Source organism: Dasypus novemcinctus, chromosome 23, assembly GCF_030445035.2.
Source record: "Dasypus novemcinctus isolate mDasNov1 chromosome 23, mDasNov1.1.hap2, whole genome shotgun sequence".
NCBI classification, from domain to species: Eukaryota; Metazoa; Chordata; class Mammalia; order Cingulata; family Dasypodidae; genus Dasypus; species Dasypus novemcinctus.
In genome coordinates this window covers 43,481,166-43,553,254 of record NC_080695.1, presented here as the reverse complement: position 1 = coordinate 43,553,254, position 72,089 = coordinate 43,481,166, and the positions used below count along the sequence as shown (strand labels likewise).

The window sequence follows — 72,089 nt, the reverse complement described above, 5'->3', positions numbered from 1 at the left end:
TTTACCTTTTTGAGAAACTACCATATTACTTTCTACAGTGGTTGCACATTTTACATTCCCACCAGCAAGGAACCAGGATTCCAATTTCTCTGCATCCTCTCCAACACTTATTTTCAGTTTTTAAAATAATAAATGGTGTCAAGTGGCACTTCACTTTGATTTTAATTTGCATTTTCCTAAAGGCTAATGATTTTGAGCATTTTTTCTTGTGTTTATTGGACATTTATATATCCTCTTTGGATAAATAACTATTCAAGTCTTTTGCCCATTTTAAATTGCAGTTTGTCTTTTTGTTATTGCATGGCAACCATTCTATATATTTTTGTGATATTAAGCCTTTATCCAATATATGGTTTGCAATTATTTTCTCCCATTCTGTAGGTTGTCTTCACTTTCTTGATAACTTCCTTTGATGTGCAAAAGCTTTTAACTTTGATGAAATCACATTATCTATTTTTCCTTCTGTTTCATGTGCTTTATGGTATCATATCTAAGAATCCACTGCCAAATTCCATTTCATAAAGATTTGCATCTAATTTATCTTCTATGAGTTTTATAGTTTTAGTCCTCATATTTAGGTCTTTGATCCAGTTTGAATTGATTTTTTTAAATGGTGTGAGGTAGGGGTCTAATTACAGGCATCTGCATGTGGATATCCAAATTTCCCCATACCGTATGTTGAAGATAATATTCTTTCCCCACTACATGTATCTAGCATCCTTGTCAAAAATCAAATTATGATAGATATATGTGTCTACTTTCAGACTTAAATTCTGTTCACTGATTTAATTTGTCTATCTTTGTACCATTACCATACTTTTTTGATTACTGTCATTTTGTCATACTATTTGACTGTTTTGACTATTCCAGGTCTCTTGCAGTTCCATATAAATTGAGGATCACTTATTCTATTTCTACATAAAATGCTGTTGGAATTTTAGTAGGTATTTCATTGGGTAACAATTGACACATTATCAATGTGTTAATTCCTCCAATCCATGGGATGTCTTGCCATTTAATTAGGTCCTTGTTAATTTGGGAGTATTTATAGTTTTCAGTATACAAATTGTTAGTGTCCTTAGTTAAATTTATTCCTAGATATAATATTCTTTTACATTAGGGGTTTGTAAACTTTTTGTTCCATGGACCCCTTTGCCAGTCAGGTGAAAACTATAGATCCCTTACTAAACCTATACTATACTGTGTATTATTGAATAAAAATATCACACCCACACCAACATGTCCCCACAAGAATTATGTTTTTTTTTTTTTTGAATTTCAATTCAAGCTCATGGACCTCTGGTTAAGAACTCCAGGTTTAGGTATTATTATAAAGGGAATTAATTTCTTATTTTCCTTTTCAGATTATTCATTGCTAGTGTTTAGGGACATAATTTTTGCATGTTGCTGAATTCATTTATTAGTTCTAGTAGTGTCTTGTGGATTCCTTTGGAATATCAGATCATATCATATGCAAATAGAGATAGTTTTGTTTCTACCTTCCAATTTTATTTTTTAGCTTCTTTTTCTTGCCTAATTGCTCAGGCCAGAACTTCTAACAGACTATGGAAGAACAGTGGTGAATTAAGACAAGTGGGCATACTTGTCTTGTTCCTTATCTTAGAGGGAAAGTTTTCAGTCTTTTACTATCGAGTATGATGTTCGTTGTAGTTTTTTCACAAATGGCCTTTATCATGTTGAAAAATTTCCTTCTCTTCCTACATTTCTGAATTTTTGTTGTTGTTGTTATGAAAGGGAGCTGTATTTGGTTGAATGATTTTTCAGCAACTATTGCCACAATTGTGTGGATTTTTTTCCTTCATTCTATTTATGTAATGTGTTAAAATGATTGGTTATTATATGTTGAACAAGACTTGCATTGCATTCTTGGCATGACTCCCACTTAATATGCTTTTGGATTTGTTTTGCTAGTATTTTTAAGGATATTTCATCTCTATTCATAAGGAAAAGTAGTCTATAATTTTTTTTTCTGGTGATGCCTTTTGATCCTGTACTTGTTTACTTTGCTCTTGTTTTTCTATTTCCTCAAGATGTAAATTAAGATTGTTAATCTGAGATCTTTGTCTTTTTTAAAACACACATTAATAGCCACACATTCACCCTGAGTATTGCTTTTATTGCATCCCAAAGTTTTGGTATTTTGAGTTTTTGTTTTTTATTTTCTAAATCTTGAAATATTTTAAACCCATGATTATTTTAAGAGTGTGCGGTTTAATTTCCACATATTTGAAATTTTTGCAGTTTTCCTTCTATTCCTGATTTCTAATTTTATTGCATTGTGGTCAGAGAGGTTTCTTTTTTATAGTTTCAATATTTAAAATTTGTTTGGACTTCTCTTGAGCCCTAGAACAGGGTCTATCTTGGAGAATGACCTGTGTGCCCTTGAAAAGAATGAGTATTCCATTATTATTGGGTGAAGTGTACTGTATGTAGGGTAGATATAGTTGGTTTATAGTGTTGTTAGGTCCTCTACTTCCTTATTGATCTTCCATTTAGATGTTCTACACAGTGTTGAAAGTAGTGCATTGAAATCTTCATATATTATTGTACCACTGTCTATTTCTTTCTTCAATTCTGTCAGTGTTGGCTTCATGTATTTTGGCACTCTACTGTTAGGTGTATATTTATTATAATTATTAAAACTTCTTATTGAAGTGAACCTTTTATAGTCATATAATATCTCTTTTAACAATTTTTAACTTTGTCTTGGTATTAATATAGCCACCCCTTCTCTTTTTGATGACTATTTGCATGAAATATTTCTTCCATCCTTTCACTTTCAAACTTATTTGTACCTATGGTTCTAAGATGGATCTCTTGTAAACAGCATAGAGTTGGGTCATATTTATTTATCCATTCTGCCAGTCTCTGCCTTTTGATTGGAGAACTTAATCCGTTCACTCTTAAGGAAATTACTAATAAGGCAAGATTTACTTCTGTTACCACAGTAATTGTTTTATTATGTCATACATTTTGTGCCCACTTTTCCCCATTACTGCCTTCCTTTTCAGGATGACCTTCTATAAAGCCATTCCAAGTCACTTATCTTTTCTTTTGTTTAGACATTTTTAGACATTTTCTTTATGGTTATTCTGGGGATTATGTTTAGCATACTAAATCTATTAAAATTTATTTGTGTTGATTCCAATTTCACCTCAATAGCCTGCACACACGTAGTACCTCCATCCCTCCATCCCTCCATTTTATGTTGCTCTTGCCACAAATTACAGCTTTATGCATTATGAGCTCAGTAATAAACATTATTCTTTATTTATGCATGTGAATGCTAAAAATTAGAAGTAAAACACAGCTTTACAAATGAAAAATGATATAATATTGGTTTTATATTTATTCATGTTGCTACTTATACTGGAGATATTTACTTCTTAAGGCAGCATTGAGATACTTTCTAGTGTTACTTCGGTTCAACATGAAGGGCTCCATTTAGGCAGCCTGGTGGTCATGAATTCCCTCAATTTCTGTTTGTCTGGAAATATCTTAATTTCACTCTTATTTCTGAAGCACAACTTTGCTTGGTATATTATTCTTGGGTTACTGTTTTTGTTTTTTTCTTTCTTTCTTGCAGCACTTAAATATGTCCCTTAACTGCCTTCTCACCTCCATGGTTTCTCTTGAGAAATTAGATGTTAAACTTACTAGAGTTCCCTTATAGGTGACACATGGCTTCTCTCATTGTTTTTAAGATTCTGTCTTTGTCCTTGGCATCTGTCAGTTGATCATAATGTATCTCTGTGTAGATCTATTGGAGTTAATCCTGCACGGCATTGGTTGAGCATCTGGGATTTGTATAGTTATATCTTTCATCAGATTTGGGAAGTTTTTGCCATTATTTCTTCAAATAATTTCTCTGGACCTTTATCTCTGGCTTCTCCTTCTGGGATTCCTTATGATATGCCTATTGTGCTTGACTGTGTGCCACAGATTCCACAGGCTCTCTTCATTTTTTTCTTCATTCTTTTTTCTTTCTGCTGTTCAGCCTGAAAAGATTTGATTGTTTTGCCTTTGAGTTCACTGATCATTTCTTCTGCTTCCTCTATTCTGCTCATGAATCCTATATTGAATTTTTCACTTCTGTTATTATAATTTTTTATTACAGAATTTCCATTTGGTTCTTCTTTATAACTTCTGTCTCAGTATTGGAATTCTCATTTTGTTCATATATTGTTTTCTTGAGTTCCTTTAGTTCTTTGTTCATGTTTCCATTTAGCTCATTGATCCTATTTATTAGAGTTCTAAGATCTTTAATTTAATTCTGGATACTGCTCTTCCTCTGGCATATTTTCCATTAAAATCCTTTTTCTTTCCTGTGACTGGCCATACTTTCCTGCCTCGTTGTATGCTTTGTCATTTTTTTGTTGTTGTTGAGTTCTGGACATTCTGAGTTTTCCATTGTAGTCACTTTGGAAAACTAGTTCTCCCATTTATCAGTCCACCAGACTAAGAAAAAGAAGAAAGAAAAAAAGAAAGAAAGAGAGGGGGAGGGGGAGAGGGAGGGGGAGGCGGAGAAAGGAAGGAGGGAAGGAAGATGAAAAGAAGAAGGGAGGGAGGAAGGAAGGAGGGAAGGGAGGAAGATAAAAAGAAAAGAAGGGAGGGAGGAAGGAAGGAGGGAAGGGAGGAAGATAAAAAGAGAAAGAAAGAGAGAAAGGGCCAAAAGTGGAAGGAAGAAGGAAAGAGTTAAAAAATACTAACAAGCAACAAAACATTCACAAAAAATAACATGAAAAAAAAAAATGAAGCGCAATGCCGCCTCAAGTTTCTTGTTATGTGCTTGTGGGAGGCCAGAAGCTGCTGCTTTCAAGGCCCAATCCTAGGCCAGCATCTCTGGTTTTCCTTCAGGGCTCCTCCAGATCCAGAAATATAAACAGAGAAGAAAAAATTCAACCAACTGAAAATCAAAGTAAAAGAAAAAGAGGGGCTTTGGCTCCGTATGTCACTGTAGATGCTGGTGAAAGGCCAGGAGACACAGCTTCTGAGAGGAACTGAGACCAGCACCTGCCCCAGGCCCTCAGGGATCTGTGAGACTAGAAGGCATGAGAAGGAGTCAGAAGGAACCCAGCCAACCAAGAAGTGCACTGGGGCCTTACGTCTGGTGAATGCTGGGGTGAGGCCAGAAGACCTTGCTGTCGAGAGGGCTGAAACTAGACCAGAGTCTCTGTAGTGTCCTCAGGGATCTGCCAAACCAGGAAGTGTCCACAAAGAGAAGGGGAAACAGCTAAGAAGGTAACTAGCTCTTTACATCCAGGCAGATGCCTGTGAGAGAGTGGATGCCCTGCTGCCCAGAAGGTGGAAACTGAGGCCAGCTTTCACCCTGGCCCGCCAGCAATTCCCCAGAATGTTTTCAACCTCAATCCCAACTTTTGGAGGGAGAGGTTTCCTTGGCCAACACTGGCCCCAGATGGACATTCCCAGATCCCAGGCTGCATTGCTCAGCCACAGTCTAGCCCTTTCTGCAGTTGCTAAGTCAGAAGGCCTGGCCCACGGCTCAGGCATTCATTTATAAAGGCTGAACTCAGCAGCCTCTCAATTCCTCTGGCACTCGCAAAGTTGTTCTAAAGGGCCATTCTGGTTCAGGGTGACCACCTTGTTAAGTCCAGTATCTTCTACCAGCTCTTTCACTTTTCTAGAGGAGGGAGTGATTTGTAAAACTTCCTACTCTGTCATTTTGTGCTTGTGCTCCACTGCTTTTTTTGTGTTTAAAATATTACTACTAGAAAATTTTAAATTACTCATATGTCATACATTATATTTCTAATGCTGACCTAAAAATTTAAAGACCTAAGGAAAATTGTCTTTTGGAGCTGAAAATCTTAAACTATATAATATATATTTTGGTCTTCCATGTTTCTAAGCAATCATATAAATCAGAGGGCAGCAGGTCCAAATTCTAAATACACTAAATCTCACTGGACATGAAATCCAGAGTTTACTTTGCAACATAGCTGATCCACTAGAATGTTTGCGTATATCCCAGTGCTTGACTTAAATGTATATTAATCAGAAAAAAAAAATCACTGGCTTTATATTTTGTTAACTCAGATTGCAGGTGTCAGAAAAGCTGGAATCCAAGGGTAAAACTTTGAGATATGTACATTCTTGGTATTCTGATGAAATGATTAAGTATAGAGAAAAATGAAGAGGGGTGAATTTCACAGAGTGTGGGCATGAAGAGAAATTATGAGAGCATAGGGAAAGAAGAAGAGAAGTGGAAAAATGTGGAACAGTTGATTTCCCGAAGCTGGACAGTTTCCAGAAAAAGCTTCACCTGAATTAGTAAAGTGAATTCCACACAAGACTTGGATTTCCTTTGCCTGCTTTTTCAGGCTGGCACAGTATAATAACTTAGTCCATTGAGAGAGCAAGTGCCTAATGAGAGTAATGGCTTCTCTATTATTCACTGGATGTGACCTAATTACTAGGGAGCCAGACGGTACTTGATATGTATGATACCTAAAGCACTTTTAGGACTGGAGCCTGGTGTAAACTGAAATGCAGGGCTGGGTCAGGCTACAGGGCACATCTTAATCAATGTCGATCTTTAAAAGAAACATCTGCATTCACCATTTGCAAACGACAGGTGGTGGCGGGGAACCAGTTCTCCCTGATAGCAGCCCTGGATTTAACATCAGAAGTTATGTTATTCCCACTGAAAGTGCAAACTGATACATATTTTTAAAAACCCTTTTGATCCTTGCCAGTTCAAATCCTCAGAGAGAATTTTTGTCGTGTAATTATAATTATCTGTCCAAGCAGTTGCAAATTAGTACTAGCTATATGAATCTTGACCTGTCAAATGAGGACAGATTTGTAAATAGTTTCATAAAGTGTCCATAGCCTTTATTGTTATTGTGTTATTGTGTTCATTATCCTCATCATCACCATTGGTATTATCATTTTCTAAGCTTTTAATGGCCAAACAAGGGCACCGATATCAATAGTTGATAACCACAAAAATGTGAATGTTAGGTATTTGGCTTCCTTCTCCCTCCACCAACATACTAACCTAAACCTTCTAAATTACACTTTGTTGGGCACATTAAAACATTTGATTTTACATTAAAGCATTAAGTGAATAAAATAACATGCATATTTCAGTCTTGTAGAATTACATTTATCCCCTTTTTATATAATGCCCAACTCTTTAGCACTGGCTTAGTTTGTAAAATTTCTCCTATACCGTAATTCCTATTTTTTTGCTTAAAAAAATTTTTTTTGCATGTTCCTGAAAAAACCTGAGTAAGAAACATAACCCAGTTAATTTTGTCTGGTATCACTTCATAAATAAATCAATGTAGATGAAATTTTAAATTCCTGGATATAAACCTGTGCCATTTCCGATTATCTCAAATTTTAATTATGAGTAAACCTTCTGACACAGAATAAAGTACAATTGGATATTATGAATCCTCATGCCATCTCCTTTGAGATAAAAGACATGGCTCCAGACTGCTGCCACCCCTGCCCCACACACCATATTCAGGTGGTCCTTTAAAAGGGAATAACCTAAGTATTGGGGATTCTGTTATTTTGAATTTGTACATACCTAAAAGAACTCATTAAAAAAACACACCCAGATTTCAGTATTACCTTTTATTAACTTAGGTAAGGATAAATTTATTGCTTTTGTTTAATCCTTCAAATTAGTTAATGTTCTGTTTTAAACTTCCTTATTTCTAGTAAAAATTATCACATGCCAACCTTTGAAATGCACAAAGAATTTCAATATAGAGAATTTGAATGCAAGAATATATAGCAAGAATAGTGCTGAGTCAGTGTAATTTAAATTCATTAGAATACATGCCAGGAGATGCACTGCTTTGAGATTAAGTATGAATAGAAAAATCTGAAGATTACAGTAGTATTTAATATTAGAAGTTAGGAAAGGGCGACATATCATTGCATCGTCATATATTTATCACAACATGTCATCTCACCATGGATCTGAAGCAAGCTTTCAGAAAGGGAACAAGGCTTATTGAATAGGGAGAACATTGCAAAAACACTGAACTCACAAGAAAATTCCACAATTAGCACTTGATTTTCAATGTATAAATAGATTCTGATAAACCTTTTAGTTTCAGTGTAGATTCACATATCATCTAATATTTTATGTGGCTTTCCTTCTTTATGACTCTCACAGTAAGGTAAACTTAATTTTAAACTCCAAACATACTTAGGGCAAGTATCCATTATCTGCAAATAAAATATATAAACTGTATATAAAACAAAATATAAGCCAATTGTGCATGATTCCCTGTTTGGGACTATTTCATTACAATAATGCTGAAACATTTATGAAAGCATAAACTGTGACTCCTTTTCAGCACTTTAATCTCAGTATTAGCCACCAAACAAAGTAGCTAGCCAATAAGTATATGTTTACCAACTAGAAGTCATGATATAACAATACCTATAAAACTAAAGAAAGTTTACATGCTATCTGTTTAATTAAGGGAGAATGGGGGATGGATGCAAATTAGTTTTGTTTGGCCAAGCTATTCCTTTCTTTGTAATTTTAATTTGGAAAAGCTTATACTTTATTTGCATGAACATAAAAAGAGAAGTTCCTGACTTTTGTATATTTCCTGGCAAAAACTCTAAAATATTACCAATTTTTTGGGTATTCATTATCTTCAATAACTCAGTGACTTGTACGGGATTTTGTCTCACAAGGAGGAAGAGGTAACCCAAGACTAATGCTCCTCAGAAATTATTTAATACAAATTGCTTATGAACCTGAGGAATAATAAAATAACTGGAATACTTCAGTCCAATGTAGAAATATATCACTCTCGGATACACACATCCACATACATATTTGTGTATATACACTCACATATGTATATATAAATATATATGTATACAAACTTGCTTATTATTAAACATACTTATTATCCATAAACAGAAGGGAAATCTTAGAATGCTACAATGCTACAATTTTAAAAATTACTCAGGATTTTCTTCAATAAGTGTTCATCAATTGTAACAAATGTTCTACACTAATCAACACTTAAAGATGTTGTTAATGGGGAAGAGTGGGGGGTAGGGATGGAGCTTATGGAAATCCCCTATATTTCTGATATAACATTTATGTAATCTAAAGCTTGTATGAAAGTATTAATAAAACTCTGAATTAGGTTTTCTATTGTTTATCTTTGCATCTAAAGTGTTCTGATTTATAGGATATGTACAGTACCTCACTATTTCTTTCCATTGCTTTCCACTAACATCAAATAGGTCAGGTAATTAAAAAAAATAAGCCCATAGGATTTTATAGAAAATACTTTTAAAGGATAAGCAACTCCTGAATATATCTTTATTTCAAATAAGAATGGGGATGGTAAAGAGTTTCTTTTATTTCTCCATGAAATTTTTAAGAACTGTTTGTATATAGGGGTATCAGAATATTCTGTGGAGGCTATAAAGGAAGTAAATTTAGTAAATTATTTACCCCTTATTATGTTGCTGAATTTTATCTTATATCCTACTTGGAGATTACTCTGAGGATTGGACAGTTGTTCAAAAAAGTGTGTCTCAGTTGTTTTTTTAATTATCTCAAACTCTTCACACTATTAAAAATATATTGAGGACTCCAAAGCCCTGTTGTTTGGACATTATTTACCATATTTTATATTCACACAGAAAATTTAAATTGTTTATTTTTTCATTTAAAAGAATAAAGATGTTAATATAAATAATGTATCTCTGATGAAAAATAATTACATTTTCTAAAACAAAAAGTGGTAAGAGTGGCATCGTTTTACATTTTATATAAATTCTTTAACTCTGTGGCTTAATATATGGTAATTAGATTCCCATGTCTGTTTCTGAATTTAGCCTATTATAGTAATGTTTTGACTTAAAATATTGAGGTAACTCTGGCCTCACAATTAAATGAAGTTGGAAAAGGGAAAATTATTTTAATAACCTTTACAATTAATGGGGGTATACTTCTTTGATATTACATCAAAATTTGACAAGTGGTAGTCTCATATATTAGTTGCACTGTGAAATCTGAAAACATATTGATCAATTTTTGCATACTATGTTACAATCAAATCCATTGCTGTACTTCACTCTTGAATGGCTCTTCAACTACAAATTTTTTAGGAGTACCGGGGATTGCATCTAGGACCTTGTACATGGGAAGAAGATGCTCAACCACTGAGCTATACCTGCTTCCCTTGAATGGATCTTCTACACACAAAATGCTTTTGTAGTATTATGCATTGGTCATTTTGAAAAATACTGGTTTTCTGAGTTTTGATGATCCTATAAATGTTAACACATTCCATTATAAAAATTTCCAAAAATAGCAGTTATTAGTATCACCACCATTCTTATTAGAAAAGTGGTTCAGCATTGAGAAGCTATCAAGAGTCCAGAGGTGAATAAAAATCTCAATTGTAAATTTTGCATGTAAGTTCAACAAATTTTCAACACATACCCTTAGTCATCTTCACTGAAGTGATAGGCATACACTTCAAATTTTGAAAAAAATTTGTCTGCTATATATATCCAGGTCCAAATTAGCATAGATGTCTGTCAGCCAAAATTTCAAGTAAAAATGATGTTCGGTGGAAAAAAGCCCCAGGCTCAGCTTGCAACTCAAATCATCGAACAACAGATCATACTCTGGTATGTATCTGGAGTGTACTATATACACTTGTCATTTTGTCACACAGAATATTAAAATGTGTGGGATTGTGGGAAGATGGCAGAGTAGGAAGTTTCAGGAAGAAGTTCCTCCATCAGAACAATGATTAAACATGCATAACTTTCTGAATCAACTATTTTCAAACTCTGGAATCTAGAACAACACTCTGTTCTTCCAGGGAAGATCTGAAGAAGATGCCAGGAAATCACACTAAACACTAGTGAGTTGCACTCTCCAGGCAGTGGCTACTGTCACCCATCTCTCAGACTCATGGCAGGTAGCAGTAAGGTACACAACCCTGGCACTTTGTGCAATTTTCTGGTGCCAGGGTGGGATAAAAGACCAAGTTCCCCAAGATCTAATGGTGTACAATCTGATAGCTGATCACTGCTTTTGATTAGCTACTCCAGATCACTGGGGTGCCTAATTCTGATGGCAGCCATTCTTCCAACCTTCCCAGGCAAGAACTGAATGAGTATTAAAGAGCCTTCTTCAAAACTACAGAAAGGAGTCAAAGGGCTGCATTTACCAGGGCAAGTGTTAAATCAAGAAAACACAACGTTTAAACCATGGGAGGAACTCCTGGTGATGGCCCCTCCCTCACACTCTCCATAGGGCAGTGTGAAGCTCTCCAGCATTCCTTTTATGGGTTGCCAGTCTCCTTGCAGATGAGAAAGACTGACCTGGGAAACTCCTCTTCAGCTTGTCCCTCCTCCCAGCATCTGCTCTCCATGCAAAAGCAGCTTAGACAAGAAAAGCAGAGTAAGAAACAATTAAGTCTGGCAGCCTGGTGTAAAGGCTTACCTGCCCTAAGTCCTGAGGTGAATCCCTGGGAGGGAAAGGATTGTTTTCTGGGGCAAAGAAGGGGCATTCAAATTCCTGTAAACAGGGATCTCCTAAGGACACTACAAACAAGCCAAGAACAAGACCAGGCCCAAAAAAGACAGGGAGGACCCTGCACCTTGCATTTACCTTGGGCAGACCTTCTTGAATGTTCAAAGAAAATACAGCCCATCACAAAGTCAATTTGCAGCACTGTGGTAGGTGACTTTTACATTGGTTTATTTGGTTTTTATTAGTTCTTGGCCCTCAAGAAAATATATTTCATATCACTAACTAGATAGGAGGTACTCAAGAAACAGCTTAGGACCTAAATTTCAGAATTAACATTTTAAAATATTAAAATGTACATTGTACAACAAAAGATTACAATATAAAGAAATAGGAAATGTCATCCCATCCAAAGGAAGAGGATCAAAACAGAAAATATCAAAGAAGACCTGCCTGTGGAATTACCAGACAAAGAGTAAAAAAAAAAAAATCCTCAGTATGTTCACGAAAATGAAGTAAAATACAGTAGACTAACTAAAGAATATCAGAAAAACTCTAAAGGAACAATATGAGAAACTCAAAAGGGAGATAGAAACTTTAAAAAGGAACTGAACAGAACTAATGGTTGAACACCTGGTAAATGAAAAATTACCAGGATGATTTCAACAGCAGATTGGAACTGGCAGAAGAAAGAAACAGTGAACTCAAAGACAACTGAAATGCATCATGCTGAGGAGCAGAAAGAAAAAAGAAAGCAAAAATAGCCTGAGAGTTGTCCTGGATAGTGCTTCACGGACAATTACGGGACACTGTAGATCCCCCCAGGGCCCACTGGATGGAACGTGAGAGAGTCTGGGCTATGATGTGGACCATTGACTATGGGGTGCAGTGATGCTCAGAGATGAACTTACCAGGTGCAATGGATGTATCACGATGATGGGAGAGAGTGTTGCTGTGGGGGGAGTGGGGGGCGGGGGCGGTGGGGTTGAATGGGACCTCATATATATTTTTTAATGTAATTAAAAATAATAATAATAATAAATAAATATTAAAAAAAAAAGAGAGAGAAAAAAAATAGCCTGAGAGATCCCTGGGACATCATTAAGTGTACCAATACATGCATTGTAAGTATCCCAGAAGAAGAAGAAAGAACAAAAGGAATAGTCAAAGAAACCATGACAGAGAACTTCTAAAACTTAGCAAACAATGGGAATACACAAATTCAAGGATCCCAAAGAACATCAAATAACATAAGCTTGGAAGAAACATAATGTCCCATTCCATAATGATCATAATGTTGAATGCAAAGGGCAAGGAGAATGTAGTAAAAGCTGCAAGAGAAAAGCATATCAAAAGATGACTAACATCATTCATTAAGGCAATTCAAATCAAAACCAAAAGAAGGTGCCATTTCACACCCACTAGAATGGCTACTATTAAGAAAAGTAGAAATTTACAAGTGTGGGAGAGGATGTGCAGAAATAGTGAATGTTCATTAATTGTTGGTGGAATGTAAAATGGTGCAGTTACTGTGGAAACAGTTTGGCAATTCCTCAGAAATTTAAGTACAGAATTACTATTTGATTCAGCAATCCTACTTCTAAATATATATCCAAAAGAACTTAAAGCAGGGATGCAAACCAGTATTTGCACACTGATGTTCATAGAGGAATTATTCACAACTGCAAAGGATGGAAACAACTTAAGTGTTCATCAAATGATGAATAAAGTGTGATATATACATACAATGGGATATTAATCAGCCACAAATATTAATGAAGTCCTGATAAATGCAACAATATGTTGAGTATAATAAACTAGACGCAAAAGGACAAATATTGTGTTATCTCACTAATATGAAATAATTAGTGTAAACAAACACATAGAGTCAGACGCTAGAATATAGATTACCAGGAGCCAGGGTGGTGGTGGAAAACGGAGATTTAATGCTGACATTCCACATTGTTTCTATTTGGAAGACTGGAAAAATTTTTGTAATGAATGGTGGTGATTGTAGCAAAACATTGTGAAAATAATTAACAGCACTGATATGTATATATAAAGGTGGTTTTACATTTTAAGTTGTATATATGTTACTAGAATAAATATAAAATAATATCCATAGCACTGTACAACACATTGAACCCTATTATATTTATAATATGTAATTATAATAGTATAATTATAAAAATGCTGTTTCATTATTTGCAGCAAAAATACCACACTAAAAGCAAGGTGTTAATAATAGGGTAGTTTATGGGATTCCTGTATTTTCTGTGTGCTTTTTCTGCAAACTTACAACTACTCTTATAAAAAAAGGAAAAAATGTAAGAACACATGCAAATAAATATGCTGATTCCCAAGTATTAGTAGTTCATTTCTGAGTTTGTGTAACATTTCAAGAGAAGACTCAAAACCAAGTGAAAACAAATTTTTGTCTTTGAACATTTTCTTAATAATACCATTACTTTTAAAATAAGTTTGAATGCATGCTTTAAACATACAAATATATATACTCATGGGTCAATATTTAATAATATTAATAATTTTTACTTCCTTATAAAGGATATTTTTAAGTGAGACTGTCTTTTGTTTCTTCCAAGATTGTGTAGCAGTGCAGAATAGAAGTCCTAGTAATAGTTGGTACTTGATTCTTTGGAAGGCTCCCCAGTTTTACCCACCATTGCTTTTGCAACATCAGTGAAAATGTCAGCACCATGAAAAGGGCAAGTGTCATTATTACTTATTTTTGTATTTTTATGAAATAAAATTATTATGAAAATTATTGTAAAAATAGATTTGGCCTCAACAGGCTACACTTACATTACCTAGGGAATCCCCAATGGTACATAAGCCATAGACAGAATGGCTAGTTTATGGTATTCTGTTTAGCACTTGTGCTTTAATACAAGGTATTAAATCTGGAACTGAAAAATATTACAAGAAATAATTTTCTGGGTGTGTAGGTGATCACTCCTTTTTATTTTCTCCTAATACATCCAATAAATAAATATAAAACTGAACCATTAACACTTTGTAGACTTTTATCTATCTGCCTCTCATCATGAAATCATAAACCCAAGTGAAGAGAAAATTGCATTTCAAATGACAGTATCCCAGCACATTGCCAGGCATTTAGAATATATTTAATAAGCAATTATTTGAATGAATTGATAAATAAATGACTAACAATAGTAGAATAAACATGATTTAGAGTCATTAATCTGCATTCTTTATTTCACCACATTTCAGCTTCTTGATATAGACATCACATCTTTTTATTTTTGAGATGAAAATTTAACAGACTCAAGTATACATAATGACTCTCAAAGATACTTGCTCTCTGATGAAAACCAGCATTAATTCCTTAATTCACTCCACTAAAAGCAATTATCTACCAAGAAATCCAAATCAGCATCCATTTATTTGTCATTATTTACTTTAATTTAGATATTCTGGTGTTGTTAAATCTCCTACAATAGTGGCAGGGTTAAAAAATGTGAATGATATCCAGGCAGTTATCTAAAATCTTTCTTACTCTGCAATGTGGTAGGTAGTGATAAGCAGATTAATGGATTAATTCAATAGTCAAACATATAAAACATTTTTCCTTCAGCATAAAAGTGGTCAACTTTAGTTTTTTATTTGTAAACTGAATTATCACAGCTAACATTCTAAAGACAGGAAACATGATAAGATAGCATCTAATACTGTAGAATAGTTAAATGAGATATCCCTTCTATATTAATGATGGGGAAAATATAGCAATATGTCATAAGTAAGGAAAATGAGTTGCTGTTAATAAGAAAAATGTTAAAATTGGTAATAAAACTAGAAATTTTAAAGAATAGAAATTGAAAATCAAATAAATAATTAAATATTCAGAAAAAGCAAATTAAGATAGTAATAGATAAAAATAAATATTGAATGCACTGAGTATTTAATGAATGCCAGGTATGTAGAATTTTTTCTCATCACACTTATACTATATAAAAAATTAAAAGATGTCCCTCACACCGAAAGAAAATGATACCAGATGAAAAAGAGATTATGAAAAGGAAAGAAGAAGGCCAGAAATGATAAATTCATAGGTAAAGGTAAAATATCTTTCATATTATTAAAATCTCTTCAAGACAATTCACCTTTTAAATAAATATTAAATAAGTGGAGTGTGGCATTTATAATACACATTGAAAATAAAATAGTTGAAAACAACGACAAAATAGCTGGGAGGAGAGGAAATGGAATAAAAGTATACTATTTTAAGTGAACATTTAATTATGTACTATCTCTTGAATGTAGATTGTGATAAGTAAAACATGTATATCATAAACCTAAAACTGCCATAAATCCACAAAACAAAGGGCCACAAAGAGATGATAAAGTGAATCAAAATTAATGTAAAGGCAGAGAAAGATACAAAACTAACAGATAGGAAAAATAGAAAACAAATAGAATATTATATTTTAAATCTTACATATCAATAATAACACTAAATATAAATTGTCTAGACATCCCAATTAAAAGGCAAGGATTCTTAAGATAGATAAAAATTGGAAAACCCAAAAATATGTTGCATACAGGAAAAACTCATTAAATACAAAAACAGCATAAATACTAAAAGAAAAATAATTGAAAAATATACACCCCCTGAATCAGTCAGGGTGCTCCAGAGAAAGAGAACTAATCATATATAGATATGGAGAGAGATAGAAATAAAAAGATAAATAGATATAGAGACTTATATATAGACACATAGGTTTATTTTAAATAATTGGCTCATACAAGTGAGGATTGAACTTTTAACATTTGTATGGCAGGCCAGCTGGATGGAAACTAAAGCAAGATTTTATGTTGCAGTCTCAAGACAATCTTTGTAAAACCTGAGTTTTGCTCTTAATTAAGCCTTTCAACTTATTAAATGAGACTACCCACATTATTGAATCACCTTTATTTAAAGTCAACTGATTTTAGATGTTAACTACATCTACAAAATACCTTAACAACACCTAAGTTGTTTCATTGCATACAATTATCACACCATGATAGCATTCAACAACAGAACACAGAAGTGGTTTAATACATACCAGATTATGTAGACTAGAGAGCAAAATCTATTACAAGATGTAAAATGGTAAATTTATAATGACAAAAGGACAAAGGTATCAATTTATCCAGAAGAAATAACAATTCTAAATATTTCTGAATCTAATAATAGAAGTTTAAAATACCTGAAGCAAAAACGGAGAGGATATAAAGGAGATTTACACAATTCCTCAATTATAGTGAGAGATTTCAATATCCTTATCTCACTAATTGATAATACAAGTAGGAGATTTATCAGGAAATATAGACAGTCTTCACATTGCACACTTTCAATACACAAGTATTTCAGGTTCCATGGTTTAGTGAAATAATGAGTTCTTCAACAACTCAGTTCACAGTTAAGTTACTATGGCTTTTTAACTGTGAGTTATTTAGTAAACTCAAATTTTACTAATACTAACTCTTGAGTTCACAAATCACTATATGGATAACAGAGACCCATCATGACCTGTGACAAGTCACATCACTTCTTTCAAAGTCTGTCAGTGACATGTCATGGTTCCTATGTTTTCAGTTCCTACACTGACAGCAAAGTATGTACATGTATTGCTTCCTTATCGCCCAGTGAAACACATTTGACAGTTTACAAAAATAAATAGGTAAAGTGGGAGTTGGCAAAGATGTAAGAACAACAAAGAATCAAAAGTTGATTATGCAGGAAGTAGAATGTGACTTTGAAAATGGCAATATTAAGCAAAGATAGAACTAAACTTTGACCTGCATGAAGATATAGTATGAAACTTATTGAAAAGCATGACAGATATTAAATAAAAAGGAAATGTCATTTCAACATATTTCAATTTAAATTACTGGAGGGTAGGAAAGCCTTTTATGGTTGAAGTGGAATACAGTTACTTTTTTGTACTGATCATCATAATTTTGGCTAGCATTCATAGAGAAGTATCAAATTATTTGCCATATTGCAAGAAAACAGTAATTACAAAGAGACCAAAGAAGAACATTTTACTTCCAATAGAGACTGGGTTCATTAATTCAGAAGTTGACACAAATTGATTAATGTTTAATACCTGGTAAACCTACTAGGGCAGATAAGGATGCTGCAGTGAACTGTGCCCTAGATTCTAAGGTGTTATAGAAGAAAGAGCTGACCATGAGAATACTGACTTTGCTGCCATTTGAGATATTCTAGGGACACAGCTAGAAGAAGTTAGTGATGGAAAACTTCTTGAAATAAATGAGGAGAGTGATTGTGATAACTGATGTGAGAAAGTGTTTAAGGTTTTGACAAAAAGTTTTAAATGTTGTGGCACAATTGCATGTTTTTGCCCTTAAGATCTCTTTGCACTACTTCAGCTTGCAAGGTGATTTGTGTGGACCTGCACTGAAGTTTAGAGTGAAGACATGTGTATTAGCAGATATAAACCACGTAATTAATCAACCTGAACTAACCAACATCAACAACACAAAACACATCCGGTTCAAGTGCACTCTCAGGATTTACCAGACAGACATATCCTGGGTCATAACACAAGTCTTAACATATTTGAAAGGATTCACATTATTCTAAGTATATTATCTGAGCACAATGGAATTAGGTGAGATGTTCCTAACAGAAATAGCTAACATTTTTTCTAATATTAAGAAGCAGTATAGCATATTATGGGACAAAGAAGAAATTAAAAGAGAAATTAGAAAATACGTTGAGGATATGGAGGGCTAGAATGATCATAGAATTCTTGTGGGAATTAAAGATGGTATAACTACTTTGGAACCTTTTGGCAGTTTCTTAAAAACTGACATGTATATCTCCCTAAGATCTAGCCATTCTGCACATCAGTGATAACACAAGATAAAGAAAATAATAGTAATCATGTGTTCATACAAAGAACCCAAATATTCATCAGCAAGTAAATGGATAAACAGATTGTGGTATATCATTTAATTGAAATTGGTCACCAATAAAAAGGAATGAACTGTTGATGGAGAAAACACCACTAATGAATCTCTAAATTATTATCAATGAAAGAAGCCAATAACAGAGCATGTGCTCCATGATTTTATTTATATAAAATTCTAGAAATTGCAAATTAATATATAGTGACAGATAGCAGATTGGGGTGCTTGAGATTGTTGGAAGGTAAATAAATGGGTGAGTGGAGTGGGTAACAGAAAGAGATTATCAAGGGGCAGAGGAGCAGAGGGAAACTTCTGAAAATGTTTATGTTCACTATCTTGATTGTAGAGATGATTTTATGAAAAAATGTAAAAATATCACATTATACACTTTAAATATGTGCAGCTTTTATATGTCTTTTACCCTGCAAAACAGTCTTTAAAAATCAAAATACACTTAAGATTTTCTGTTTGCTATGTCTTCTACCTTAGGACCACACGCAAGATACTAAGCAACCCAAAAAAGCTATGCTTAACTCTTTGGATATCACAAGGAAATTTCACAGGAAAAAAAATGCCTGACATGATTTTTGAAGGGCTGCTGGGCCAAGTTTGTGGTATAGAAATAATATACAATGTGGTACAACCCAGAAATGAGGGAAGCCATGGTTAGGTAATGGAAATTTAAAAGTGGGAACTAGACAAAGAATGTGAGAAGACTTGTGTTTATGGAGACCACCCAAAATGGAAAAAAATCAAAGTAGTAACCAATAACTGGAGATAAATTCTAGATATAATCATTCAGAAAAAGGCAGCATTTTTTCACTGCTTTCCCTTCACTCCAAGGCTATGGACAGAATATTTAAAAATACTCAAAGACACCAACCTGATGATGATTTTTCATCGAAAACTGAGATATTTCTAGAGAAACTGAAATGTGTCTATTACTAAAATCCTTGGATTTACCAAGAGGATATGGGTGCTTTAGCAAAATAAGAAAGTAAGTCTAAAGACAGGGACCTTCGTTAGCATCATGAAGATTTTTGAGATGCATACTAAACTTGTGAACATTTACCTGGATGTTGCCTGCTGCCTTAGCTTTTTGGGCTGATATGAGAAATGCCATGCAGTGTGTTAGCTTAGCAACATGGCTCCTGGTTTCAGCAGCAAGAAGGCTTGCCTCCTTTCAGGTCTGCAGTGCTCTGGATGGCTGTGGTTCTTGGGTTCCTTGGCTTTCCCATCTCAAGAAAACAGCTTCTTCTCTCTCCCTCAGCTTCCAGTGACTTCCAGCTTCTGTCCTCCCAGAGCCTTCTCACTATTCCTGCATTTCCTCTGCTTATGAAGGACTCCAGTAATCTGGAGTAAGACCAAACCTCTTAACAATATAAATGTAAGAATGCTCTTCTTTCACAAAGTGCTAAGACTATGCTGACACACGGGGAAAATTACAACTAATGCAGCTTATGAATTATATTTAACAGTGAGAAGATATTTCATTTTGAAGGAACAATAGGGGGCATAAGGGTATGGGATTTTTCCTTTTGGAGTAATGAAAATGTTCTAAAATTGACTGAGGTGATGACAGCACAACTCTGTGAGGAAAATGTGAATCACTGAGTGTACACTTTGAATGGGTTGTACAAAGCACGGGACTATATGTGAATCCTGTGGTGGATGATGGACTGTGGTTAACAGAACAAATATGAGAATGTTCTCTCATGAATGATAGCAAATATATAATATTAATACAAGGTGTTAATAATTGGGTGGGCAGGTAGATAATACACCAAATATAAGATATGGGCTACAGCTAGTAGTATTATTTTTACTTAAAAAAATTTTAAAGTACATTTAAACATTACATAAATGTTGTATAAAAAATATAAGGGATTCCCATATGCTCCACTCTCTCCCCCTCCCGTAATTTCCCACATCAACAACATCCCTCATTAGTGTAGTACATCCGTTACAATTGATGAATACAAGTTGAAGCATTGCTACTAACGATGGATTACAGTTTACATTACCGTTTACACTCTCTTTCATAGTTTGTAACAAATGTTTCACAACAATGCCAGGTATTGGAGGTGGGTAGCTCTATGGGAGCCTTGTAGGATGATATGTATGTTTTATTTGTAAGTTCACAACTTTTAATATATATTATCGTTTATGTATGTTCCTATATGAATGATATCCTTCAATAAAATTTTATTTAAAAATTAAAAAAATAAAAATAAGACTCTATCTCATTCAACTTGTCCACAACCTAACTAGGAATAACTTCTTGAAGAGATCCTTTTTATAATGAGTTCAAACTGATAGGAATGCAGACCAAGTTCAAGAACTTATCTAATTGGTGTAGACAATTCAATCCACCAAAACTACTGTCAAATCTTTCATCTCTCTGGTAAGATTGCTTCTCTTTTCAATGTTTTCATGAATAGAAATGTTTATTACTTTTCTCATTAATACTGGGATGAAAATACTTGTATCATACATTAAAATTTCCTGTAAGAATATATATATAAACATACAATCATAATATAAATAATATAAAATAAACCTATAATTTAAAAATCTTATATATGCTCTAAGACATGTGGATTTTTATAGATTTCCATGTGCATCTGCAAAATATAGTTTTAGTATATGAACTCAGATATGTGTGTGCATATTTGTACAACTTATTAAGAATATTCAGCCAGCCAGAAGAAAAATAAAACAAGTTATCAAAACCATGAAATGAACAGACAACTATAGCAATAAAATAAGCACATTTTAATCACGATTGCAGTCTAAGGATAATACTGGGAATCATTAACTGATGAGTCTACTCATTGAAATTTTTTGTCTATTTCAAAATCTCATTTGCATGTATTTAATTAAGAAGTAGTATATTTTGTATTAATCTTGAGAGCCCTAAAGAAGAATATTCATATATTAGTGAGCTCCAAGGAAGGGATAAAAAGAAATGTGAAACAAACAGCAACAACAGAAGAAATTTTTAAAAAACCCTTTCCTTCAATATCTTACTTGCTCTCATAGTTCGTCTTGGTAGGCAACCTGTTTCCGACAGTATCAGGAAGGGTCACCTAGAGCTCTTGTCTCAACACGGAAGAAAGGCTACGTGACCTTGGGATCAGCCTAGGGACAGAGATTGGAGGTGACTAGTTAGGTCCACCACTAGTGGGTTGAGAAACCTTGACCAGTTCAATGTTACAGAAACACAGACACCTGAGAAAACGTCGGGGTATTTGCCTGTAAACGAAACTCCACATAAAGTGTTCTACCTAAATGAACATTAATTTTTGTAATTGAAGCTACTAAAAGCAAGTATATAGCTTCTCTAGAACTAGGTGGTTTTCTGTTACTTTGATGTTCCCTGCTTCCAGAATTTTAAAAAAGATCACCATTTTTCAATAGTGAAAAAGTCAGCATATTTTGAGTTTTGCTTGGGCGGAGGTGAATACAAAGTGCATATTCTCAAGCAAGTGTAATTTATTTTTATATTACATTGGTTTCAATGATGTTGTTAAAATCCTAATTAGAGAATGTGCTATTTCCCAATAAATTCTTTTTAAGTTCTTTCCAATCATTATCTGACTACAAAAATGGGATGCCATTCAATATCTGCATTGGCATAAGCTTGTTAAATTTTCAGTTCATTTATTCACATACAGTAAATGAGGGATCAGAGTTGAATCCTACCAGATGTCTTAAAACTAAATTATTTATTATGTATTTATATATTCCCTGGGATTGATAATGGCAGGCATTAAACTTTTTAATGTATTACACTACATGAACAAGTGATAAGGTTGTGACTCAGAGCTGTTATAATTGTGTTATCAACAACTGTGATTCGCTGGATTATCTAAGGGGTAGTCTTAAATTTTTTGTGAATATATGCCATACAGATGGACACAAATGTTGGCATCTTATTTACTTTGTTACTGGTGCTGTTTGACATCCTACCCCATCAAACCTTGCTTTCTCCTTTATTCCACCTTTCTGACCCTGACGAGCCCACTCTGCACTTACATGGCATTGCTCATGCTTCTCCAAATGTGTGGAATTCTCTTATCTCAGTTGACGGTTCCAAATCTATTCATACTTCAATCCCAGCACAAACGTGCCTCCCATATGAAGCTTTCACCAGTTCTGCTGGTATGGACTTGATTCCCTTCCATGTCTGTATGTTTACAGTGCATGGCATTTGCTTATAAACCCACTGTAATTCTCATTACAATTTTATTCTTTTCTGCTACACATAGTTGTTAACTTTAGATTTAAAATTACATAAAATTTGCTGTAAATTAAAAAAATGCTTTTAATAAAGTTTATTTTTCTTTCTTATTTTGTTCCTTGTGTCAAAGGAAACTAGTTGTTTGTTTGTATTTCATAAATCCAGACTTTAAATTGCTAGATCCTGGAGTAAGACAAAAAGAGGAAGAAAAAAATCCTAACCTGATATTTGTTGATTCAACCAAACTTTAGTGAGTATATATTCCAACTGCTTTCACGTACTATTTACTTTTTAAAATCCTCACAAACCTTTTGATCTCCAGTTTCCAGAGGACAGACACATGACCTTAAAAGATGTGGCTAAGGTTACTCAGCTGGGAAGTGACAGAGCAAAGATTCAAAGAGATCTTCAGTAAATCACAACTGGCCTCACAACGCATCACCATGGAGTAATGAATGAGATTTGCCATTGTAAGACTACTGTGTCCAACTATCATATCATCCTTTTATGGGTAAAGTGGAGGGTTTTGTTTATTTGATTGTGTTTACCTTACCTCAAAACTAGCATTTGCTAAGAGGAAAAAAAAAACAGTTTTTCCTACTCAAGTAATGTATAGTCTTTCCACATACATATATAAGTAAACTGTGATACTTCAACATAGTTCCCTAGAACATATCTAGGAGAACTCCCTGTCCTCTCATCTGGATTTCCTGAAGTCAATATCATTTGATAATATGTGCTATGACAGAACATAAAGAGTTAAAGCATGTCCTGCTATTACAATTTGTTTTTATCAAATCTTTATTAAATGCTATACATGCCATGTTTAATCACTGTCCAAGTGGAAATTAGTTACATATATTCAAGTGAGGTTTTCAGGTTTCTCTAGGGAGTAATTATCAATAGTCTCTAAGTTACTACCTTAAAGGAATTCAAAGTTATAATTCCAAACAATCTAGGTATATTGGTAAGTATGAAGATATTTTTCTGGTCAGAAATAGTTATGTTTGACATAGCATTCCCCATGGCATTTTATCATGCTGTAAAAGCATAGATATGTTTACAAGTGCCTCTGACAATTTAGCCAAAGTTGAGCTAAGAAAACAAGAGTGTAAAAGCTAGAATTAGTTATAAATTCCATGGACCAATTGCACATTAACATGGGATAAATTCACACTAAAATTGAGTGCCTATTTATCATGTGAATTCAATAAGATATGGGTTCTCCCTGAAGCACCAGTCTCTGAGTGCAGAAACCATGGAAGAAAATGAATATGATGGGAAGACTGTTCCTCCCAGCACCAGCAAGGAAACTGAAAAGAAAAGGTCTGTTTTTGAGCTTTTTTAAATTGTGTCTTTTAAAATTGTATATGGTTTTATAAATAATTCCTGGGTCATAACCATCTTTATCCTGAACTGAGATTTAAAATCAGTTTGTTCTAAATTTTTAGCCTCATGAAATACTTAAGCCATTACAAATCCTTCCATTAAGTTAGAAATTAGTTTCTCCATTGATGGGACAAGCTGGTGAAATGTAGGAATTTTGTAACTACAAATTATATTGAATACAGAGCCCCTTGAAAGCAGATAAACCTCTCTGGGGAACTCAAAATCTTTCAGTGATTAAGGAGATGAAGGAAGATTTAAAATTTTCAGTTTAATAGCAGGAAGAAATCACAGGACTAGAAAAATATCCCAGTGACCCCAAAATTCATAATTCTGAATATTTCAGTAAAACTCTGTACAAGTGCATCATCCTGGGGATCAAACAAATATACCAGGCAAATTAGGATATGCTTCTAAATAGACTAAGCACTAACTTATTCACATAATGAGGATTATAGGTATAAATACTGCAAGTGTACAATCCATACAATTCATGTTTCTGAAATTAATTACATGAATTAGCCATGTCCAAATTCAGTCTTTGATCTCCATTGAATAGCAAATTCAATGTTTTCTAAGGAATCACAAATGCACATGAGTGGAATAAAAATAGCAGTTGTTTCTATATTGACATTCCAGCCAATTACATGGGAAATCATTTGCCTATTTAATACAACCCCTGGAATCCAATCATCTTACCCCTCAAACCTCTAGATCTCATTGTGTTTGCTTTAGTGTTCCCTGAAACTCCCTTTCTTTTGTTTCATTTTCATATCAAAGTTACCAAAAGATACATTCTTTTCTTTGCATGTTAAAGTGTAAAGGGGATTTGGCAAAATATAATGGCTTAGTCTGATTCTAGTTTATTTTTTATTTTTAAATGAAGCAGAACAGGGCTTTGAATATATAAACTACTATTTGCTAAATGTCACCCACTTTCAGAGGATCTTTGAACATTTGACAGCTGACATGAAATGCATATTGGTCCTCAGAGACAAAATAAAAGAAGCAAATTTTATGCAAAAGTTAACAAAGAAAGAATTTATGCTTCCATATTTTGGTAAGGAAAGAACAGATGGGTTGTGGAGAACTCTGGAAATGTGAAAATGCTGTGCTATTTAATAGATTAGGAAGAATCAGAAGAATGGGAGGTAATGATGTAAAAAGGGACTTCTAATATCGAAGCTTATCAAACCATATACTTCTTCCAATTCTTCATAATTATGATAGTACAACAAATTTCTTAGGGTAAATAAGAGGGAAAAATAAGTGTCTGAAGGTTCTGTATCGGGGATCCTCCCTTTAAAGGGCTTATGTTAAAAAGCTGAGTCTCTAGCTGCCCTGGATTTACCTGACCATACTCTATGGCATTTTGCACCTTGTATGCCTTCCTTAAAATAGCCTAAATACACAGCATTACTCAGCTGGCGCTTTGCAGGTTTATAGGGGCCTGTTGACAACTGGAAAGTCTGCCCAGCAAAGACTGCATTGAGAGCTAGAAAGAAGAAGAGAAATCCGATCAGTACATTTCCTCCCTAGAGGCTTTTATCAAAATCTGCACTTGGCAGTTAATATCCACCCAACGCTGAATCAATCTGAGAACTGTATAACCGTTAACAAAAAGTATTGTACATTCCCCACAATAACCAAAGGGTTTTATTCTTTCCCTTGGAACTGGAAGAATTAGAAAATAAAAAGTAGGGGAAAGAGTTCTGTGGAATCATGCAAATGCCTTTTATGTCTAGTTTCATGGTATTTTTACTCATTTTACTGCTCAGTAGCGCTGTGGTGGCAATACGTCATGCATACCCTAATCCTCTTCCTCATAGGGTTAGCCAATCATTCATCAATCGTGCATATTGAATACTGGGAAAGAGTTTGAACTCACTTGGCATATTCATGATGGTTTTAATCAAGTGACTTCTTACAAAACTATATAGATATGATGATGTTTTTCCTTCTTACCTGGTAGCAGCTGTTTAGCCCACAAAATTTAAAATAGTGAAGAAAAAAAATTCTTAGCTTTCACTTCAGCTTCATGTTAAGTTAAGTGGCCATGAGCTACACTGGACAACACAATCCTGAGGAGCAGTGACTGACAGCAGCTGATAATGACATGGACTCCCCATCTGCCATGCATGTTAATAGAAGGTGGACAGGACACAAAGAACAAAGAATGTGTGCTGAAAAATTGTGCTAAAACTCTGGTAAAATGCCATAACTTCCAATGGAAATGTTTTATCTCTAAGAGGCCCTTTAGCAGAAATTTTCAACAGTGAGCATTTGGAGAGAGACTTCCTGGATCTCCTGCCTCCTCATCACCTGCGGAGGAAATTTTTTAACCTTTCTGTGCCAGATGTCACCCTCTATAAAAAAGACAAATAGAAGTACCTTTGTTTTGGGTCAATATAAGGACTAAGTGGGTTAACATATAAAATGGTTATACTGCAGTCTGGGGCCTATTGAGCACATTAGTTAAATAAAGAAATAAATTTGTTAAAGATGGGATTTTCCAAAGTAAAGCAACAAATTGGTGTGCATGTGTGTGTGTATCGTTTAACCATAAAAGATAGGATTATTGTGAGAAAGTGTATATCCAATACAAGATATAATAATTTGTAAAATGATTCAGTCAGAGACAATGGCATTTAGTAGTGCGTGCCCTGGAAGAAGCACTTATTTATTTCATTCTTTAGATCTGCAAAATGGTCATAAAAATACCTATTTTCTAGGCTTATTGAAAGTGTAAGACCAACATTTATGAAACATCTGACCCATTCAAAGTTCTTAATGGCTGACCATCATGTTTTTGCTGAATAAATCTTAGCTTACAATTAAAATATGGATAGTAAAGCACGTTTGGGAATTTAGGTGGGTGATGGATGGCATTTCTTTTCAGAAACCCATGTGTAATACAATAATAATTGACTACTTACATGGACCAGTTACCTTATTAAGTACTTTGGAAGTCTTGCTTCATTTGATCTGGAAAGAAACCCCAAAGGTTGGTACTCTGATGAGCTACATTGTACATGTGAGGAAACGGGGGTAAAAAAGGTTAAGTAACTTGCAAAGGTTTCACATCTTGTGGGAAGAAGGATGGCAGATGAGTGCCCGCTCTGGGCTCCCGAGCACTGCTCACGGGGCTGCCTTAGCAGAAGTGAGGGAGGCAGGGGGTGCAGCGCTCAAATAGCTCTCCTTTAAACCAGTGACTCCAGCCCAGGACTGCCAACCGCAGGCATCATTCCAAAGTGTCTGTGAGGGAGGAAGAACCCTGACATCTTGGTGACTGCCAGTCCCCCTGTTAATTGGTTCATGTAGATTTGACCGAACCTTTCACAAATGACTCAGTTCAGAATTCTGACATTACAAAATTAATTGGCTCTGCTCAGTTTGAGGTGTAGCATCATCCTGAGGGAGTTTCACTGTGCTCTGAATTTAAAACAAACAGAAAAAATTCACCCTAGAATCTGGAAATCTGCCAATTTTGTGTGAAAATAAAACATGAAATTTGTGTGTTTCTAAAACTGTTGAGTGTTTTCTCCTCAATAATTTACTCTCTGATAATGTTAGGCACAATTAGGGACCCTTCATTCCTGTAATTCCCAATCTATTTGTCTATAAAGATGTATCTTCCCCTATGCTATGTAATAGTGACAAATGCCCTTTCTAACATTTTATGTTTTCTCTTTACTTATTTATAACACTGTGCAGTACCATTGGCCACATGTCAAGGAATTTCTCTCCAATACCATTGCAGAATTGATAATGAATTTGTATAGATTAACCTGAAAACTTTATAAGATAAAAGTAAATATTCTGCTGAGAATGGGGAAGTAATCTGGAATAGATGATATCAGTAATTTCAGCTAATTCTATTAGTCACTCTTAGGTGGCTATTCCAACATCAACTTTTCCAAATTTTTACATGGTGGGGGCAAAAGCTGTTTAGATAGACATAGAAAGTTGACATTAGGGCACTATGTGTGACAAGTTATGACCAGGCCAGAAATGGAGTAGCTATTTTCACTGGCCATAAGGAAGATGGGCCAAACAGCATCATGTTTCTTAGCATGTGGGTAACTTATTTCCTTTGTCTGCTGTCAAATTTCTAGAAATACGACACCGTGTTCTTACTGGAGATGAGGATCAAAAAGTGGTCCATTTCTTTATGAATTAAGTATTCTTCCTGTGCAGTGAAGCCTGTGGTAAAGGATGTAGAGAGTTTTCATTGTGGATGCACTCACAAAAAGGAGCGCTCAGCTCAACACCGAGAAGAGTTGTGCTGCCGAAAACACGGAGGCTTGGCTGTGCCCTGTGTGAAACCAAGAGTGTTGTCTGCGGATTGGGTGCAGCTGCTCAGAGGTGCTAGGAATTAACCGAGCACAAGCACTTGGATGTGACCCCACTGGCCTTGTTGTTCTGATTACGTCACCCAAATCAAAGAAGACCTGCATTTATGAAGCCTATTAGGGAGTAACTCATCTACCGTATATACATACATGTTAATTTTAAACAGAACTATTTGAGACTGTATTCCTTTAACAGAAACTTCCTCTGATAGCCTACTCATCCACACGTGCACATACACTGATATTAAGGAATATACCAGCAGTTGAGTTTCACACATGAATTATTATGAAAAGAATTGACAAATAGGACCAACCACATTTTTCAGTTCAATCAAGAAGATGAATCCTTTGATTCTAATTTGGGTGTTTGCACTGATTTTATTTTTACAATATCTATATATTTGCTATCATTTTTGGGTTATTCCTCCTCCAAGAGTGGCTGAAGCTGCTGACATGGGTATTTTTCAGAATTTAGGCCTTTGTTAATTACATTTATTCTTTGACTTAAGCTCCCAAACAAGTTTACATGTTGTCATTAAGGCAAAATTTCAGCATTAAAAGAAAAAATTTTAACTTGCCATTTTTCACTAACATTACCTCAGAAAATTTATTTTAAAAATATTCTCTTGCCTCTGTTAGTAACTCTCAGCCACATTTCTTTAGAGGGAATGGTTTACTTGCTGTAGCAGTTTGATATGTTTATGAATTCCAAAAATAGATATTGGATTGTGTGTGTAATCTGGTCTGTACCTGGGCATGATTAAGTTATGAGTAGGGCTTTGATTGGGTCATGTCATTAGGGTGTTGAGTCCATGCCCCTTTGTGGGTGGGGACTCACAGATAAAAGACATGACAAAGGACAGAGTTGAGGGGTTTTGATGTTGGAATTTGATGCTGCAGCTTTAAGCTGGAGCCCAGGGAAGTAAGCTCACAGAGGAAAGAGAAGCCAGTCCCAGGAAGAGAGGAACCCTGAGCCCAGAAAGAAGCAAGCCCTGGGTAGAAAGGAACCTTGAACCTGGAGAGCAGCAAGACCCTGTAAGAGAGGAACCTAGGAAGCCTGAACCGTTGCAGCAGTCAGCAGCCATCTTGCTCCAACACATGGAAATAGACTTTGGGGAGGGAAATAACTTATGCTTTATGGCCTGGTAACTGCAAGCTCCTACCCCAAATGAATATCCTTTATAAAAACCAACCAATTTCTGGTATTTTGCATCAGCACCCCTTTTACTGACTAATAAATTTGCTTTTCTGATACTAGAACTTGAAATGAAATTATAGTAATTTTTGTGACTTGCATTAGCACTGCCACACAACTAGCTTTTATTACCACCTAGATTCTATCTCTTCATGAAAGTTTATCTCATTTACCTTAAGTCAGTATTCTATAAGGAGGTGTCTTCCAGGTTGCTTTGTCCTGCCAGCTTGTGGTGGGCTTGTGATGGGGTCCTCCGTACTGCAATGGACAGAGCAGCTAATCAGCACTTGGAGGCTTTCAGCAGAGATTGACCCAAAATATGGCAGAGTACCAGGGTCTATACCAGGGTATCCAAAGACAGCTGAAAACCAGTGAAAGAGTCAGTGACTGTGGCAACAAGCTTCTGTACCAGATAATGACATGCCAAGTAAATAGAGAACACAATCAAGAGGGGAGCACATCTTTTGGAAACGACCAGAGAGCAGCATCCGCACTCAGAAGTGGAATGGGACATGCTAACCTCTTCTCACACCAGCCTCACTACATTTTGCTCCTTTATAAATATAACAGGCATTTTAGAATGCTCACATCTCATCCCATTTTATTTTTCTTTAAATGCATTAAAAAAATAAACTCTAGCTAACAGACAACTATTGTGACATAGGTTTTATTTCATTAAAATGTAAACAGGACCAAATGAGGGTAACATTCTTCCCAGGCATGGTTCTAGTTTCTATAGCATGGAATTAACAAGTTATTGTTGATATCCTTGGTGTGAAAAAACTCAGCTCAAGAACTGCTTCTTCTCAAGTGGGTGTTTCAGTGTATAAAATACAGAATCACATCTCATGGCCATATACCAATATAAGTCTTTATTTTGTTGGACAGTTGTAAGGATAATAATGCCAGGCAAAGACAGCTGCTGAGCTGTTTTCCTTAAAAGCTCACCCACCCCTGGTTTAGGCCATGGAGACTGAATTTGTTGCCTGTAACATACACAGATAAATATTTCTGGTCAGGATGATGTCCTCAAGAGGGCTGCTGTGCTGCTACCCACTGGAGCTCCGTGTCTACCGGTCTGAATATTGTGTCTCATCAGCCTCTTAACTCTCTTCATAAAATATTCAATCGAATATCTGTGATTCTATGCTAATGCCAGACTTCTCCACTAAATTTCAGGCTCTATGAGAATAGGTACCACGATTGGCTTATTCCTCACAGCAGCCCCATAATTTTCAGGGGGCCAGACGTCTATCGGAATTTAAAGGAAAATATATTATCTGATTAATGCACTAATACATAAGAGAAATTCTTTGTCTTGGGTAATTGCAAAAATTACACAAGGATTTGTTGAGAATGACTATGTCCCACCCACTTTAATAAAAACCATATTCATTTCATTGTGGTGTTTATATTGAAAATACCACAAAGAATGGAAAGTTTGATTCAGATATCAGTGGCCAGGTCATCCTCATCAAGGAAATGGTGAGGTAGTGGTTTTGAATTATTCTCTTTGGCTCTCTTTCTGTGTGTCCTCCCTGTTTCCTACGACCCACAGTTGTGGAGTCCTATTTATTACAGACACGTATTATCCGCTACAGAGGACACTTGAACATTGCTAACATACTCAATAAATTATACAGGCTTCAAGTACTATAATTGACTTTGGTGTTGGATATTTTTTTCCATTCCTATAAAATATTCTTGAGCTCTTTTCTGGGATGCAGATAAATTACTCGAATACACTTTGATCCTTTTGGTCCTTTTTTTAAGATTTGTTAGGTAGAACGTCAGTTTGCAGTCTATTGGTAATTGTTCTCCACTATTTAGGTGCAACCTCTGAATCAAGAGGCTTCGCTAGCCTGGGAGGTGGTAGTGGGCGCTGCACTCAGTGCTGTGTGTGAGGTGGCCACTGCTATCTTTGATCCCTTCAGGTGGTTCTTTTCTTGGAGAGTTTCATCATGTGCATGTCTTCATCAGACCAAGCCTTTTTTAAGTGCCAAGTATGGTAAAATGTCCCAAAGGGGGAAATGGCTGAAAAATGTCCACTATAATCTGTGGTTCACTTTTTCCAAAATGTTAAACTTACAGTCATTGCTGCTTCTGTGGCTCTGATATTTTTAAAGAAGTGATTTTTAATTTTATCTGGTTTATCTAATTCTTTTCCATAGGAACATTGTTTGGCCATAGATTATTCTGTTTTCTCTAAAACAGTCTATCTGCAGAAATTCATATGATTCATAATTTATAAAACTTATTGGTAGATAATAAATGTATATGATTTACCGATGATATAGTCTCAAATTTATTTTATAGATTGTGTGGGCAATATAAAATTTTGTTTAACCAGGGCTTTTGCAGTAGCCAGATAAGAAATAGCTTTTGATTTGACCAGAGAAATAAAAGTGAAGGTCATAAAAAGCAAGGAATTTAGAAGATATTTTGAAGAGAGAGATAACAGGACTAGTTCATGGATTGATCTGGACCCAGAATAATAAAAGCAACATTCTGGTTTAAGTCTAGGCAATAGGGTTGATGGCTATGCCAATAATAGAATATAAAATATTATGGGAAGAATTGGGTTGAATATATGTTCTTACAAGAATTCCTTTAATAGCTGCAAATTTTTGACATTACCTAAAAATATTTTCTGTTAATTTTAACACTGTGGATATGTTAATGTACTTTATCAGTACTGTCCTAGTTTCCTATCTGCTAAAAGGAATATCATGCAATGGGTTGGTATTTTAGTTTCCTAGGCTGCTTAAGCAAGTACCATAAAATGGGTTGGTTTAAACGATGGTCATTTATTAGCTTTTGGTTTTTAGGTTAAAAGACAGTCCAAATCAGGGCATCCTCAAGGCGGTGCTTTCTTCCTGAAGGCTGTGGTGTTCTGTGCTGGCTGCCCACTTCCTTGGCTCCTGTGTCACTTGGCAAGGCACATGGCGGTATCTCCTGGTCTCTCCCTTCTCATCTGGGTTCCTCTAATGTGGTCCTTGCTTCCTTTGGCTTTCTCTCTCTCTGAACTTCATTCTCTTATAAAGAACTCTAGTAACAGGATAAGACCCATCCTGATTGAGGTGGGCCACACCTTAACTGATGTATCCTCACCAAGAGGTCCTACTTACAATGAGTTCAGAACTGGAATGGATTAAATTTAAGAACACGTTTTTCTGGAGTACATACAGCCTCTTACCACCACAGGTGCCTTAAACAATGGGAATTTATTGGCTCATGGCTTTGAAGCCAGGAGAAGCCCCAAATCGAGGCATGAGCAAGAGGAGGCTTTTGCCTTAACAACTGTGGTATTCTGGGACTGCCTCTAGGTGACCTTGGTCATTGGCTTTTTCTTGGACCTTAGATTCTCCACACATGGCAGCATCTTCCTCTTTCTCTTCCAGGTTTTATTGACTTCACCTTCTTTTTGCTCCCCATGGCTGCTGCTTCTCTGTCCAATTTCCTTTGCATATAAGGACTTCTGCCATATTGGATTGAGGCCCAGCCTGATTCAGCTGGCCACACCTTAACAAGAAAAGACCTCATCAAAAGGTCCCACGTACAATGGGCTTACACCCACAGGACCAGGGTTAAGACCCGAACTCACCTTTTGTGGGGGACATGATTCAATCCACAATTACCTAAAACATGATATAGGAAATATTACCTCCATTTTCAGAAGAAAAAGGTTTGATATGGGATATATTAAGTAACTTTCTCTAAGTCACATAGAAAATAAGTGGTAGAACTAATATGATATCCTAGCTCCTAATTCTAATATATATCACGTAAGTGGAAAATGTTAACTAAATACTTGGATAAATATGTCTGCTTTCCAAGGGAGTAGTCAGGGTTGGAGACATAGATTTGAAAATCATGAGTGCATATATGAGAATTAAATCCATGAGATAGGATCAGACCAGTAAGGAAGAAAAATATAAAAGAATTTGTTGTACAATGTTAACTTCTTAGTATGTAAAAAAACATTGAGTTCTGCTATCTGGATCTTCCAATGGGATATTCATCTCCATTTTATTGTGTATTTCATCTCTTTCATATATTACCATCTATTGTTCCTTAAATTAAAAATCTATGCAGGAAAGAAGTGACTATGTAAGATAAGGAAAAATGAAAAAAAAAAGAAAAAAGAACACTGAATGCATAGGATTTTAGCCTCAAGCATAAATGAAAGGGTAAAATACACTCATTATGCTATCCCATCAGCAAGAGTCAGGCAGTCATTTGAGCTCAGGGTTGTTGTGTACTAGTAGTAAAAGTCATTCAATTGTGTATGCTTGTCATTAGAAATTAAATTTTTAATCTGTTTCTAAACACAGCACTAAATATTAATAATTTTACTTTTATTATTTATGAGTTATACCACTATGTCCTTATAATACCTATTACAAACTTTCATCCTACTTTGCAAGTTCTCTGTACATCTCTAGCTCCCTGTCCCAGCAGATAACTTTCCCTATAAATTCAGTTTAAAACTTAGGTAAAAGTTTCCAATTCCTGATCCTCTAGTCTATTTCCTACTGCCTTTTCCACCTAAATTGAATCTTTTAATTTTATTAATATTCCCTAGTTTATGCTCAATAACATTGATTCATCTATTAATCCACTGTCAATTTGTTTTTTCCAGTAGTTCATGCTTCTCTGTTTTCCCTCAGTATATACTGGAATTTCTTACAACTGGTAAATGGGAGAGGATATAACAAAAGAAAAACCTCCCTCAATCCAACAACTCCTTTTTACCAGTCTTTCTTATTGTATTTCTCACTTCAACAGTCAAGCTTCTTGAAAAAGTAGTTTATAAATTTTTTTCAGTTTACTTATTTTCTTACCTTCACACATCAAACATCAACTTATTCCCTCTTAAAATGTGCATGGCATTTCCCCCAGCTGCAGGTATAATCTATATTTTCTTTCTCTTGAATCTGGGCTGGCTTTAGGACTTGATTAACCAATTGAATGCTAAGGGTATGTTGGCATTTTCAAGGGTAGTATAAAAGGAACCTTGCAGTTTCCAGCGAGGCTTGTGGGAACACTTTTGTGTGGAGCTAGCTACCATGTCTGAAGTCAGACAACCCTGAGACTTTTAGGCTGTGACAAGCCAAACCACTTGGAGAGGCCATGAAGGATAAGAGGCTATGCCCAGAGAAAGAGGGTGGTCAGAAGGGCCAGGCATGTGAGTGAGGTGGCCAGCTAGAAGATCCACCAGATCCAGCTACCTCTACATGAACAAAAAACAAAGTGCACAGCAGAGTCCTCCTCAAATCCTGACCTCAAACTCTTGAGCAAGTTTCTTAAGTGTTCCAGATGACTTACATTTAAATGTAAATCAGACTGACTTCTCTTCAAACTGCACTTAAATGTAACAAACAAACCAAAAGAAGGTTGTTTGTCCTAACTTAATGTGAGTAGCTAGTTAAGGTCTTTGGAAAATTTTCTGAATCTAGGAAGCACATTTCCAGTTGTAAAAAAGGAGACAATTATAAATAAGATCTAGTCAGGGAATGTGAACAATTCAAGGTAAAAAACATGAACAAATATAAGGCTCTTAATAGTTGCCCAAAAGCTTCATGGACACAAACCAAGAGGAAAACTAAAAGGGTGGCCAAAATTGAGGTGAACACTCTGGAACCCAGCTATCTTCAAACAATGTGGGAGTTTGTGAAAGGCATTGATGACAATAAGAGACTTGTAAGTAAGGCAAGAGTATTACAGATAGTTGCTTTTTGGGAAGGCAAAGAGCCAAATTCCAGGAATGAAATGATTGGAGTTTACAGGTGGAGCTAATTAAGAACACCTGGTTGGAACAGAAACTAAGAAGCTAGAGAGGGAAGGTAGTTCCTGACACCTGCATTTAGTTCTGTGGACATTTTAGAATTTTATAAACCACTATCAAGGATGTGAGGCATACACTGAGGCCGTGTTTTAGCGGACTGTCCCACTTACATTAGTATATCATTAAAATAAGTAATTTTCATAGTAAATCTACTTCTTTGTTACACGCTATTTCCAAAATGTTTAGACTATGTTTTAAAGGAAGTACAACTGACAATTTTGCTAAAACCCTTTTTCTGTGTTTTAAAGATTTTTTGAGATTTCTACTCATAAAAAAGCACCTGGCATTGTAAATTGTTAGCATGTTATAAAATGTACTTGTTTCACTGCAGTTCCTTTTGCTAACTGTCCACCAAGGGCTGATGGAAGCCTTTGGAAACTTTTCTGCAATTCAGCAGTTAAGCAAGATTTCCCACAGGCTCGGCCAATAAGGGGTCCCCTGCCTTCAACACCAAAATCCATATTGACAACTTGCCATCGGCCTCAGGGCTAAACCTAAATAGCAGAGCTTCATTTCCCAAAATAAATTCATGCAATCTAAACTTGGCTTAAAATGACTGAACTCTTAAAGAACACATTTTTAGAAATTCTTATTACAAAGTGAGTGGCTTTGATTATGTACTCTTGTCAGGTTTTCTTGTACTTAGGAACTATCCAAGTAAAGCTTCTGTTGAGATACTGACAACCCAACTGTCCCTTACCATGACACACAAGACTCTTCAAATTCTGATCACTACCTCCTTGTCCAGATACATCCCGCACTTCCCTACACACGTCAAAACTGAAGGACCTACATGCCTTGAGAGTATATAAATAAGCATATGTGTGCATGTCTACCTGATTACACACCAGTGTGTCCATTTGAAATGCTCTCTCCTCACTAATACATCTGTGAGCCTCCCATAATGTAATAATTAGACCAAAAGCTGTAAAGAAACAAATATTTAGGGAACACATTCCACATGAGGATGTTAAGTACTTCTAATAGTTTGCCCCACTTCAATCCTTCAGAACCACCTTGAAGTAGATATTTTTTCCATCACGTCTGAGGAAGTGGGGGCTTAGGGCAATTAAGGAACTACTCAGGGTTAGACATACACTAAGTAACAGAACTGGAACATGAATCCAACCTATCTGACTTTTTGCCATAGCTTCCCAATATTCTTTATCTTTTTCTACAGTCTTCATTTAACGCTAACAGCAACGAAATAGGTTTAAACAGAATGGAAGTCCAATCTTGATATAACTGCACCATTCTCATTTTCACACTTTAGATTCTTATGTAAGACAAAGATAAAAATTCAATTTGCCTTGAATTCTTGCAAGAGTTGAGTCATTTTCATATGTGAAGAGTACTTTCCTAAAATAAGAAACAAGTGCCCATTCCTTTTGTGACTCTTTTCTGGTGTCCCAGACTTGCTAATTAGCTCTACCAAGTCTTGTGGCATTTTCTTCTCACAGGGCCACAATGACTCATACACAAAATTCTCTGATTAAAATGGTGATGCACGGAAGGACAGACATTAATGAAATATAATTTTTTTTTCAAAATAACTGAATACTGTAATTCTATCTGCATTAATGTTCTAGTGCTATTATCTTTAGAAGGAATCACCTGTCATGGCACATGTATTAAAATTGGCTCTTTTACTGTAAGCCACATTCACCTGTAACATTGCTCATGCAGTAAACATTGAATAGAGGCATCAAAAATTATACATATCCACTAAATCATACATATTTTGTTGGCAAGAACAAAAATAATAGGGGCTGCTATTTATCAGATATTTTCAATATGCCAGTATTAACGGTGTATGTGTGCCTTCTAATTTTATTCTTACAATATCTAAATTTTATTTTAGCAAGTAAGGAAAAGGAAAAAATAAATAAAACAGGAGTTAAGTAATTAGCCAAAGGCTATAGGATTCTAAGTTACATGGCTGAATTCAAACCTAGTTTCTTCTGACTCTAAACATATGGTAAATATATTGCTGCCTTTCTGAAAATTGCATAAGCCTCTTTCTTCTTAGGCGATTGGTCAAAGTGCAGATTTTCTCTAGGTAGTTATCATGGAAGGTAACTCGACTATGTCTGTTAGAACAGTAATTTCCAAAGCTTGGTCTGCTGACCCCTAGGCATCCCAGAAATCCTTAAAGGGAGCCTGAAATGTCAGTGAAATTTTCTTAATAATACTAGGACATTTTTGGCCTTTTTCACTGCGCTGACATGTGCAATGATGGTAAACAAGCAATTGCAGTGAAACTGTTGGCATCTTAGCATGAATCAAGGCACTAGAATCAAGTTATTATTTTCATATCCCTGACTTCTGTGTACTTGCAATAAAAATAAACAAATACAAGCAAAACCAGTTTTGCCTAAGAATGTTCTTGGTAAAGCAGGAAAAATGTATAAATTTCATTAGTTATCAATCCATGAGCACACATTTTTAAACATCCATTGTGACAAAATGGAAGTATGTGTAAAGCACTTCTGCTGCATACCAGAGTACAAGGTTACATCCAGGAAAAGCACGTGCAGCACGATTGCTATGAGTTGTGGGATGATCTAGTAGCTTTATTCATAGAACAACATTTTTATTTAAAAGAATAACTGAGAGACCATGGACTCTCAGAACAAGTTATCTGGAAGCTATGTTCTTAAAAGAAATCAGGTGAACCTGTCATTTTAAGGGAAACAACTGACAATATTTGTGGCTAATTGATGAGATTCAGGCTTTTGAGAAAATTATAATTTTGGAAAATTTGTTTTTGCCATCATGAGTTTAATAGTTTCCTGAGAGAGGCCATTTGTTTTAAAGAGGACAAAAAATTAATTGATGACGTTTCAGATTTCATGTTTTAACTAACCATTAGAAACCGTTATTTAAGGAAAGTTGAATGTTGGTGTAGTAGCAAAGAAAAATATTCATCATGATCTGGAAAGTTTGTCAAAATATTCCTTTCTTTTCCAAATACATATCTGATTGAAACTTGATTTTCTTCATGCACTTCAATCAAGGCAGCATAGTAAAACAGATTGAAAGAAGAAGCAGATATGAGAATCCAGGTATTTTCTATTGAATCAGACATTAAAGACCTTTGTAAGGATATAAAAAATCATTGTCACTCTTACCACTAATTTCTTGGAAAATATAATATTTTAAGATATTAAACATACATGTATTTTGACAGACTGTGTATTTTACCATTTTTAATTAATATTTTCAGATAAGTTGTAGATGTACAGAAATGTACTACATAAAATATATAAAACAAAAGGTTCCAATATACCAACCACCCTATTATTAACACCTTGTGTTAGAGAGGTACATTTGGTATAATTAACGGATGAACGTTTTTAGAGATGTATTATTAACTCTAGTCCATTGTTTACAATAGGGTTCATTGTGTTATTGAAGTTGGGTAGGGCCTGTCCCCTGCGCTCAGGGGACCACGGGAAGTCTGTGGCCTGGGGCCCATCGGCGTGGCTCAAGGCAAGGCAGGGAAAGGCGAGAAGGGGCAGGCCCGGTGTGCACGGTTCCAGGGCACGGGCCAGAGGCAGGGCCCGCCCGACGCCGACAGGTCTAGCGGGCCTGGGTTCTTGGGCCCAGGCGCAGTGGGCGCGGGCCCCCGCGGTCCCCAGCCACGTGTGGGTTGGTGCGGGGCTGCGAGCTCCAAGGAAGGGCTGGGTGGCCGCCGCCTGCGTGGCTGCCTGCGTGGCTGCGCCGCCAGGGAAGGGCGCGCGCGGGTTGGGGTTGGGGCCGGGGGCCTGCATACCTGGCCCTGAGGGCTGCGGGGAGCCGGGCTCGGGGCGGGCAAAAGGAGCGCGAGCGAGAGGGAGGGGACGGCGCGTGGCAAAAGCCAGAGCACCCAGTATTCCCAGGCGGTCTCCCATGCAAGCACTAACCAGGCCCGACCCTGCTTAGCTTCCAAGATCAGACGAGATGGGGCGCGTTCAGGGTGCTATGGCTGTCGACGCTGGCTGAGGCCGGCGGCAGCCTCAACAGCTCGCTGCGCGCCGCCGCGCTGCCAGCCGCCAGCCTTCCGTTCCCGCCCGGCCCCCGGAGGCTGAGGGCGGCCGCCTCCGCCCTCCGCTCTGGCCCTACCTGGCCTCGAGCCCCCCCTCCCCCGCACGCCACTGGCTCCCGGGACCCCCGCCGCTCGCCTGCCCACAAGTCACCGGCCCCTGCTCCGCCCTCGGGCCCACGGCGCGGCACCCGCGCCACCGACGGCTCAGTCCGTGGACGGCGCCCTGCGGACCCCCGACCGCCACGCGCACCCCTGGTGCCAGGCCGGCCGGCCCCCTACTCTCCCGCAGCGACCGCCCCAGGCGCGAGCGCCGGCGCCCCCTGCCGGCCGGCCCTGCCTCACCACCCCGCGCCCGGGCCAAGCACCTGCCACCACGCCCAGCCGGCGCCCCTGAGCCGGTACCGCCCCGGCCCAGGAGGCGGGGCCAACCCCAGTCCCGGCCTGCCGCCCACGCGCCCGCACGCCTCCGGCCCCCCCCCCCACACACACACACACGCCCCCACCCCGCACGCCTTAGCCCCGGAGCTCCGGCCCTGGGCCCTCGGCCGTCGCAGCGGGTCCTCGCGTCCAGACCTCGCGCTCCCGGCCGCGCGCAGGGCTCTGCACTCGGCCGCCGGGGCCGCCCCCAGGAGCCACGCCCACCCGGAGGGCGGGGGTCGCCCCGCACGCCGCCCGGCCTTCACGCCACACAGCCGCGCCCTGCGCGGGAGCGGCCGCTCTCCCTTGGAGCGGCGGCCACGAGCCGGCGTCGGATGCGGGCGGCCGCGCTGGCTGCAAACGCCCACCGTGGAGCCAGGTGGAGAGCGGCAGGTGGCCGGATCGGGGCCAGGCTGTCCGCAGGCCTGCGCAGCTGGGGCCAGAGCAGAGGCCCTTGCACCTGGCACCGGGGGCTGCCCAGCCGCAGCGGGAGGCCCCGAGGCGCACGCAGCGGAAGCGCCCCCGGGCCGCGGCGGTGGGCGTGGCCTCGGTGCCCGCGCACCTGCGCCTGGGCCCTGCGGGCTGCCGTGGGCACGGGCCTCTCCTCGCAGAGGCCCTGGGCCGCAGAGCTGGGGCCCCGGCCCGCTGCCTTGCCACCCCGAGCCCCTCCAGGCGTCCCGGCCTCAGCCGGCCTAGGCCTCGCTGTCGCCAGCGCCTGCTGACGGCGGAGCTCGCCCAGCTCCTGCAGATGCGCCTGGCGGGAGGCGAGGGCGACACGGCCGCCCGCTCGGCCAGACCTTCCAGAAGGCGCCTGGGAGCTTGCCGCCGGCGGGAGGGACCCTTACAACCCGCGCCGTGCGCCCCGTGGGGGAGATGCCCTCGGGAGGCCGCTTCCTTCAGGTCTCCCGCTAGCGAGACCCGGCCTCCGCACACCTGCCCGCCGCCAGTGACACCCTGGACCGCGGGGCCTCGGTCTCCCAGCCGCGAGCCCAACTGGCCGCGGAGCCGGGTTGCCAGGACCAGCGCCTCTGCTCGCCGTGCCCTCGTGTGCCATCGTGCCCCGAGCACAGATCCCGGCCCACGGGCCAGGCCCCGGGCTGCTGCTGGGGCCAGAGGGGCACGGGCCAGAGGCCTCGCGGGCAGCGCACAGTCGGGTGTCCACTGGGCAGGGCAGGGAGCTCTGGTCCGAGCGGGCCCGCGTGGCGGGTGCTGGTGCTTGGCCTGGACCCGGCGGGGAAGGCACGGGCCCGAGACCCGGGCTCAGCCAGGGGAGACCCCCATTTCCATTAGTATGTACACTTTAAATGTTTTATGTAATTCTGTAATAAAATTCATTAACATCCACTTCCTTCCTAGTGACACAATTCAAATGCCAAAGAACTGAAGCAAGATTAAGTTGAAACAGGTAGGTCCCTTATAGGATTATGAGCTCAGAATTCTGGCTAGCTACATGGACTGAAAAGTTAACTAAAAACAGGGATGGATGCAAACCATCTTTTCTTTTTTTTCCCCATTCTTTGATTTGCCAAACTGCCTCAGTTCAGTGAATATTCTGTGATGCAATACAAGTCTTAATATTGATTTCTGTATATGTATGACACATAGAGTCAAATAATGTTCTCTTCTATTATATTTGAAGCACATTCATTAGGTTCAAGCAGCTTGCAGCCAGCCTCATGGTGGAAATGATGAGTTGCTATAGAAACACAAATCAGAATAAGGTATAAAAGAACATTTCTTAGAAAAGATGACATAATTTGAGTTTTGTAGAAGATAAGTTAAGGATATAAAGGAAAGTTCATTCCCATCAGAGGCCTAACAGGATAGGAGTATATACCTTGACTGGAGTTTTTCAGAGGAAAAATGTGGCGACAGGCATGGGAGGTAGTTTAAGAGGAACTACATATTATGCTAATGTGGTTGAATATTACTTTGAATAGTATGGGGAGATTGAAGAAATTTAAGCCAGAATGAATATATCACATATGGAGGTTAAAATAATTCCTTTGGGAGAAATATGGAATATATATTGCAGGTGAGAAAAATGTCAGGATAGCAGGAGAAAAACCATTTAGTAATAGGGGGAAAGGGTTGCATTTTATAGAAGGCAAGAGATAGACTCAAGCTATTCCTTGTCAGTCTCATAGGAATTTCTTCATGAAATGCTCTCCATTCCCTGACATTTCTCTTCCCAGGATGTCTCTTCACTCTATTTGATATCTAGGGTTAAATGATGTGAGCTGCCTCACAGGACAATCAGAATTTGTGTGTACTGTCATTACTCTGCATAGTCCTTATAGAAAGGTTTTGCTGTTACATTCATTCACATTCTATGTACTGACTTCTAGGCAAGGCTCTATGTATTAAGAATTATGGTATAAAAACCAAAGTTATAGTCATGATAGGGCATGATGCTTGCCCTTGTGGTTCTCAAAATAAAAGAGAGATAAGGCATGTGGAAAACGTGTGTTAAGAGTGTGGACTACATTTAATGAGAAAATTCACAACAGTAGGTGATCTCTTCCCCGGGGAGTGAATAGGAATCCACCTGAGCTGTTCGGTTTGAACAACAGTTAAAAAGTGAACATGATAACCAGGGAAGAGAAAGACTTCTTCTATAAACAGAGGTAGAGTAATATACAGGGGAAAGAAGTATAGCACAATGGATTGTTTGGGCACTGGGTTTGTGTTAGGAGTACCGAGTTTTAATGTACATTTCTCCTCTGGATTGTCACTTCATGTTATAGAAGAACTGATGCTTCAATCTCAGCCTTGTTCATTAGCATATAATGTGTCATCAAATGCCTATACATCTGTCCTTACATCCAACAAAACATCATTTCAGTGTCCGGAATGAGAAGAAAGTACTATCGATAGTCGCACGTCTACCTACCTGACGGCTCTGCTCCGGCAGCAAGTGAAACACTGGCCTGCTGAAAATATCAATCTGCGCATTTATGCACTTCCAGAACAAACCTACCTCAGTTTGGGAGATCACAGCCCTTCAAGGTTATCCAGAAGACCCTGTGTTTCTCTAACTCCAGCTTCAGAGGGTGAGGGGCAGGATTGGAGGACAGGAAAAAAGGTGATTATTGTCATTCCCTTGCCTAAGGACATCTAAGTACAAGGGATGAAGAAATCGGGCTTGCTCTATGTTGTTTATATAGCATTTAAAAGCTGTTCATAAAAAAATCCATTGAGGAACCAATTAGTTTGCAGCTCATTTCATGTTTAAATACTTTGCCAACAATTTACCCCATATTTCATTTAAGCTGAAGTTGAATATCAAAAAGAAAATCACTTCGGCATGGGTTTGATGCTAATTAACATCATTATGTTTCTTTCCTCGTTCTTTTAGCTAAAGGGTTCAGAGGTGCTAGGTGCATACAAAGTCAGTCAGACACTGTAATACCATTTGTTTTTGAACAACAATTTGCTCTAGCTTTAAAAAGAACATATTGTGAATGGGCTTTGCCAGTACTGCTTTCGGATGTGATTAGGTTTACATGGGTTATGGCAAGACGGATAATGGAAGAGTATATTTGGATTAAAAAACAACTCGAATGTATCATCATTTCTCCACATCCATGTTTCTAACTAAATATTCCCTTTACCATAATAACGAATTGACAATGCATTTCAATTTAAAAGCAGCTTTGGAGTTGATACAGTTATAGTGGTGAAAACAAAGATAACAGCAGGCTAAAAGCTTTGTGGAAATTGAAATGCTGGCAACCCCATTTAAATAATTTTGGTTCTACCCTGATTTGTCTTCCTTATATTAGAATAAGACTTATTCACCTTAACTGTTGCCAATTTGGAAAGTTTAGCTGCTCTTTTTTTTTTCTCCTTTTTTTTTTTTTTTATTGAACAGTTATTATGTGCCAGACACTGGATGAAATGCTTGCTTTCATTTTTATTTTATTTTTAGTTTTTTAAAGATTTATTTTATTTATTTCTCTCCCCTTCCTCCCCCACCCCAGTTGTCTGTTCTGTGTGTCTATTTGCTGCGTCTTCTTTGTCAGCTTCTGTTGTTGTCAGCAGCAAGGGAATCTGTGTTTCTTTTTGTTGAGTCATCTTTGTGGATGTCAGCTCTCCATGTGTACAGCGCCATTCTTTGGCAGGCTGCACTTTCTTTCATGCTGGGCGGCTCTCCTTATGGGGCGCACTCCTTGCTCATGGGGCTCCCCTACACGGGGACACCCCTGCGTGGCACGGCACTCCCTGCGCGCATCAGCACTGCATGTGGGCAGCTCCACACGGGTCAAGGAGGCCCGGGGTTTGAACCGCGGACCTCCCATGTGGTAGGCAGACACCCTATCCATTGGACCAAGTCTGCTTCCCCAGCTGCTCTCTTTTGATGCCAAAAAAAATGCTTAGGGAAATCCCCAGGACTTAGTAAATATTAATTTAACAACAACAAAGAAAAATAATATTTTTTCTGAACCAAAGAACCAAGTTATGCTTTATCATTGTTATTTTTGAGAATGTTTCAAACCCAATAAGTGTGCTATAGAAGAAGTTTATGAAAAATACTACTGTACAAATACATATAGAAATAAGATTACTGTAAGAACAAATTCTATTTTTATGACATTTAATAATCTAAGTATAAAACGAAGGGAAAAAACTTATTTCAGGTGTGTATTTAAATACCAACTGAATGTGATGAAAATCAGGTGTTAAACATCCTTTAAATGAAGTGATGTCTTATATTTTAATTTGAGCTCATGTTGAACAAGTGTTTTAATATCTGATGCCTAGTAGACTCCATCAAGTAGTTAATTATGGACATCTAGCCCTGAGAACACAGGCACTCCAGCTATATACTTATTAGTTATATGAAAAATACAAACAGTAACCAGTGAACCAAGTCAACTCAAAACTGGAGGACAGCAGTTTTAACCAGAGCCATAAAGATGATTTAGTGAAACCTCCACATATGTAGGATGATAATCTATGTATTTTGGCTTTTAGATCATGTTTCCTTTCACACTGTATCATAATACTAGCCAAATTTGTCTCTTGTTGAGATCCCTGATTTACTGTTTTGCCCACATACTCTCTCGGTTTCTCTAAATATTACTTTATTCTCTCCTCCTATCAAAGTCTACTCTCAGGAACAGAGTACCTTCATTTATATAAAGAGTCTATTCTAGTTTTTCTCCTGAATCATTTTTTTAAGAGAAAATATTCAAATTAAAGAAGAGTTCTGTTTCCAGGTAAGTTAGAGAAACTATTTGAGGATTCTGGGGGAATAAAAACAGATTCTGGATTGAGGGAAAATACAGAATTCAACTATAGAATTCAAGAGGAGTTCTGTTTCCAGGTAATTTAGAGAAACTATTTGAGGATTCTGGGGGGGGGGGGGGGGGCGGGAAAGCAGATTCTGGATTGAGGACAAATACAGAATTTAACTATAGACTATGACTACCAGGGTAGGGATTGGACAATGACTATGACTACCAGGGTAGTGATTTTAAGGGAATACGGTATTAGAGGTTTTTGTGATGTTGGAACTTTTCCTGGATGCTGATTGTGATGATAGTTACATAAATCTAAAATTCATAGAGGGGAAGTACCAACAAAATCAATTTTACGTATGCTGACTTAATATTTTAAGTGTAGTAAAAACATGGGAAAAATACGAATGAGGGAACTGAAGTCCCAAGTAATGAAAGAGCACTTCATCCTTAAATTAATTCAGTTTTTAGGTCAACCATATCCAGGCAATAATAAAAATTGTTAGAGGTATAAGAATTTTCAAAGAAGACTGCAGCCATATAAAAGTGGCCCACATTTTTTTTTGAATTGGGTATACATGGTACCGATAATTAGAGACTGGTAAACTTGATATTGTTGCAGTGTGATCTTAGGAGAAAAAAGTAAAATAACAGTAAATTGTGATTGATTACAAAAGGAAACTATCAGTGGTATTCTTTTATCTAGTTAAAACTATATTTCATATCAGAATAGTCTCAATTTCTTTTTTGATTTCTGGGCTGATAGGTCTGGGAACAACCATAGACAATGTCTATTGACTTAGCCTTCATAATAGATGTAAAGCTCACAGAAACCCACAGCATTCTACCATGGACAGAGATTCCTAGAGCATGAGGTCCAGGTCTCAGCACCACATTTTAAACAGAATAAATAAAGACATGGGTACATTTAGAGTGATGGATTTGGAGAATTAGCAAAATCAAAATAAACCCAATAACAATTACCAATTAATAAGACTGTGGTAGGAGTAAACTCATTACCTGATGTCAGGTACGCAATATTGTTGATGTGTTCATAGAACTTTATAGCTCGCAGCACTCTCAAGACTTTGAGGACTGTTAATAACTTGCTCTAGGTTATAAAGTAAGTTTCCAAGTTAAACTAAACTGTTTTTTCCCATGACCATTCTACTAAATCTCGCTTAAAATAGGGATGATTAAGTAAATGGGTGTATTTAAACTATGGGAGGTGGTATTTACGGAGAGAAGATGAGGGCGTAAGAAAGCTGTCTTCAGGTATTTGCAGCACCTGAACATGGAGATGGATTTAGTTCTTCAAATCCTGATTCACTGAGAGGATGATTACCAAGTGACTTCACTATGTTAGCATTGGAAGCAGTAGGAATGAAATGAAAAATAATGTAGCAGCCTAATTCCAAGGGGGCAAAAAGAGGATAAAAACACAAGTTTTCTGAAATAGATCTACTAATATCAGGATTTACTTTTCCAAAAACTAAGATTACACAAAAACTAAGATTACACAAAAACAGATTTATCTACCTTTAAAAATTACTGGATTACCTACTGCTAGAAATGTAGATTTAAAAGGAAAGAATAAAAGCTACTTCCTTCCTTTTGAAGTTGAAAATAACTTTTTCATGGTTGTATAGTTTTTTAAGATGATACTAGTTGTGAAAGAGAGTGAGCACACCTAGCAGACCTAGAATTAGAATGCTAATCTTCATGTTTATTTATTTCAAAAATACTCCTAAGAGACCTATTCTCTGCTAATAATTCATCGAAAGCCATGGACTGGATTAAATAAAATGAAGTGTCCCTGTAAATTACCTACGATTGCCCATGACAAAATAAAAGTTTGTAGTGTAGTTATCATTGTTTATAGTTTTAGAAAATGATAAGCCAAAAAATGCAAGAAAAAGTAATAAAACCACCACCAGTAGATCCTCAGGTACCCTGTATTCAAATTTTTAATAGCCTTATGTGAATAAATGTGAGAATATGAATCCAAATAATTAAATAATATCTGTATCACTGGAATTCAAAGTTGTTTAGATCATACATTTGTAAAGAATTCGTAAACAAAGTAGCCAATGGACCAAATAGAGTCAACACGTCTGTTCCCTAACATAGACCTATATTTGGAGAAGTCCGTTGAAAAGACCGTGTCACGTTCCACTCTCACCCCAGGTCAGGACCCCATGGTGTCCTGAGCACTGTCATCAGCCAACAGTTCACTACGGTTATACCAGCTGCTACTGAAAGGAACTGCCTGTGGCCACCACAAGCCTCTTCACCTACCACCACAGTGAATCCCAAAGCTTCAGGAGGGGGACACGCGAGCAGACCCTGGAAACGCCAGTCATTTATTCAAACTAGAAGTGCGCATCCATTTTTTACCTGATCAGATATTAGGGGATCTTAAATGCTTGCCACTTCCATTCGCTGGAAACCTCCTGAGAATTTTAGTATCAGTGTGAACTCCTCCCTGAAAGCACATTTAAATTCAGCTCTTAATCTTAGCTCACAAAACCACATCCCTAATGGGTCATTTTGGCAGACAGGTGACCCTGCATCCTACTTCCCAAAACATACTTCAGAAGGCAGGATGTTTCTAGATCTTGAATTTGTTGCCATCCCTCCTTCCTGGTTCCTTGAGATAAACTGCCCTGGCTCCTGGAGCCCTGGGCTCAGTGCCAGCACTGACCCAACCCGACATCTGTGCCCCAGGCAGGTGCAGTGCCAGGAGCAGGAGCAGGAGCTGAGCCTGGACAAACCGCTGTGCCCGTTGTCACAGAACTGATGGTCTAAGAGGGAAGGCAGTAAGCAAATAAATGTGCACGTAAATAACTGCAGATTGAAATACGTATGCCAAAGGAAAGGAGTAGCTTGTCCAATGGGAGAATCTAAGAAAAAAAAACTAAAAAGCTGATAGCTCTGTGTTTTCAGCAGTTAACTAGGTGAGGTGTTCATCTGGTTAGGGAGGTAGGGTTGGTTCTGACCCAGCAGAAAACCTGAGCAGAGGATTCATGGAAGGAGGGAAGATTTTTTTAATTCTAAAAAAATAAAGTATTTAAAAATGTTTTAAAAATATATATGGGTTAGAGTGGACTTACTGATATTCTACTATAAAACTATTGTGACTAGTAATAGAAGAAATTATAGCATTGAGGAGGAAAAAGTGGCCACAGTAGGTGCTAAGGGCCGGGAGAGGGAAGAGATGTGATGAGGGGGCATTTTGGGGACTTTGAGTTGTCGTAAATGATTTTGGAGGGTCAGGTGCTGGACTTTACATATCCTGCCTTAACCCACTGAATGTACTGGGGGAGAGTGTGAACTACAGGGTGAACTATTATCTATGCAGTGCAGCAGTGCTCCAAAATGCATTCACCGAGTGCGATGAGTGTGCCGCAATGATGGGGGAGGTTGGTTGGTGTGGGAGGAGTACGGTGAGGGGGTGGGGGAGGGGGTAACGGGAACCTGTTACATTTTTTAATGTAACATTGTTCTGTGTGTGATGTATATATCTTCCAAAAAATACAATTTACAAAAATGATGGGGTAGGGGTGGGGAAAGGAGTATATGGGAACTTCTTATGTGTTTTATGTTTTTTAATGTAACATTCTTTGTGATCTATTAACTTTAATTTAAAAAGTGTAAAAATAAAAAATAAAAATAAAAATAAACCTGAAAAAGAAAGAAGGAAATGAAGGAAACGTCATGGCTGCACCTCGAGAAGAAGGCGGCCGGCTGCAGTCCTGCAGGCCCTGGTGGACTCTCGAAGGACACAGCCCCTCTCATCGGAGTGGGGAGTTGTCGAAGGGCTTCAAGGTACAAGTGGCTGACAGTTCTGTCCTTTGCCTTTTTCCACCAGATACGCAGAAGATGTTGGAAGCTTGTCATGGGAGGCTGTGGGTATGGGAAGGAGTAAGCATGACAAAGAATACTATGTAAATATGTAGGAGTACAATTTGTGTAAATACATTTATTAACAAGCAAATAAAGTAATCCTTACTCTCAAAAACATCTGCTGCTTCAAAATCTGAGTGCCCATGGACTCTACAAAAAGTGTATTTGCATAATCTGAAGAAGCGGGTTGATGTATTACATTTCTGGAGCCCTCGAGGGCCCTTCCCAGGGGTCTAGCTAATGGCACCAGTTGCTTCTTTCCAACCAGGCACACTCCATAAACATTGTGGCTAATATGTCTGCCCAAGGTCTAAATATCTGAAGAGTGAAGCTGAAATTTTGCCAGTATTCCTGTGGCTCTAAGGCTGCCTGAAGTTAACTGTGACAAACTAGCCATTTTAGTGAATCATCTGAGCAGTAGCCTCAGCAGCACTGGTGCAAATTTTTTCAAATTGACATGAAGGAAGTCATAGATCTCTGAGCTGAAACATGCTATTGTAGTTTTCTGTGTGCCAAGAAAGCTAAAGAAAATAAGTGTAGCAAGCCAGCGTGAATGCAGAATTCACAGCAGAGCATGAATATACGAGCTTCGCTTGCAGGATGGAGGATGGGTATATCTACATTTACAGGAGGCTGGATTCCTGCAATGGGTTTTAAGTAATCTTAAAATCTATGGTTCATACTGGGAAATGGTAAGAAAACTTCAGGAAACAAAACAGGAGGAATGTTCATACTAAATGTACAAAGGGCAAGTGACAGAAGTGACCTAAAAGCTAAATTGTCTGCAGTGTCGCATGAATTACCTCAGTTAATAGTCATACCAGTTCTTGAAAGAGGTGGTACTATTATCTCTGTTTTACAAATGAGGCTATTGAAGAAGTAAAGTAATTTGTCCAAGTAACAGAATTAGCAATTTATTCAGTTAGAGTCTGAGTTATGAATTAAGCTTAACCACAGTGCTGTCCCTCGGGTTAAAGTTGGACCCCGACTGCAGAAAGTGACCCCAAAAAAGGGAGACTCCCTTTCTGGAATATAGGAGACTTTCGGTTTAAAAAGATAGATTAAATACTGCAATTTGTTAAATTAGAAGTATCTACATTTAACTAGCCTCCTCCTAAAACTTATTTACAGACTCAAAGTAACTGCAAAACCTGTTGTCAGTGAGAAAATGAGGGGAGACCTTGGACTGCCTACTGCCGATTGCACTCAGATACTAGGCCCCTAAGGCAGCATTTAGTAATGCACATTTTTCAGGGAAAGGCAAAAATCCAAGGATGGCGCTATGCTGTACCTAACAAAAATAAAGGATTTTGACAGTGTTACTTGACAAAAGCTAAAAATAAAAAACAAAAAAAAAGAGGGAGTTTTTTGCCACAGGAGGCACTTATTAAATATTTGGCTAAAGCACCACAAATTTAAAGTTCCGACGAAGTAAGTATGGGTCAAATTCTAAGGTCTGTCTTTTTCACCAAGTGAAAGACCTCCATTATCTGCTTGTTTTCCACAGAAATCATGCCTCACCCTCAATCTGACTCCTACTGGCTAAGTTTATCTATTTGCCCTTTATAACCTTTCTTGATTCTCTTTGTCTTTGTTATTCTCCACTTGCCTCCCATTCCCCAGCTTCCACATGTACCCAAATACATGCTTAGTTTACTTAATCTTTAATATGATTTGTTAATTCCATTACATGCATGCTGCATATTTTCTCTCCTTAGATTTGAGTGTTTACCACTCTTCTACCCACCCCTGCCTCTCTCACTCTTCCCATTTGTAGCAGTTTGATATTACTGGTGAATTCCAAAAAGAAATATTGGATTGTGTTTGTAAACTATTCTTGTCTTCTGGGTGTATAGATATATTAGGGTGTGTTGGATTTGGAGGTTTTACTTTACTTGATGAAATAATGACTAAGCCTTTGATTGGGCCACTTCAGTAGATGTTGAGTCCCCGCCCCCTCGGTGGATGGGAACTCACAGAGAAACTGCACCGCAGAGAAGGGAGGTTGGAGTTTTCATATTGGAGCCCGGGAAGTAAGCACACAGAGGAGCAGAACAGCTGAGCCCAGAGAGAATCGAGCCACGGGGAGAGAGACAGAGCCGGTATCTGATAGTCAACAGCTGGCCTTGTGGAGCAAGCAGGGCAGCTGAGCCTGGAGAGAAACAAGCTCCAGAAAGCGTGGAACCCAGGAAGCCTGAACCCTCACAGACGTCAGCAGCCATCTTGCTCCAACACTTGGCGACAGACTTTGGTAAGGGAAGTAACTTATGCTTCATGGCCTGGTAACTGTAAGCTTCTACCCCAAATAAATACCCTTCATAAAAGCCAGCTGATTTCTGGTATTTTGCAGCAGCATCCCTTCGTCTGACTAATACACCATTATGCCGATAACTTACCATTTCAAGAAAGTCTTCCTGGACCAATCTGAAGGAATCTGTTGTAACTATTCTAGTAGAGGGTTGTAGAGAAGAAATAAATCAGGCCAATAAATATATTTCTTCTTTCTCCTTTCAGTAGGCCTCTGAAATAGAGAAAATTAGAATATCTGTGTACCAGTACTTGCATTCAGGTACACTACACACACACAAGCCAGTCATACACAGACATGAGCCAGAGAGAAGCATCCTGTTTAATTATACAAGTTGGGTTTTTTTATTTTTTATTTTTGGTGTTTTTAACCAACTATTAATTAACTGATATGAATGGAAAATGTGTCATTAATAATTTAACACAAGTATTAGTTATTGGGGTTCTGGAAAACTAGTGAAACAGTTGTGCAAATATGTCCCTCAGAGAACGTGTAGACCTGCCGGAGGTAAAGAAAATGCAGCAAAGGGCTAATTTGGGGTCACACTCAAAACTTATTTATGATAGAAGTTAGAAGAGCAACGACCTCTGGGGGTGAGCAATTCCTGTGAAAACGGACTGGGAAGCCAGGGAAGGCCTTGTGCAGGTTGGGTCTCCTGACCTTGGCAGTTGTGTGTGTGCCTGTGTAACTTCCTCGAGTTTTGCACTTAAGATACGTGTGCTTTACGGTATGTAAGTTATTTTTCAAGAAACATTTTTTAAGTTATCAAAAATAAAGACCCATAAGGTAGGTTTACTATCAGGTATTAATTTCCTACTATGTCAGGTAATCTACATATTTTTCTTAAGCTCTTTGATGTTCTGGAAAAGTATATATAGTCCTTCTCTCTCTCTCTTTTTTTTTTGAGGTACCAGGGCCAAGGATTGAACCTGGGACCTCATAAGTGGGAAGCCAGCACTCAACCACTGAGCCACATCGGCTCCCCTGAGCTGGTCTTCCCATTTGTTTGCTTGTTGTTTTGTTGTTGTTGCTGTTGTTTGTTTCTAGGAGGCATCAGGAACTGCACCTAGGACCTCCCATGTGAGGAGTAGGAGCTCAACCACTTGAGCCACATCCACTCCTTGTCCTCTTCTTTTAATGAGAAATTATTGTTTAAAAAAAAGCTCATTTTATAAAGTCAACATGGAAAGAGCTAGTTGTTAATGTATTAAAATCTCAAAAATAAAAAGATAACCAAGGTTGCTCCCACCAGTAAAGCATGGTGAAGGAAATTATGCCCATCAATTTCTCTCCCATTCTTTTACCCCAAGCCTCAGGCACAAGCTGAGAGCAGTTCATTTGTATCTAAGAAGGAAGATATCCTTTGTAGGAAATTAGGTATATATTCAAATATTCACTGACTATCTACTATAAGCAAAGGTAAATCCAAATTTAGGGACTTATAGTTAATAGAAGTACAGATGACTATTTAAAATAAAATGAATACATTTATGAATGCACAATTATTTACAGTCTATACTTATTTATGAGAGGGGAGATTATAATAAATTATAGAATTTAGCAATATTAAAAAACATCACAAATCTGGGGAAAAATTAATTAATTGCCTGACAACACCTCTAACATATATATTTGTCTGGATTTTCATCTGCATACTCTTTGCCAAAACTATTATGATATCTTTTGTAGAAAAATAAAAGATAATTCTTGCCTCCAACATTGTTGTCTGAAATGTGTTATTTATCAATAAATGCTTAGCACTGTTTTTTGTTCTTCATAACTTACAGGGAATATGAATTACATTTACTGGATTGTAAAACTGGGGGGATGCTCTAAAGTGTGCTTTGAATATAAGCTGTAAGATTTTAGAATACTTCAATTATCTTGTGTGCTTGCTATCTGAAGTATTTTTTAAGTGATATTGAATACCTAGTTTGTTGTCAGTGTCCTCACTGCACTGGCCTATTTTAGCTTTAGGTTATCTTGCTCAATGTCAGTGTTTTGTTTCTTATGATCAGGAGATTGAAAATATTTCCAGTGGGTTCGTATGCTCTAATCCTCTTAATTTATTGGCTTATCAAACATCAAGAGTTTATTCACCAGGCAAAGCTCATCTCTTTCTCTTAATGTGTTACTGAACTCGTATGATCTGTTATTTTGGTTAAAATTTATACCAAAATATTGCCATGTTTCCATTGTTTTTTTTAAACTCATCTTTATACTTTTTCCATAATGCTCCTTTTATCTGAATTTTCTGTTTAGTTAATTGTTGGATACACATGTACTACTTAGGGTTTGGCTGGTAAATGAAAGACCATAAACGTTTTCTTCCTGTGTCCACGCAGGCGTCGGCCCTTTCTCCCGTGCTTGACTGACCTGCCCGCGTCCTGGGCATCTGAGCAGCGGCTCCTCCGCTCCCGCGTGAATCCGCCGGTGGCAGGTGCAGGAGGCTGAGTCAGGAAGCCCCCAGGGCACTTGTCCTCAGCCTCAATCCACGTGCCAGGCAGGACCCAGGTGCATGGAGGACCTCCTGAAGGCGCTACCTTTAGTTAAGGGGTTGCCCGAAGGAATATGGGACCCCTTACTCCAGATCCCTAGAGAGTTTTAGGGGCGGGATAAATTCAGATACAGAGAAGCTCCAGGGAGGAGCGAGAAGTCAGCGAGCACAGGCAGAGCAGACGCAGGAGAAGTGGGCAAAAGCCTGGGGAGGGCGCGGGCCTGGCACTGCAGGGAGGGCAACGCCTGGGCAGGGCATGGCCTGGCCAGCCCCTGGCCTTGGACTTCCAGCCTCAGTGACCTGGAACCTTCAGCCCCATTGTGCAGCCAGCGGGCGGCCTTTGTCCTGCAGCCCGGCAAGCTGCGAGCCACGCGCTTGTGTTCCTAAAAGCTCTTCTAATGCCAAGAGGACTGGGAATGACTCAACTGTACAGGAAAGTGACTCCGAAGTAAGGGAAGATATTCTACAAAGTCAGATGAAATAATTCAGCAAGTGAACCTGCCCTCAGCTCAATGGTAAAAGTGCCTGCGGCCCTCCAGGTCACCTAGCTAGAAGGGCAGGACACGTGTGCTGAGATGAACGTGGGGAAGAGGCAGGCGTCTTACTGGTAGTGGATAAAATAGCTTCCTTTTGTAAATTTTACAAAATCGCGTAACCTTGTGACTTAACCATCTATTCTCAAATTTCTGAAGACTTCCTATTGTCAAAATGAACCTGTAGCACAGGTGTCTGGGCTCCTTCCCTGGAGGTTCTGATTGGACAGGCTTAGAGAAGGCTCCTGGATGGTTCCATGAGTGTCCAGGTGATTCCTGTCCTTAGAAAGGTTTGAGCACTACCGCAGCCTCCGCCAGGGACAGGTGAAGCGTAACACACGCGGCTACGCCTTCGTTGCACACCAGTGGCATGTGATTCTAACTAACCTGATATGCAATCTGATTCACTGAGGCTACCACGTGTTTGTGCTTTTAGCATCAGAGCCTGGGCGCGCTGGGAAGTTCTGCAATTGCTGAGGAAAGTATCGGGGACCACATCCCTGGAGAGAAATGCTGCACTTTATGTGACTATCATAATTAAATGCATCCATCTTTGCATGCCTATTTACAACAATTACTGCTACAAAATTGTTCTCAATCTCCTATCCCGTGTATTTCAGGACCTAGAAGTGATGTGAGCATCTTTGTTCCCTGATGCTGTTTCTGAATTAGTCAGAGTTCAGTCTGGGAGCACAACCTCTGCAGTTGCCAAGATTGATTACAGGAATCAGATCACACACAAATGTTAAGGAGGAGGTGGAGAAGAAAGTTTCTGGAGGGAGGAGTGAGAGGATCAGACAAAGCTACGAGCCAGTTCTAAGTGATGGTGCAGGTGGACCAGGGAAGCTTATAGAAAAATCAGAGGGGCCATACACACCCAGTACCAAAGATGGAAGTGCAAAGAGGGAGCTTGTCCACAGGAACCTCCTACCTCCATGGCGCTACCATCCCTGCATCTGAGGCTCCTGCTGGCCAGCTGACCCAGGCGTCAGAAGGGGAGCCAGGTGTGAAGTGGGGGACAATGAGGATAAGCCGACCCAAGGGCACCTCAGGGGTGGCCTTCAGCTGCTCTGAGCACAGTGGCTTCTAGGGGTGAAGTCTGCATGCATCACATCGGCCTTCCAGATAGCGTGCACGTTCATCTTTGGGCTGAGTTTAAATCTAGAACCATCCAGGGACAGGGAGTCTAGGAAATACACCAGCCCAAACCACCTTGATATAGCACAATACGCTTCACTGAGGCTCTTGAAGAAATCCCTGTTCATTAGTGAATCCATGGAAATTTGTTAGTAAGTGGTATGCTGATGAATGTTTAAATGCCTGCGTGGTAGAAAAAAAATAAGTAAATAATCAAGACTTCATTTATAGTTTCTGCCAAGCTCTATCTAAAAAATACTTCTTCCAAGGTCAATTTCAAGCATTACTATGATGTCCCTGAATGCTAGGTTAGGAAGAGGTGCTAAAATTTGTGTCTCCTTAACTAGTATGAACCAGTTGCAGCCCTCCTGTTTACTGATGACAGCAGGTATACTTCTTTATCACTCTTCCTTGACTCAGTTTAAGAATTAGCAAGAGGAATACAGGTTTTTCTCCTTCTACCCACTCTGCTGCGTTAAGACAGTTCTCAGTGACTTAAAAATCCATAGATCCTCCATTTTTCTTGATCTGTTTTTCAGGACAAATATTCATTCCTTCGCTCTAATTCAGTACTCAACTCATGATCATACCATTACATATGTGTGTGTATATATATGTAATATATATTTATATCATGCACACATATATACACACATCATTACATATAAAGACATATGTATCTATATTATACATGTGGTGTATATATGGGGACATTTCTCCTCCACAGAAATGGCATGGCCTGTAGTTGTAACTTAATACATTTTGAAGTCCACTGTGCTGGGCCTAGACTAAGCCCTTTTAGTTTAGAGATTTGTGTTTATCAGGAATAGGAAATTGTATTGAATTAATCTATGACACTCTGGCTATCTGTTTCTCTCTTCATCTCTCTTCCTAAAACTCTTGCCTCTGTGCTGTAATCGATTTTTTGAAACTCTATTTTCCAAGGAAATTATTCCTTTCATTTAGGTCTTGGAAAGCATTTGAATAGAGTTAGTTTTAATTAGTCTCATACTTTTACTCTGAGTAATAAGTCTTTGAAATTATTTTTCACAGTTTCCTAATTTGAGTTATATAAATTTATTTCTGAGTAAAGTAATATATCCATTTGACAAACAAAGCAATTTAGTAACCAGCATGAAGCATTCATGTACCTACTTAATATATTCAGATACTAATTGTATGGTTTATAAGTGAAATCATTAGGTTCAAAACACATCTGGCTAATTGTGTTTTTTTTTAACTTCTGCCCTTTAAAATTTGTTGTGAATATTTATTAGCAGTTAATGAGTGTCTTCAAAAATGCACTTGAAAAATCACTTTTTTGCTTGACATGTTTTTTATTTTTATTTTGAATTTTACTTTTAAAATGTGTGTCTCTTTAAATAGTCTGCTGAATTTTGTAAGATCATGGTATTGCCTTATATTATCAGAATCATCAAGATGCCCAGGTTTTCATTCATTTAAAATCTTTATTTTTTAGCCATCATTTGCCAGATTATGGAAATTTATAATGTCAATTTAAACTCTAAATCTATGGCAACAAAGATCTGGAAATTCTGTTTCCAGAAAAATATGCAGAGTTAATAATGCAGACAAGGCTCTTTGCCTTAGTACCAACCACTTGGATGGCTGCTCTCATAATTTTGTAGTAAACTTATTTTCTATCTCTCTATTTCCAAGTTTTTTCATTCATTTGTTCCAAAGTTTCATAAATAAGTTTCAGATACTTCGTGTGAAGTTACGTAAACCTTTGCAATCTGAGGAGAAACATATTGGGAAAGTGTATTATTTCTCTTGTAATCACCTAACACCCATTCTCTTTGTTCCCTCTTTCTGAAAGTCCTATCAGTTAGGTGTAGGAGAGCTAATTGATCCTCACTGAAAAATGAGGAAGTAGGTTATAGATTCTTTAATCTTCTTCTTGTCCTAAAAATGTGTTGTTGTGTTTTTTTCCTAGTAAGAAGCTAAAACTAGAAGTACAATAAAATTTCACATGTAACAAAATCTCTAAATAAAAGCATTGAGGATTATATCCCATTCCCCCTCCGTGCTCTGAGAGCCGGGGCCTCGACTGGGCGGAGAGTGTGGATCTGCCCCAGTGCCTGGAATGACAGGCTGCCTCCAGCAGGCGTGGAGGACACAGCATCAACCCACAGACGACACGAAGACTTTGGGATCTAATGGAGCTTTCCCTGATATGTTTCAGGCTTGCTGTTTTCCTTCTAATTTCTTCCTTCTGCAATGCAAACATCTGTCCTAAGACTAGTCCCATCATTGTGTGTTGGAAGCAAATATGTTGTTTTCCAGGTTTCACAGGTCTATCCACAAAAGGAAAGGAAGTTTGCTCCAGCATGGACCATACCTATAACTGATTTTTTCAAAATATGTTTTTTTAAGGAAGTTTTGAACTTATAAAACAATCATGCACATGTGTGGAATTCCCATACAACACCCCTCCCCCAATACACTACATTGATGTGGAACATTTGTTACAGATTTTGAGATATTATCAGACTATTAAGACTAACTATGATCCATAGCACATATTTGGCATACTTTTTCCATCTCTCCTATTATTAACACAGTACATCTTTGGCATGACGCGAGAGTTTTACAGTATCGCTGTTAACTATAGTCCATAGGTTACACTAATTGTACTTTTCCCAAGCTTCTCCACATTCTCACCTCCTTGCAATAGTGATGTACACTTGTTCTAGTTTACAGGAGGGCATTCTTGCATTTGGACTATTAACCACAATTCTCATCCACCTCTGGGTTCACTATGTCATTCAGTCCCTAGACTATTCTCTAGGTTTCTTTCAATTGACATTTACATCCCTAGACTATGCTTTTCAGCCACATTCCCACTTAAAAAACAGCTTCATTAGTTCTACTCACAGTAATGTGTTACCATCAACTTCATCCATTTCCACATTTTTACAGTCAAGTTAATTAAAACAAAACCTTCTACATATATTAAGCATCAGTATACCTTCTCAGGCTTCCTCTTATCTCCTAATAACCTACACTCTAGGTTTTAACTCCGTGTGATTATTCTTCGTATTTAGTTCATGTTAGTGAGACCATGCAACATTTGTCCTTTTGTGCCTAGCTTATTTCAATTAGCATAATGTTCTCAGGGTACATCCATGTTATCACTTCTGTCCCAATTTCATTTATTCTTATAGCAGCATAGTAGTCTATCATATGTATATAATTAGGAATAAACTTGTTTATCCATTCTTTCATTGATGGGCACTTGTGTTGTTACCACTTTGGGCAACTGTGAATAAAGCTGCTATGGACATCGGTGTCTGTGTCACAGTTTTCAGTTCTTCTGGAAATATTCCTGGTGGAGGAAGTGCTAGATCATTCGGCAGTTCTATATTTAGCTTCCTGAGGAACCAGTAAACTGTGTTCCACAGAGGCTGCACCATATTACAATGCCACCAACAGTGAAGGAGTATTCCTATTTCTCCACATGCTCTCCAGCACTTACTGTTTTCTGTTTTTTAAATAATGGTCATTCTGTGCAGGGTGAGGTGTTATTTCATTGCTGTTTTGATGTGTGTTTCCCTGATAGCTAGGAATATTGAACATTTTTTCATGTGCTTTTTTGGCGATTTGTATTTTCTCTTTGGAGAAATGTCTTTTTAAGTCTTTTGCCCATTTTAAAAATTGGATTGCTTGCTCTTTTATTGTTGAGTTGTATAATCTCTTTATATGAATGGAAATCAAATCCTTATTAGATATGTGGTTTCCAAATGCTTCCATTGAATGGGCTGCCTTTTTACTTTCTTGATGAAGTCCTTAGAATCACAGAAGTATTTTTGTTTGAGGAGGTCCACTTAACCACGTTTTCTTTCATTGCTCATGCTTTTGGGGCAAGGTTTAAGAATCCACCACCTACCACCAGTTCTTGAAGATGTTTCCCTACATTTACTTCTAGGAGCTTTTGAGTTAATTTTTTTGTATAAAGTGTGAGATAAGGGTCCTCTTTTTTACTTTTGGATATGGATATCCAGTTCTCCCAGCACCATTTATTGAATAAATTGTTCTGCCCTGGCTGGGTGGGTTTGACAGCCTTTCAAACACCACTTGGCATAGATATGATGGTCTGTTTCTAAACTATCAGTTCTGTTCCATTGGTCTATGTGTCTATCTTTATACCAGTACCATGCTAATTTTTTTTTTACTTTAGCTATGTAATAAATTTATAGTTCAGAAGTGAGAGTCCTCCAACTTTGCTCTTCATTTTTAAGATGTTTCTGGTTATTTGGGGCCCCTAACTCTTCCAAATAAATTTGATAATTGTATTTTCTGTTTCTTTAAACAATTTTTTTGGGATTGCACTGATCTGTGTATCAATTCGGGTAGAAATGACATCTTAATAATATTTATTCTTCCAATCCATGAGCATGGAATGTTCTTCAATTTATTATTTTAAGTTTTGTCTATTTGTCTGTTTTTACCAAGGCATTGTAGTCTCCTAGATATAAGTGCTTTATATCCTTGGTTAAAAACTTAACCTAAATATTTGATTCCTTGGTCACTATTGTAAATGGAATTTTTTTCCTGACTTCCTTCTCTGATTGCACATTACTAGTGTATAGAAACACTACGGATTTTTGCATATTAATCTTGCATCCTGCCCCTCTGCTGAAATTGTTTATGAGTTCTAGCAGCTTTGTTACAGGTTTTTCAGGACTTTCTAGGTATAGGAGCATATCATCTCCACATAGAGATCTTGATGCCATTTATTTCTTGTTGTTGGCTGATTGGTCTAGCTAGAACCTCTAGCACTAAATTGAATAAGAGTGGTGACAGTGGGCATCCTTGTCTTGTTCCTGGTCTCTGCAGGAAAGTTTTCAGTCTTTCACCATTGAAGAAAATATATGGCCTTTACCATGTTTAGAAAGTTTCCTTCTATACCCATTTTTGTAGTACTTTTATCAAGAAAAGATGGTGCATTTTATCAAATGTCTTTTCTGTGTCAATTGATAAGATCACGTGATTTCTCTTCTCTGGTTTATTAATGTAGTGTATTATGCTGACTGAGTTTCTTGTGTTGAACCAAACTTGGATGCCTTGTATAAAGTCCACTTTGTCATGATGAATAATTCTTTTTAATGTGTTGTTGGATTTAATTAGCAAGTATCTCCCTAGGGATGCGGTTTCCTTCAGGTCTCCCGCTAGCAAGACCCGGCCTCCGCACACCTGCCCGCCGCCAGTGACACCCTGGAACGCTGGGCCTCAGTCTCCCAGCCGCGAGCTCAACTAGACGCGGAGCCGGGCTGCCAAGACCAGCGCCTCTGCTCGCCGAGCCCTCGTGTGCCCTCGTGGACCGAGCACAGATCCCGGCCCACGGGCCCTGCCGTCCCCCCCCCCCCCCCCCCCCGGGGGAAGGAGTCCCCAGGGTGCTGCTGGGGCCAGAGGGGCACGGGCCAGAGGCCTCGCGGGCAGCGGACCGGCGGGTGTCAGCCGTGCAGGGCAGGGAGCTCTGCCCCGAGTGGGCCCGGGTGGCGGGTGCTGGTGTTCGGCTGGACCAGGCGCGGAAGGCACCGGCCCGGGACCCGGGCTCAGCCAGGTGGGACCCGGGCTCAGCCAAGTGGGTCCCGGGCTCAGCCAAGTGGGTCCCGGGCTCAGCCAGGTGGCCCCCGGTCTGCCTCCGCCTCCGCCGGCGGTGTGTCCAGGCGCCTTGGGCTCTGAATGCCGCCAGCCCCGTGCAGGAGAAGCGATGGGCCCTGGGCACGTGTGCTAGTGTCCGTGCGTGCGTGCGCCTGTGTGTCTGCTTCGCGGGCTCCGGACCGTGTCCCGTTGGTCGGCACTGGCCGAGGGAGAGCGCCGCCCGCTTCCCCGCTGCCCGAGAGGCCACAGGGCGTGGGCGGCTGGTTGGGTGGGGCCTGTCGCCTGGGCTCAGGGGGCCACAGGAAGTCTGTGGCATGGGGCCCATCGGCGTGGTGCCAGGCAAGGCAGGGAAAGGCGAGAAGGGGCAGGCCCGGTGTGCACGGTTCCAGGGCACGGGCCAGAGGCAGGGCCCGCCGGACGCCGACAAGTCTAGCGGGCCTGGGCTGTTGGGCCCAGGCGCAGTGGGCGCGGGCCCCTGCGTGCCCCAGCCAGGTGTGGGTTGGTGCGGGGCTGTGAGCTCCAAAAAAGGACTGGGTGGCCGCTGCCTGCGTGGCTGCGCCGCCAGGGAAGGGCGCGCGCGGGTTGGGGTGGGGGGCCAGGGGCCCAGGGCCTGCATACCTGCCCCTGAGGGCTGCGGGGAGCGGGGCTCGGGGCGGGCAAAAGGAGCGCAAGCGAGAGGTGGAGAGGGGCGGCGCGTGGCAAAAACCTACAGCACCCGGTATTCCCAGGCGATCTCCCATCCAAGCACTAACCAGGCCCGACCCTGCTTAGCTTCTGAGATCAGAGGAGATCAGGCGCGTTCAGGGTGCTATGGCCCTCCACGCCGGCTGCTGCTGCCAGCAGCCTCAAGAGCCCGCTGCGCGACGCCGCGCTGCCAGCCTTCCGCTCCCGCCCCGCTCCCGCCCCGCTCCCGGAGGCTGAGGGCGGCCGCCTCCGGGGCCGACCCTTGGGCCCTCCGCCACCGCCCTGCCGCCCGCCGCTCTGGCACTACCTGGCCTCGAGCCCCAGCTCCCCCGCACGCCACTGGCTCCCGGTACCCCGCCGCTCGCCTGCCCACACGTCACCGGCCCCTGCTCCGCCCTCGGGCCCACGGCGCGGCACCCGTGCCACCGACGGCTCAGTTGGTGACGGCGCCCTGCGGACCCCCGACCGCCACGCGCACCCCTGGTACCAGGCCGGCCGGCCCCCGACTCTCCCGCAGCGACCGCCTCAGGCGCAAGCGCCGGCGCCCCCTGCCGGCCGGCCCTGCCTCACCACCCCGCGCCCGGGCCAAGCACCTGCCACCACGCCCAGCCGGCGCCCCTGAGCCGGTACCGCCCCGGCCCAGGAGGAGGGGCCAGCCCCAGTCCGGGCCTGCCGCCCACGCGCCCGCACGCCCCCGGCCCCCCCCCCACACACACACGCCCCCACCCCGCACGCCTTACCCCCGGAGCTCGGGCCCTGGGCCCTCGGCCGTCGCAGCGGGTCCTCGCATCCAGACCTCGCGCTCCCGGCCGCGCGCGGGGCTCTGCCCTCGCCTGCCGGGGCCACTCCCAGGAGCCATGCCCACGCGGAGGGCGGGGGTCGCCCCGCACGCCGCCTGGCCTTCACGCCACACAGCCGCGCCGTGCGCGGGAGCGGCCGCTCTCCCTTGGAGCGTCGGCCACGAGCCGGCGTCGGATGCGGGCGGCCGCGCTGGCTGCAAACGCCCACCGTGGAGCCAGGTGGAGAGCGGCAGGTGGCCGGATCGGGGCCAGGCTGTCCGCAGGCCTGCGCAGCTGGGGCCAGAGCACAGGCCCTTGGACCTGGCACTGGGGGCTGCCCAGCCGCAGCAGGAGGTCCGGAAGAGCAAGCAGCAGAACCGCACCCGGGCCGCGGCGGTGGGCGTGGCCTCGGTGCCCGCGCACCTGCGCCTGGGCCCTGCCGGGCTGCTGTGGGCACGGGCCTCTCCTCCCAGAGGCCCTGGGCCGCAGAGCTGGGCCCCGGGCCCGCTGCCCTGCCACCCCGAGGCCCTCCAGGCGTCCGGCCTCAGCCGGTCTAGGCCTCGCTGTCGCCAGCGCCTGCTGACGGCGGAGCTCGCCCAGCTCCTGCAGATGCGCCTGGCGGGAAGCGAGGGCGACACGGCCGCCGGCTCGGCCAGTCCTTCCAGAAGGCGCCTGGGCGCTTGCCGCCGGCGGGAGGGACCCTTGCAACCCGCGCCGCGCGCCCCGTGGGGGAGATCTCCCTCGGGATGCCGCTTCCTTCAGGTCTCCCGCTAGCGAGACCCGGCCTCCGCACAGCTGCCCGCCGCCAGTGACACCCTGCATCGCTGGGCCTCGGTCTCCCAGCCGCTAGCCCAACTGGCCGCGGAGCCGGGCTGCCAGGACCAGCGCCTCTGCTCGCCGTGCCTTCGTGTGCCCTCGTGCCCCGAGCACAGATCCCGGCCCACGGGCCAGGCCCCGGGCTGCTGCTGGGGCCAGAGGGGCACGGGCCAGAGGCCTCGCGGGCAGGACACCGGAGGGTGTCCGCCGGGCAGGGCAGGGAGCTCTGGCCTTAGCGGGCCCGGGTGGCGGGTGCTGGTGCTTGGGCTGGACCCGGCGGGGAAGGCACCGGCCCGGGACCCGGCTCAGCCAGGTGGGACCCGGGCTCAGCCAGGTGGCCGCCGGTCTGCCTCCGCCGCCGGCGGCGGTGTGTCCAGGCGCCTTGGGCTCTGAATGCCGCCAGCCCCGTGCGGGAGGAGCGATGGGCCGCGGGCGCACGTGCCAGTGTGCGTGCGTGTGTGCGTGCGCCTGTGTGTCTGCTTGGCGGGCTCAGGACCGTGTTCCGTTGGTCGGCACAGGGGTACCAACCGCACTGGCCGAGGAAGAGCGCTGCCCGCTTTCCCGCTGCCCGAGGGGCCAGGGATGTGGGTGGCTGGTTGGGTGGGGCCTGTCTCCTGGGCTCAAGGAGCCACGGGAAGTCTGTGGCATGGGGCCCATCGGCGTGGCGCCAGGCAAGGCAGGGAAAGGCGAGAAGGGGCAGGCCCGGTGTGCACGGTTACAGGGCACGGGCCGGAGGCAGGGCCCGCCGGACGCCGACAGGTCTAGCGGGCCTGGGTTCTTGGGCCCAGGCGCAGTGGGCGTGGGCGCGAGCCCCTGCGTGTCCCAGCCAGGTGTGGGTTGGTGCGGGGCTGCGAGCCCCAAGGAAGGGCTGGGTGGCCGGCGACTGCGTTGCTGCCTGCGCGGCTGCGCCGCCAGGGAAGGGCGCGCGCGGGTTGGGGCGGGGGCCGGGGGCCGGGGGCCTGCATACCTGGCCCTGACAGCTACGGGGAGCCGGGCTCCGGGCCGGCAAAAGGAGCGCGAGGGAGAGGGAGGGGGCGGCACGTGGCAAAAGCTTAGAGCACCTGGTATTTCCAGGAGGTCTCCCATCCAAGCACTAACCAGGCCCGACCCTGCTTAGCTTCCAAGATCAGACGAGATGGGGCGCGTTCAGGGTGCTATGGCCCTCGACGCCGGCTGCCCCAAGAGCCCGCTCCACGCCGCCGCCCTGCCCACCCGCCCGCCGCTCTGGCCCTACCTGGCCTCGGGCCCCACCTCCCCCGCACGCCACTGGCTCCCAGGACCCCCGCCGCTCGCCTGCCCTCACGCCACCGGCCTCGGCCCCGCCCTCGGGCCCACGGCGCGGCCCCCGCGCCACAGACGGCTCAGTCCGCGGACGGCGCCCTGCAGACCCCCGACCGCCACGCGCACCCCCGTTGCCAGCCCGGCCGGCCCCCGACTCTCCCGCAAAGACTCGCCTCAGGCGCGAGCGCAGGCGCCGCCTGCCTGCCCGCCCGCCGGCCCGGCCTCAGCACCCCGCGCCCGGGCTAAGCACCTGCCACCAGTCGGCAACCCAGAGCCGGTACCTTCGCGCCCAGGAGGCGGGGCCAACCAGGGCCTGGCCTGCGGCCTCCCCGCCTCCACTCACACACGCCCGCACCCCGAACGCCTTCCCCCCGGAGGTCGGGCCCTGCGCCCTGGGCCGTCGCAGCGGGTCCCCGCGTCCAGACCTTGTGTTCCTGGCCGCGCCGGGCTCTGCCCTCGACCGGCGGGGCCGCCCTCAGGACCCACGCCCACCAGGAGGGCGGGGGTCGCCCCGCACGCCGCCCGGCCTTCACGCCACACAGCCGCGCCGTGCGCGGGAGCGGCCGCTCTCCCTTGGAGCGGCGGCCACGAGTCGGCGTCGGATGCGGGCGGCCGCGCTGGCTGCAAACGCCCACTGCGGAGCCAGGCGGAAAGCGGCAGGTGGCCGGATCGGGGCCAGGCTGTCCGCAGGCCTGCGCAGCTGGGGCCAGAGCACAGGCCCTTGCACCTGGCACCGGGGGCTGCCCAGCCGCAGCTGGAGGCCCCGAGGCGCAGGCAGCGGAAGCGCACCGGGGCCGCGACGGTGGGCGTGGCCTCGGTGCCCGCGCACCTGCGCCTGGGCCCTGCCGGGCTGCCGTGGGCACGGGCCTCTGCTCCCAGAGGCCCTGGGCCGCAGAGCTGGGCCCCAGGCCCGCTGCCCTGCCACCCCGAGGCCCTCCAGGCGTCCGGCCTCAGCCGGCCTAGGCCTCGCTGTCGCCAGCGCCTGCTGACGGCGGAGCTCGCCCAGCTCCTGCAGATGCGCCTGGCGGGAAGCGAGGGCGACACGGCCGCCGGCTCGGCCAGACCTTCCAGAAGGCGCCTGGGCGCTTGCCGCCGGCGGGAGGGACCCTTGCAACCCGCGCCGCGCGCCCGGTGGGGGAGATCCCCTCGGGAGGCCGCTTCCTTCAGGTCTCCCGCTAGCGAGACCCGGCCTCCGCACACCTGCCGGCCGCCAGTGACACCCTGCATCGCTGGGCCTCGGTCTCCCAGCCGCGAGCCCAACTGGCCGCGGAGCCGGGCTGCCAGGACCAGCGCCTCTGCTCGCCGTGCCCTCGTGTGCCCTAGTGCCCCGAGCACAGATCCACGGGCCCTGCCGTCCCCCCCGGGGGAAGGAGGCCCAGGGCTGCAGCTGTGGCCAGAGGGGCACGGGCCAGAGGCCTCGCGGGCAGCGGACCAGCGGGTGTCCGCCTGGGAGAGCAAGGTGCTCGGGCCCGAGTGGGCCCGGGTGGTGGGTGCTGGTGTTGGGCTGGACCCGGCGGGGAAGGCACCGGCCCGGGACCCGGGCTCAGCCAGGTGGGACCCGGGCTGAGGCAGGTGGGACCCGGCATCAAAATAATACTGTTTTTGTAAAATATAAATTCAAATAAACTAGAGAGCTGGAAACAGATTAGCAGCTGTGTATGGTATTGGAAGCACAGAGAGATTGAGAGGAGACGAGGTTTTTTTGGTTGGCTGGTTTTTTTTTAATTTTTACCATTATTGTAATAAGGAAAATGCTCTAAAAATGATTGAAGTAATGAATTCACAACTATGCGATTACACCAAATACCACTGAGTGTATACTTTGAATGGATTTATTCTATTTAAGAGTTTCATTAAAATTGGTTTGTTAAAAAAATGAAGATAGAAATTCAATTAAAATAATTTAGTTGAATGGAAAGAGTGTAAAATAAGATTATTTTATATAAATAAGTTTTCTAACAACTTAAGAGTCAGCAAATTATAAAAATCAAACAACAAACTTAAGAGTCAGGATGGTAATATACTTTCACATTCGCTTAACTTGAATTTCTTTAAATTTAAAACACATTCCCTTAAACAATGTGCATTTAATTTCAAAAAGACATTTTTTGAGTTTAACACAGTACACGCATTTCTTAATTTAACATCAAAGGCTTAGATCATGGAGATCTTCAATAGGCAGTGATATATAATTTTTCTATGACAAAGAAATTCAATTATGGACATTTCCGGGCTCTGAGACAATAATATTCTCGTGAGTTAGCGGTTACTTTGCTTTGTCACTTATGTATTCTGTGAGAAAAAATAGCTATGTGCAAGAGCCATGTTGATGAATTTGAGGTAGTTTATGGTTGTGGCCATTGTGGATGTCATGGTTCTATTTGCATGTTCAATTAGAAAAAGTCATCATGAAAATCCCTTAATTTATATTCTCTTTACAATATAATTTTTCATGTAATATAATGGTAGTGGAAAAAAGAGTATTCATTGTCTCACATTGGTTGTCTGTCTTGGTCCATTGACAATTGGATTTTTGTGACTTTCTTAGTTTTATATGAAAATTTTGGGTCACTCTCTTCTTTTCCTCACTTCTCCCCAAGGGAAGAGGAATGGCCCTTCTGTTTAGTGAGAGTCTTATATTCATTGCATTGGTGTATAATAAGCAGAGCCATTGTGGTGTGGTCCTGCCATTCAAACCATTATTTGAAGTCCTCTTTGTCTATTATTCTTATATGAATAGACCTCTCTCTTTCTTTCTTAATGTTTTGGCTGCTTACAGGTACCTTGGGAGTTCCATCTTTGGCCCTGCCACTTTCTGGAAAATGAATTTGGAATCTATTTTATGTTTATTTCACTCTGAATCTTGTTGCATGCATACCTCAGCATGTAAGTAAGTCCCAAGTTCTAACAGGATAAGAGAAAAAGCAAGGCAAACAGGGCTTATTAAATTTACCCGAAGTCGGATTACCAACAGCCCCGCCTCTTTCAAGAGTTATAAGTTATTTTTCCAAATTTAAAATGCGAAATTTCATTTCCCTTCTGGCTAGTGACCTTCTCTTTATTCATTATGGTCAGATCCCTGAAGCAGTGAAGAATGAGAGTTTTAATGCCCTGTGAACTCAGCCACATTTCTTTATAATCTTAATTTCATGAGGGATAGAATGAATCTTAAAGTTTCATATTGGCTGACGTGCTCTTTCCATATATGTATGGATGTGTTTGGCATAGTTAGGAGCTGAGCAAGAATGCGGTTGAGTGTGCTGGTAGCTAGTAGGGTTGTGGGCTGAGGAAATGCCAGTGAAGCACATGCTTGGGAATTTTGTGAACAAAAAGAAAAATATGGAGGTTAACATGAACCAGATTTCTACCTGTCTGAGAAGAGCATTAGAAAAAATAATTATTTTGCAAGTTCACAATATCTGTAACAGAAATATATTTTAAAAATATAGTATGGTTTGGGGGAAAATACACCAAGTGTGAGATTAGGAATATAGTTGGTAGTAATATTTTGATGATGGATCTTGCATAGTTTGTAACAAATGTTTCACAGCAATGCAGAGAGTTGGTGGAGGGGTGAAATATGAGACCCCTGTGTGATGTTATATATGTTTATTTTGTAAGTTCGCAATTCTTACTATACACGTATTGTTTATGTGTGTTCATGTACGAATGATATACTTCAATAAAAATAAAAACAAAAATAAAAAAAGTAAAAAAAAGAAAAATGGCGAAGAGGAAGGATAGAATGAACCTCTTAGTGCTGTATTTGAGTTAGAGGCAATTTTGCATAAACTCATGGTTTTAATATTTTTAGATATTGAAATAAATAAAATGTGTGTATGTGTATCTGTGTGTGTGTACATGTATAATGTATTTCCTACCTCTGACTTGTAGCAGGTATAGAAACAGTAACAGCCTAGTGGCAATGAACAAACCAAGTACCCAAGTCTTTGTTCTTTCATATCACTGAAAACACCATTGTCCCTTAAACAAACAGCGTTCCTTGGAGAAATGCTGACTCCAAGACAGTGGCAGGACAAAAATACAAGATGAACAATTTTGTATAATAGAAATCTATGAAACCACGCTTATATAAATAAATGAATGAATGAATGAATTGGAGAAGAGTAAGTTTTCCTTATTATAGAATGCCACCTAATAAGTGTAGAAGGAAGATGGAATTAGATCACCATCATTTGATTCAGCACAGACTTTTAGCAGCTAAGGAAGCTAAAAATAGTGGGTAAAATTTTGATGAGGAACAGGACACTTACTAATCTCAATATATCACCCCATATCGTCAGAAGAGGAGAATAGTAACTTCGTAATACAGAAGAGGAGAATAGTAATTTCGTAATAGAGAAATCTGGCAGAAAATATCTTAGCCAAGAGGTTATGTTGGTAGCACCAAAAATGGGACATCATAATCAGTGGTTCATAGTTAAACCTGTTCTCAAAAAAAAGAAATCCAGATTTGTAGCATTTGTCATTTTTGTGGTGTAAGCATGCCCACCATGCCAGATTTCAAGACATCAATATAATATCAGTGAATACACAGTTGGGAGGAAATGTGCTGAATTAGCTCCTGCAAGCATTTACAAGCCAGCTTCCGAACACGACTGACAATGTGCCATATGATACAATGTCCTAAGAAACATACAGCATCAGGAAGTGCATGTGGCTCAAGTGAAAGAGCTTCCGCCTACCATATGGGATGACCTGGGTTCAATCCCTAGGGCCTCCTGGTGAAAAAGAAGAGAAAGTGTGCCCACATGGCAAGTAGTGCCCGTGCGAGTGCACTCCTGGTGAGCCAGTGCCCCATGCAAGTAAATCATGCAGGAAGATGATGACACATCAAAAGAGAGTCAAGGGGAAGGTCAAGGTGAAGTGCAGCAGAAACCAGGAACTGAGGTGGCACAAATGACAGGGAACCTCTCCCCCATCAGAGGTCTCAGGGTCGAATTCCAGTGAATCCTAGAGGAGAGAAAATGAGAAGACAACACAGACAGCAAAAACAGCAGGGAGGGAGGAGGGCAAAGGGTTAAAATAAATAAATAAATCTTCAAAGGAAAAAAAAAGGAAAAATATAGCATCACATTTGTGATATCTTGCCAAAAGTACAGCTCCTAAATTTACTCATGAAGAACATGAGGCAAACTGAAATTGAAAAACATACAACAAAATAACAGTCTGCATTTTGCAAAAGTGTCAAACTGATGAAAGACAAAGAATGAGGAAAACAAGAGACATGGTATTAAATGCACTGATTTTTTTGTAGGTTGAATCATTTTGAATAGAAGACATTGTAGGCAGATTGGTGAAAAATCAATGTGGTCTGTGGATTAGATGGTTGTGTTATCCCAATGTCACCCTTTTTTTCTAGAGAACTACTTTATTTTAAGAAATACAAGGGAATTTTTAGGAATATTGGGTTATCATGACTGCAATTTGTTTGCAAATTGTTCAGAATAAAATCATTTTATATGATAGATGGACAGATAGAATCAAGATGAATATATAGCTAGAAGATACATGGGAGTTGTTGTCTACTTGCAACTATTCATTTGAAAATTTTAAAAGAGTTTTAAAAAAACTCTTTATATGGAAAAAATGACAAATCAGTCAGAATATTAAGCAATCAATATTTAAACATTTTGTTCTGACAAAATTGTTAAACATTCATGAAAGATAAATTAATCATATTTTAAAAGTTAGTTGTTGAGTAAAATACAAAAAAAAGTAAGTCGGTGGCAGAGGTAAAGAATTCAGAACAAAAGATTGACTTGCTGACAAACTCCTTTAATCAGCTCTGTGCTTTGAGTTTTCATTTCCATTTGAGTAGTCCTATGTATCTGGTCTTTTATTGTAAGCCATTTAAAATCAAATTTGGAGGTAGACAGGTTATAAATTATAAATGCAAAAAATATAGCAAAATTGGTGACAACTTGTAGCTGACAGTGTTAAGGGGAAGTAAATATTAGTGGGCTGAAGGTAGAATTTGTATGGTTTATAATAAAATTTTCTCCATTTTCTTAGTTATTTGTCTTTCTTTCTAGGTCACAGTAAAACAACATGATAAACAGATTCTGCGTCTGGCAATTTAAGAAAATCAATTTTATTTCATACGGCAGAAATAAGCTCTTTCTTACAGTCCACTCAGTTAAGAGCCCAGAGCAAAAATCCAATTTGAGGGGGTGGAGCAGGGCGTGCCCTCTGTCCAGCTCTGGTCTGGGTGCCCAGGTAGGCAGAATCCTCTCAGCCCTCCCGGGATACCTGCATGTCTTTACTACCACCTGAAGCATCAAGACCTAGAATTTTTGTAGAATAGCAAATGATTATATGTTGTAACAGAATTACATACAGGACTTCTTACGAGTTTTCTTGTTGCAATTAATAACAATAGAGGGAGCATGATACTTTAAATATAAACAATACTTTCATATACACAATTCATTTATTACAAATTCCTACAAGAGAATTATTATCATTTTATCGACATAGGAATATATTTCAATTTTTTTAGTGACTTAGTCAAGGTGCCAGAGCTAATTTCCATCTGTGCCAGGACTGGAAATAGGTTTTCTGATTCCCTATCCAGAACCCTTCCACAGTAATGCAAGCAAGGAAAATGAACAAACAGAACAGTCAAACAACCAGTGCATGTGTATTGAATACCTACATGTGTGAATTACTGAGCTGTGGGTTGTGGGCTTTCAAAAATAAAGATAAGTGAGGGTCTGATCTCCCAAAAAGGCTATATTTGAAAAAAAAAAAAAAGAACCAAGTATAAAGCATTGTATGAGAAGTGGAAAGCTGTATCTTTCAATATAGAGAAAATATATCCCACTACAAACACGGGTGGCCAAGAGTGGTTTCTATGAGGGGGTGAGAACTGAGCTGATTCTCATCTCGGTAACAGGACACCCATAGTAGGAAAGCAAGGAAGGACAACATTTCTTACAAGGATTTACAGTTAATTAAAATATTAGAGTAATGTGGTTGGAAAAGTCACAGATTAACACAAATCATAGGAAAGCCAGAAAAATGTATAAATGGTACAATGGAAACTTTCTTGGTTAAATTAGTTAGATCTATAGTAATTTTGTATTTTCTACAAATATCAGCCAAAATATAAAAATAAAACCTAGTGAAAGGACAAAAGGACAGCAAACATCATAAATAGATAAAGAACAGGTGTTTTAAGTAGATGTCTCTTTTCTTGGTATGGAATGGTTTAGAGCTGGTCCAACCACAGGCACAGTCCAATTCTCCCTCACGTCCTTGCTTCTTTCCCTGGCCTGCACAAGTCTCACTCTAAG

General features: G+C 40.6%; 1 long non-coding RNA gene and 3 pseudogenes across 1 annotated transcript; all 4 read right to left on the bottom strand.

The window, feature by feature from the left end:
• Window positions 1-39,370: 39,370 nt before the first annotated feature.
• Window positions 39,371-39,489, bottom strand: LOC111759183 (5S ribosomal RNA; annotated as a pseudogene).
• Window positions 39,490-44,393: 4,904 nt separating this feature from the next.
• LOC131275569 (uncharacterized) lies at window positions 44,394-62,723 on the bottom strand. Its single transcript, XR_009182990.2, has 3 exons — window positions 62,635-62,723; window positions 51,504-51,628; window positions 44,394-49,107 (listed from the first exon to the last, which is right to left on the bottom strand). It is a non-coding gene; the product is annotated as an uncharacterized lncRNA (long non-coding RNA).
• Window positions 61,914-62,032, bottom strand: LOC111762848 (5S ribosomal RNA; annotated as a pseudogene).
• Window positions 62,724-64,538: 1,815 nt separating the features above from the next.
• On the bottom strand, window positions 64,539-64,657 carry LOC111759181 (5S ribosomal RNA; annotated as a pseudogene).
• Window positions 64,658-72,089: the final 7,432 nt, after the last annotated feature.